Source organism: Ornithodoros turicata, chromosome 4 (genome assembly GCF_037126465.1).
Source record: "Ornithodoros turicata isolate Travis chromosome 4, ASM3712646v1, whole genome shotgun sequence".
Classification (NCBI taxonomy): domain Eukaryota; kingdom Metazoa; phylum Arthropoda; class Arachnida; order Ixodida; family Argasidae; genus Ornithodoros; species Ornithodoros turicata.
Window position 1 is genome coordinate 14,205,333 of NC_088204.1, and position 60,948 is coordinate 14,266,280.

At 44.3% G+C, this 60,948-nt stretch overlaps 6 protein-coding genes across 16 annotated transcripts in view; 4 read left to right on the top strand and 2 right to left on the bottom strand.

Annotated features, from left to right (window-relative positions):
- Positions 1–2,193, top strand: part of LOC135391126 (tyrosine-protein kinase transmembrane receptor ROR2-like) — a 9,465-nt gene extending 7,272 nt beyond the window's left edge. The window contains 1 exon segment of the mRNA XM_064621225.1: positions 1–2,193. This exon segment is cut by the window's left edge and continues 1,815 nt beyond it. The gene's annotated coding sequence lies outside the window, so the exon portion shown is untranslated.
- Positions 2,194–5,099: 2,906 nt separating this feature from the next.
- Positions 5,100–6,524, bottom strand: LOC135391128 (trafficking protein particle complex subunit 5-like). The gene is made up of 7 exons (XM_064621227.1): positions 6,377–6,524; positions 6,195–6,283; positions 5,994–6,120; positions 5,790–5,847; positions 5,547–5,606; positions 5,411–5,475; positions 5,100–5,326 (listed from the first exon to the last, which is right to left on the bottom strand). The coding sequence occupies exons 1-7, from the start codon at positions 6,437–6,439 to the stop codon at positions 5,228–5,230; spliced, it is 561 nt and encodes a 186-aa protein (XP_064477297.1). The 5' UTR covers positions 6,440–6,524; the 3' UTR covers positions 5,100–5,227.
- A 168-nt stretch (positions 6,525–6,692) lies between these two features.
- LOC135391127 (integrator complex subunit 15-like) lies at positions 6,693–8,302 on the top strand. Its single transcript, XM_064621226.1, has one exon. The coding sequence runs from the start codon at positions 6,827–6,829 to the stop codon at positions 7,922–7,924; it is 1,098 nt and encodes a 365-aa protein (XP_064477296.1). The 5' UTR covers positions 6,693–6,826; the 3' UTR covers positions 7,925–8,302.
- Positions 8,303–26,432: 18,130 nt separating this feature from the next.
- LOC135391131 (growth/differentiation factor 8-like) lies at positions 26,433–33,855 on the top strand. Its single transcript, XM_064621230.1, has 2 exons — positions 26,433–27,227; positions 32,786–33,855. The coding sequence occupies exons 1-2, from the start codon at positions 26,804–26,806 to the stop codon at positions 33,550–33,552; spliced, it is 1,191 nt and encodes a 396-aa protein (XP_064477300.1). The 5' UTR covers positions 26,433–26,803; the 3' UTR covers positions 33,553–33,855.
- A 1,979-nt stretch (positions 33,856–35,834) lies between these two features.
- LOC135391130 (ran-binding protein 3-like) lies at positions 35,835–48,969 on the bottom strand. 7 transcript variants are annotated; one of them, XR_010421867.1, is made up of 13 exons: positions 48,942–48,969; positions 47,923–47,985; positions 47,612–47,707; positions 47,255–47,299; positions 47,043–47,141; positions 46,159–46,363; positions 45,994–46,066; positions 43,711–43,840; positions 43,502–43,626; positions 42,385–42,499; positions 41,355–41,491; positions 40,304–40,635; positions 35,835–35,917 (listed from the first exon to the last, which is right to left on the bottom strand). XR_010421867.1 is itself a non-coding variant. In XM_064621228.1 (12 exons), exons 1-12 carry the CDS (start codon positions 48,952–48,954, stop codon positions 40,354–40,356), a joined length of 1,383 nt encoding a protein of 460 aa, XP_064477298.1. In that variant the 5' UTR covers positions 48,955–48,969; the 3' UTR covers positions 36,089–40,353. The 7 variants fall into 7 exon arrangements, 1 of the variants encoding a protein (XP_064477298.1); XR_010421870.1 differs by lacking the exon at positions 48,942–48,969 and adding an exon at positions 48,738–48,759; XR_010421869.1 differs by lacking the exon at positions 48,942–48,969 and adding an exon at positions 48,512–48,530.
- LOC135391132 (calcyphosin-like protein) lies at positions 48,322–60,683 on the top strand. Of its 5 annotated transcripts, none has more exons than XM_064621234.1 (6): positions 48,322–48,426; positions 50,485–50,709; positions 52,833–53,001; positions 54,225–54,378; positions 59,137–59,346; positions 60,473–60,683. In XM_064621234.1, the coding sequence occupies exons 3-6, from the start codon at positions 52,853–52,855 to the stop codon at positions 60,572–60,574; spliced, it is 615 nt and encodes a 204-aa protein (XP_064477304.1). In that variant the 5' UTR covers positions 48,322–48,426; positions 50,485–50,709; positions 52,833–52,852; the 3' UTR covers positions 60,575–60,683. The 5 variants fall into 5 exon arrangements, with proteins under 5 accessions (XP_064477304.1, XP_064477305.1, XP_064477301.1 ...); XM_064621231.1 differs by having other exon boundaries at positions 48,347–48,426; positions 54,195–54,378; XM_064621232.1 differs by having other exon boundaries at positions 48,365–48,426; positions 50,488–50,709; positions 54,195–54,378.
- The last annotated feature ends 265 nt before the right edge of the window (positions 60,684–60,948 follow it).

Below are 60,948 nucleotides of genomic sequence, written 5' to 3' on the forward strand. Positions count from 1 at the left end.
TTTGTTAAATGGTTGGGGATCGATTGTACGATGGTTGCAGAAAAGTGTAGCATAGGTACAAGCAGTGCTCAGATAATATATCCTTTTGTTTCCCAATTTATGTACATTGTGAAGCATGTTACAAGGCCATGTCATCGCAGACAGTCAACGAATCGTAAACTGTTTGCTTCACAATGTGCCCAAATTATATAGTTAGGATCTGACTTTTTCGGGTTAAATGCCCTTCCGGGTTTTGGAGGGGCGAGGAATCGGGTGCTATTTTTAAAGCTGTAGATCGGGGTGAAATCGGGTGCGACTGCTAGATTCAAGCATTGTTAGGTTATCACTTTCTGCTTTCTGTCAACATCACCTAGACAGAGAAAGCCTGCACATTGCCTCCTCTCCCTCTTTCAATTAAGAGTCAGAACTCGTCTGCTACCGCGATTCAGTTTTGCGAATTCAAGAACCCGCAAATGATCGCAGCTGACCTGGAACCTGCAGACCTAAATATTTAGACAAAAAGTGCAAAACGCGTTCAGAAAATCAGTTCTGAGAAAGATTGAGACCGTTTTGCTCTTTATTTCCAACTTTTCCCACGTAATACGCGGGAACGTCCCATCACAACTCGCAGACGACGACGGTTCTTCTCCATGGCCACGACCGCTGAAAGCACGTTCGTGATTGGCTACGGCCGTTGAAAACACGATCCTGATTGGCTGACTCTTAATTGTTACGTCACGTCGACGAGCGTGCAGGCTTTCTGTATCGAGGTGGTTGTGTTCCTGTCCAGCAAGCTGCCTGCCGTTACAGTGCATAAACTGGTCAAACATGCATACCTTGCCATTTATAGTGACAAGCACCGCATGTTGGAACATCAAATATGCTTCGCATAGTACTAATAGCTAAAACAATATTTACGTCAGAAATGCGTGCAAATTTCTACTAAACAGTGCACGAGATACACGACTGGAAGTCGCGGAGAAATCGTGCTCAACCTGAATTGGTCCAAAACTGAATCTGAAGGAATGGGGGTTTAACTCAAAAAAGTCAGCACCTGGAGGAAGTGTCTCCACCATTGCAATTTATTTTGAGCTGTAAATAGAATTTAGTTTAAACAAGCTTTTATATTTTGTGTGTGCAGTCGTCGTAATTATTTTCTACATCTAGTCTTGAGTTCAGAGATATGCATACTCGGTATTAAAGCATTATATCATCACAGCAGCAGTGTTGATGTTGCTCTTCTGGTGTGGTTCGCATTCAACTCTGCTGGTTTGCAATACATACACACAAAGCGCTAAATAAAGCCACAACACTGCTAAGTACAAAATTAGAAGGTATTCATGACTGATCCAGGCGAAGTACCATCATGGTTGGAAACTTAAATAATTGCAATACTTCAGGCAGTCTAACGATTGTGTTTGTGGCAACCCTTGTCATATTGAGATCACTAGCCATCAGTTCATACAAGCACACCATTTTTAGTCACCTGTGCATGCTATCACCTTTATCTTATCCACAACTTCTGAGTATCAAGGTGATCCAATGGTTCAAAGGCAGCCATATAACCACCGTCATTTGGTATTTTTAAGACAAAAGCACCAGACAATGGAGAAGGCATGGCTACCTTTGTGCTTAGGTAAGTTCTAAAGAGATATGCCAAAGTCAGCTTGTTTTAAGATTAGTATGGTGCACACCACACACAAAATTACCTTATCATGCTTCATGAAATAGCCATCTTAGCCATCTTTTCGTTATGATGAAATACGCCACTGGTGAAACTTGCCAATGTGTGAACCAGCGGCATAAGCGATCACCTTTGCCTAATATTGTATTCACAGTCCATGAATGACTGCGCAAAATACTACCCTAGTTCATTGACATGATTTAACATGTTGTGGCATGACATCAATGTAAATATTAATATGCTAAAATTGCTTCGCTATCTCAAGTGCCATGCAGAGTGCAGACATAACACATATCGCTACATCGAGCACCAGTGTTTCATGGGCGAGAAACTCCAATGCACCGCTGTGTGCTAGAGTTGTTTTAACACGCGTTCTCCCGATCACAGAGACTACTTAGTGATTGTCAGTCCAAAAGTGTACTATATTGTCCTCTGTAAAAAAAAAAAATATGTGAGTGACTTTGTTGGTGAGAGTGTTTGTCTTTTGATACATAAAATGTAATAAAGTTAAGTTATGGTGATTTATTACTCATGCCGCCTCTTTCCTCCTACAGCGTGCTCCATTCATGACATTTAGTGTTAAGTAAAAGCGTGACATTTAGTAGTATCCAATGGTGTCCAAACACAAGCTCCCCAAGAAGATTTCCCCTGCAACTGTGTATCACAATAATAACAGGAAGATGGCTGTGCAAATACTGGAAGACTGCTCAAAAGATAATCACAGGACTACTTCCACATCAGCCATGCTGAGCAAAAACTCAAACACTTCTATCGTCTCCTACAATTTGCATGCAGTGTCCAGCGGGAAACTAGTTTCACCGCAGACCCGGAGTTACCTTTATGAGAAACATTGCTTCACGTGTGTTTGACCGCACTGAGCAAAACAACACTATGAAAATACAGGGTGTTTCACGTAAAGTGAAATTTATTTTTTCAATTGAACTCTAAAAATTGTGAAACGGACCTCACTTTTGTTTAACACAAATATGAAGTCCTCCACAAATAACCACAGACCCAACAAAAACTATGCACAGTGTCACAACAGAAATAGTAAAAAAAATAGTAAAAATTCCGCTTTACCCCGCCTGCTTGATTACCGCAAGGAAGATGCTGGGAGAGGAGGAAGTGTTCCTGCCTCTTGTTTTGCTTTTCTTTCCTCCCGCTTTGACCTTGATGCCGGTGACAACTGTCTTGTCAGAAAGAAAACAAAGCAAGTGTCTCATCACAAAGAAGGCAAAACAAATGAAGACTGGGACACATCCTCCTCTAGACACACATTTCGCACGCGCTTCTTTGCGAAAATCAAGCAGGTGGGGCTAAAGCGTAATTTTTACTTATTTTTTTCGACTATGTGTGCTGCGATACTGTGCATAGTTTTTGTTGGACCTCCGGTCATCCATGGAGAACTTCACATTTCTGTAAAAAAAGTCAGGTTCGCTTGGCAATTGGAAAAGTTCAACTGACAAAAATAAATTTCCCTCAATTAAAAATGGTCCAAAGCCTTCCTCAATGGTGGAAAAAGTTTCCAGAGGGTAATTGCCGAAAGTCCCACAATCCTCCAACGAGTACGTTACCAGTTAGAATTTTTTATCACTTTAGGTGAAACACCCTGTATATTTGCAACAGCATGGCACCAAGAAACGTCTCTAACATCGTGACTGAAGTAAAACTTACACAACAAATGAAAAACAAACTTAATTATGCAAATGAATACCAGGTCATCATCCTAGGACATTCAAAGGAATATACACTGTCAAGGATCCTGGTGGTTCCTCACGCATGTATCAAGCATTCTGGGCGAATGAGAACGGAGGTATGCATATCTCCTTTCGATATGTGGATTTTTGTGATACGGTTAACAAAGGCCATTCTGTGCCAAGCCATTCCCATCAACCTATGCAATGAATGCGAGCAATTCACCACAATGCTAATGTCGCCACCATTTTCCTGAGGTACTGCACGCAATGCCGGAGAAGCAACATGTAAGACATATATCTTCATAAATAACTGCTCTTTTAAGCTTAAGCTGTAAGGTTAAGCCAGGAAATGTTAAGTCGAAGCATTCATGTCTTGTTGTGATGTCTCAATCTTAAAATGCCGGTGAAAAGATACCCTATGCCAGTGATAGACAAAGTACCTCAAAACTGGACTGAGGTATGCAGGTGGGGTAGTTGATGACAATCCATCTTGAGTGAAACAAGCAGCAAGCAGGACAAAGAAGGGTTAAGACGACAAGGAAAACTGTCCTTGTCATCCCCGCACTCCCCGCCAATTTCTGAGCCAATTTCTGAGCACTCCCCACTGCCTTCTGACATGTTCAATGCTTTTTAAAACAAATTATCAAAAGAATATGCAAAATTTGCATATATGCATTTGTAAATAAATAAATGTAAATATGCATTATGCAAAACATCCGTTTTCCTGTGGCTTTGTCGTTCGCTTAGCTGTCCACGTTAACATGTAGAAAAGGTAAAATAAAAAGAGAGTAGTTGTTCACTTGTTCTTGTGACTTGTCAACATCTAAAGCCTGTCAACAATGCATTTTCTTCTTCAAAAGTACCTCCTCTGGATTTAAAGAATTCTTTACCGATATGTTCCTTCTATCTTTTGCATTCCCAGTTGGGCACCTCAGTACTTGATGGGAAAGTACTTAAAGCACAGTACGAAGTACACAATTCGAAATGTATACTTCAAGCAAAGTACGAGCGCTCAGAAATGCACTTAAAGTAGTACTTGGTACTTCAAGTACTCCTCATCACTGCTCTCTGCTCACTGTCCTCAGCACCTACAGGCTAAGTAAGTTCCATTCAGTTGTTAAGAATCAAACGAGAGGCCACTGTCTGAAATAAAACATCAGAAGTATGTATGTACAACGCAGAAGGAACACAGAGTTCTGAATCCTGCTCTCATGCGGTATGTGTTACATAGGATGAACAGGGAGATGCCGAAGCGTTAGGCTGCACAGGCATGCAGCCTCCCTCAGAGAAGTTCTGTTGGGACTTCTCTGTCATTGGCCCTGCTCTACAGTAGATGCGGACACAGCCAGTACTCAATTCCACAACACAACCCCGTGTTAGTCATGCCTCAGTGGCTTCGAACATCAAAGAGATAAGGGTTCTAGATTGCATCGGGAATGCTGTGACCTGTACTAGATGTGTTTTCTCGTCCATATTGCTAGTTCTGGGGCTTGCTGAAGTGTGCAAAGCTGCATGTGTGTTGGGTGAGGAAGGTCAGGGGTGGAGATGATGAGTTGGCAATGTGCAGTAAATTAATAATCCTTGTGTTGTTCACGCACTCTACCCACTCCGTTGTGACTTTCTTGCGCTGCACATTATCTCCTGATGGACATGGCACAAACTGACAAAGTAACATATGGAACAATGTGTACAGGCAGTACTGCCAAATGAACGAAATTCAGAATGAGTCATTATGAACATCACTTTAAGAGTATGTATTTGTAAGCATAGGACTTATACTACAGGAGGAATGCAAGGTTGTCCTGCTTACATATCTTGCCACGACACGGATGAAGACCCGACATTCAGTGCATGCTCCTTCATTCCCTTATCGTGTTTCCAGTGACTTGTCCCTGGCGATCACGGAGTCTTCGAACTTGATCATGAATGTTGTACCTTTGTACCAGTGTGCTGTAACTTTTGCTGGCTGCAATAAGATCACTGACATCAAGCCCTGCCATACCATGTCTGTGGAAGCAGTAGTCACACGGATAGGTTTGATTTAACTCACAAAGTTGCATCCTAAGAGGACAGCTTCGATGATGCCTGCCACAAAAGAGGCACAGTTGAGGTTTCCTGAAAAGCAGAATCTCGAAGGCTTAGGAATTTCTCAGAGGAAAAGTTTTCGTTGTATGACAAACACAAACCTCGGTCCTTAGGTACAGAGATGAACTTGCTGACAAGCGGCTCCTTTTCAATCAAGTAATCTGTTGCCAGTTAAAGGTAGTAACACCAATTGCAACAACACATGCAGTTGGTCATGAATACCTAGACTCCTGTGTTTTTGGGTGTGGGATTTGAAGTGTTGTAAACACACACGCTGACACGTATTTTTTGTCCAAAAACTGAATTGTCGAACGCCCTCTAATATCAATGTAATTCAAGGATACAGGTCTTGTCGTCGTCGTTAGCTTGTTCCAACTTGTCAGCTTCTTTGCCGAATAAAGTCTGTGGTAAAACAGAGAATGAGTTTTGCATGAAGATAGATGTGAAAAATAAACACAATAAAAGTGAAGAAATCGCGTCGCCTGACGAATTATTTGAGATGCGGATACGGTCGTCCCTTCCATTGGTCAAGGTTCAACCGTCTTTACCTTCCAGACTGAAGATTTGATGAAGAGCAGAACGTGCAGTAGCTTTGTCTCACGCTTGTAGTTTTTCTCTCGTACGTATATGAGGTCGAGTACTCTCTGACCTACGTGAAACCCCAACTCAGACAGCCTGAAAAAAAAAAAAAAAAAAAAAGACAATCTTCAAGGGGGCGTCCCTCATTTTGTCGAGAAACGTTCTCACACCTTGTCTGTAGTTCAGGAATGGTGTATACACGGTTTTGACAATATTGTACGATCTCCGAGAATAGCAATCCAAATAAACTTATGTGAATCTGAAAAGTAATAAGGAACAGACGCAAGGAGTTAGACGCATAGTGTTTTATGCGAATAATACGATATGAAATAAAGTGTAAACTGCAACTCACGTCAGTCTTTATCTTTGTTATTGGTCGGTCGAGGATGCTTACTTTATTTCTCACGCCAGACATTGTAAATTACATTTATTTACACCATGAAAAACGGAACAGATCATCAAACAACGCAGACGACAGTGTTGCCGTCAGCGTCACCTGCGGACCTGCGTATAACTAATGGAAATATTGAAAATACTTGTTTCAGCAAGAGGGGTATTAAATAATTTGTATTAAGGCATTGTTCGCTGTCCTGGTGACGTTTCACTGGTGTTACACCTGCAAATCGAATTTTGTCAAGCGTGTATTATTGTCCTAATACAAAACGCGAACGGCAACCATGTTCTGAACAAACATGGCGTCCGCGAATGCCGTTTCGTTGTTTTCCTGGCAATTTAGCTGAGAAACCACTCAGTCTTCAGCTTCTGCGCTTTGTGCTGAGTGTAGCAGCTCACGTAAGCCACGATGACAGACGTAAGAGCATCACTACGAAAAATTGAGTTCCCGGCAGTTGTTTACGAGGCGCTACGCCAAATGCAAAAGCTGCTGACGAACGAAGCACGGAGCCCTACGTACGCTCATGTCGCTAAAGAAATTTCCGACGAATTTATCTTCAACGACTGTGACCGTCGGGGAAACCCTCGACGGCGAAAGCTTTCAGCAGTTCGTGAACTTCAAATCATCGAGGTCATCGCAAGTACCCTGCAGTCCACCAAACCCGATATGTGCCAGAAGATATTTTTCATTCTGTTCCCTACGGCAGATCCGACGGTGATGGAGAGTAGGATCACAATTATTTCTCGCCTCGTCTCGCTAGCGATCGCACTGAAAAGCCAAAACACGCTCAACTGTGCCGGCTTTTGGATGCACGTTTGCGGCTGTACGTCTGAACTTTCCTTAACCGTAGTGCAACATGTAGTTGGAGATTACTTCAACCTTATCCCAACGTCTGCGGACAGAATGAAGGAACTGGCTGGAATTTCGCCGCTTTTTTGCGCCAGTATGGCTACATCCCTTACACACATGACCCAGGCTAACCCCGCTGTCGAGGTTATCGAGCTACTGGCAACTTGGGTTCGGGCCCAGCCATTTCTTTGCTTCACACCTATGGAAGCAATACCACCCCAGCTGTACACACAGTGCTTACAAACCTTCCTACCAGGTTTGATGACTTGGTGCGTGCTGGCACCCGTGACAGCTTCTCACTCTAATCTAAGCCCCGAAATGCTGGCCAAACAAAACGAGCTTTATTCGTATCTGCACTATGCTTTGCTCGAAATGCTGATCAGAGCATCGCAAGTAACACCTCGGGCGCCGATGGTGCTGACCTTCTTACCGACGCTGTACGTTCTCCAAGTCGCAGACACGTTGAAGAGGATAGCAAACCCAAACGCAAAGTCGACGGAACTGGCTTTGAACAGGCTCGGACAGATACTACAGGCTGCTTTTACGTCCAAATGCATCCATGGGAACATGGATGCTATGTTTCAAATGTTGAAGCAGCTGCCTCCAAACCGGCTCCTCCGCATTATCCTTTCAAGGTGGGAAACGAAGAAGTACTGACGTCGGCTTTCCTCAGTGTCAACTGAGGCTTCCAGTTTCAAACCCATATAAAAGACATCTTCTTCAGAAACTAAAAGCCTGTGGGAGGAATAACCACACCTGCAGGGCAGTGTACAAATATTCTGGTGCTGAGAAGTGAATTCTTTCTTCTCAATACTGGAAGTTGCTGGAGCCATAATGCAGCTACATGCATAACTTTGTGCAAATGAGAGTGCCCTTCCTCATCACATCTTGTTAGCATGTCTTTGTAACTCCAGCCATCAATTGACAGGGAAAAAAAAGGTCATGGTTCGATCTCGTTTTGGCGATCACTTACCACTTTTTGTCTTTGTACATAATGCTTGTATTGCTGGTGAATCATTACAGGCCTGGCATTCACGATGCTTCTTGTGTCATAGTATGTTCGAAAAGCACATTGTGAGCAAAAGCACAAACGTCACCATCACTATCATATCGTCTTCTTGATAACAGCCTGTGTTGACAAGCATGTAGTTATTTTAGCTTGCTCTATCTTGCTTGATGAAACATCAGCCTCATACCCATTCTGCTTCCCATTCATAATCTCTTCCTCAAAATATGAAAAAATGAGCTTCTCAGATCATCTTTTTTTTTAGTACATTTGTAATAAATTTACCCATTACACAACACACCGCTCTCTGCTTGCAGCATGCTGTGGTCTGTGTTACAGAAAGGGGACCTTGCCACATGAAAGGTCACCCCAACATAGGGCTTCTAAGCAGATCACTTTACTCCAAAGAAAATATTTGCCGAAGCACTTCTCCAGTGTTATCAGGAGCAAAAACTTTGACCAGTGTCGCCACTTTTAGGTGCCGTGAAACTTTGTATCTTGCTGTCAGTGGTGATTGTCCATTGTTGGCAGTCCAATAAGGAGGGTGGCTGTGGCTCTAGAGGGAGTACTGCCATTGCAGGCCAATGCACACACATGGTGCAGCATGAAGATAGAAAAATGCAAAGCAGTCGTGGGAATGACTGGAGTGGTGTGATGTGATTATATGAACCTCAGTCGTTAACATTTGGACTGCATTAATGCATGACACATCAAAAACAGCCCTCTCCTTGGTCGAGTTATTGAGTTATCCACATGAAGCCACAAGGTACAGCTGGAGTAGTCACACAACCCACAGACAGGACAAACCCAGCGAATGACTGCCAAGGCCTCTATCATGTATCACCAGCTCGAATTTGCAACATCCTGATCTGACCACAAAAATGCATGTTTCTTCCATGTATGTACCACCTTAATGCCTTATAATTTCATGGAGCATAAGAGGGTTACTGCCTCTTAATTCCCGCATTATTTTCTGCAAACATCCCCAAGAACCTGTGTTTGTCATCGTGCCGTGCATCTGCACCCAATACCAGATCTTTCCATAGGCTGACACCAAAAACGCTTACTTCGCATTGGGAATCCTGCATAGATTGCTGTTGTTTTGCATGTGCGTTAGCCTGTCTCCACTTCAGAAGTCTTGGGCATGTCAAACACAGAGAATAAATTTTAAGAACAGTTTACCGTTTTCACAACGCTTCTGCGCATGCTCTGTGACCCTGACGGCGCTGAAGAAGGTTCCCTACATGTTCAATAGATGGCGCCAATATGGCGCCGGCTGTGCTTTGGCGCGTGCCAATCGTGTTTCGCTAGACAGCCGCTAGGATACGACGCGAGTGTGAAAAAGGTCCATTGGGACATATGGGTGACAAGTGGAACACTAAAGAGCTAACTACGTATTTGTAGTGGAACGTAGATTTCGTGCAGTCTGTGCCGAAACCCGAAAACGTCACGCACGTTTAGTCGCAGGACCTCAACGCTCTCCGATATTTTCGCAACCTCTTCTGTCACTACTACTAAGTTAGTGACTACTCTCTCATGCGAGAAATCCGTGAATTCAAACAGGTCGTAACGTACTTGCGAGCAACGAGCGAGGTATTCACGTAGCAGACGACGACAGTCACATGAGCAGCCTGCGTCCGTAAAGCAGACTTCACCTTACGTTGCCGTCTATTGCGGCAAACCAAGCTTTACAGGGACACTTGGAGGTGCAAAAGGAAACGCGATGTACGATTCAGTCGACCATTCATTTTGTTTGTCTCCTTGTTTTCACTGCGCTCATTATTTTTCAGTATTCCATGCGTGAATGACACTTGTGAGCGCTTTCCGTAGACGTCAACATGACGGAAGATTTTGTCGTCTGTTTCCTAAATGGTCTAGTTAGTTGCGCCCCCTGCATAAGTCTGAGGAACTATCGGTCAACGCAGGCAATGAGAAAATGAAACCGCTCCTGGTTCCCAACCCGCGTACACGACATTACAAACGAAGCAATGTTCATTTCTGGACGCCCTGTGTATTCCGGGCATGACTTATGCGCAGGAAACGTAGTCACTCGACGTCAAACGGACGTGAATCAAATGGAACGAGGATGAATATTAGGAAGCGTAAGAACGGATGTTGACTGGTTATCTGTGAATGAGGACCAGGCTGCGTAGCTAAGCGGTTCTTCCGTGTCAATTGTATGCACATACAAAGGGTAAATCAGTGATGCTCGAACATCCGATGCCTTTCAGGAAACTATATATGTGTATACAACCAAGGTTATCAACGCGGCGGTACAGTCGGTCGACTATGCTATGAGTTAAGCGAGTGCCGATTATATATGAAAACTTGTAGTTTCTTTAGCAGTTTTCTAGAGTTTTTGATAACATATCCGAACGTACCATTCCGCCGTGAACGAAAGCAAAATTAACTGAACGGCACGGACCACGAAGTGGTACAACACACAACGATAATAAATGATAAATTATCAATCTTTGAATACACCCTATGGCGTTATATAATTTTGGAATCAAAAACATTTCCGTACATTCAAAATATTATTTTATTACATAAAAAGTCCGCGAGGTAAGACAGCATCTGTTCCAGTGAGGCGCCAGTTCGTCGATACGAAGAATTAAATTATTCAGTACACTTCATTTCAAAGTTTATTCGGTAATTCCAAAAATGGCAAACTTCTATTTTCGTAATAAATTTAATCATGCAGGCAGATAAATCTATTTCTAGATAGATATCTATTTTTATTGCGCACCCTTTCGATTTATACCCATAACGTCAGTGGATTATACTGCCTTATCTGTGACGCACAAATGACCAATTATCGGTCAAGTTCCTGACGTTCCAGGCAGTTCTTGACGCACGACTCGAGTTCAATTCGACCAATTGCAGTAAGCGTACCGTCCCCCATGACGGGTGATTCAGCAAATCACGCGAACATACGACGCTGTTTCTTGCACCACGCCACAATGAGAAATGACCATTATCAGTGAGAAACTCCGCTGGAAAAACAATTCCGGCTGTCATAAAAGATTAGACCGGCCGGCCCCCACTTAATCCCCGTGCCCATGTGCGTCACAGCACAACTTGCGCACGGGCGAACGTTCCTGTTCATATGCTATAGCAACAGCGTGTCTTTGCTTAAAATAGGGTGACGAAAACAATGTAATTGAGAAGGCGCGGGACTTCCGTTTCTGCCCACATATCATTGCCGCAGTTGTAAAAACTGTCTGCGTTCTTCTTTACCCTCCACGGTGTCATCCTCTCCTAGTGTCATTCATATCCTGGTCGTCAGAACCAGCTCATTCTTCTTTCATCGTGAAAACGTTGGATTATAGCATATTGAGCTTATTATAAGATATTCTACAAGGTGTCGAGAGGTCATCTTTGCAGCTGTTAGTGCATTCCGAGACAGGAGGTCATTTTGCAGACGACAGCGGACCCCACGGCAATTCTGTCGTCTGCTTGGGTTCTTTTTTTTTTTTTCCTTTTTTTTTAGAAGGAAGCACATACGTTTTTGTCTCTTATGTAATTGAGATCAAGGATCCGCATATTTTCAGTTGTAATTTTGGCGCTTTCGATTGCTCTCCCATCTGCCGTAATTGTACAGACACCTTGAGCACTTCGACAGTTTAACTGGTACAGCTTGAGGCAAAAGTTCACGAAACACAGAACTGGCGTGTTTCGTCATCGGAGTGGCCCCCTGCTTGCCGCCAGGAAGAGATCGAATAAGAAACGGGTGGCAGGCCCCATATCCGGGTGTATATGCTGCTAGGGTGTAGCTCCAATGGAAAAATGTGACACCCCGGTGTTCCGAAGGCTTTTGTCCCAAGCTGTACGTGCATAGCCCTTATTTTAACGCAGCGAAGAATAGCGAATCGTAGCACTTCCCTAAAATGTTCGACTGCACAAGTCAAATACATCGTTACTATATCACCCTATCCAACCCAATCGTAGAAATAAAAGTTGAAGTGAGGACACAAATGCAGACGTCCAACATTATTCTGCACAATGGCTTCACCCCCCCCCCTGTCCCCCACCCCACTCCTTCCTGTGGTCCTCTCTCCATCTGTCCACGTCTCTACGCCACTCAGTCAGAGCCACAGCTGCTTCGCGGCGGTAACACGGAAATTAAACGAGGGGGGGGGGGGGGGGTGACGAAGGTAACCAGATATCGGATCTCGACGGTCATACTTGAAGAGCAGGAGCTGTAAACATTTGATGACTACATGCGATGAAATATGAACATGCTTGACTTCCATCTTGCCAGGAGCCAACCTCATACTCAAATCAAATCTTCGTTGACGTATTACCCATCTGTAAATCTATGTACTCGAGACGATTGGCCAAGTAGAGCTATATGACGTACGTAATTCCGCGTTAAAAGTGGGCTTGGCGTGATAAAGCGTCTTCCGTTCCAGACGCACGGGACAAACGACGGATACCGTAGAGGAAGTCTGTATGGGATAAGACGGGGTAAGATCGGGTGCGGATGCCCACGTGTTGAACGTCGCCGTTTTCCGCTGTAGCTTGTTCAAGCTAAGAATCATATCCGCAAGAACTAGGCTGCCGGTCGTTCGTATAGTGCAAAGACAATTAAAAGAGCCAACGGGCTCACCACTGACGCTCCCGATTTTCTGTTGTTTTACGAAGACAAATACATGTACAGTCAAACTCCTTTATAGCGAGCACCTTTTTAACGAAAATACCACTACAGCAAATTTTTTTGCGGTCCCGCTGGAGCCCTATAGGTCCAATAATGGACATGCTTTTTAACGAAAGTACCTTTACCGCGATTTTTTTTTTTTTTTTTTGCTGTCCCCTGAGTTTCGTTGTAAAGGAGTTTGACTGTATTGCTTTATTCTTTTCAACGCACGCAATTACACACGCTGCAGAGACGTAGTTCATCCTTTTCACGTGACCTCAAAATCTCTGCTGACAGGACAAGAGAAATGACCTCGAAGGCGCCAACCTCAAACAGTCAATCAAGAAAACTACGTGTCCCACCGCCTTCTAAACTGCTTTTTTTATTACATCGAAGTGTTCACGATAACGGTCCCGAAAAGATGATAAGCCAATCGCGCTGGTTCTTTGAAGCGGGTGACATCACATTGCTCATGCTTGGATTATTAACTTCTTTTATTGTGTCGTTTAGAGTTTTTCCGTTGTACTAAAACGCGCTAATTTCGTAAGGTACGGTATCATCCATGGCGCACGAGTTCAACAACTACAAAGACAAACAGACTCGTACTCGCGCACTATTGATGTAAAATACCAAAGAGCTGAATCAAATAGCTGTACGGTATCAGTTATGCAAAAAGAAAATATGTGCCGATATCGATACTATAGTATGTACCTATCTCTTACGGGACATGTACAAATACCAGACCAATGCCCGCTCCCAAAGTCTCAGACCAATACTGTACAGAAAAAAAAAAAAAAATAGAATGCACGTGCGAACAGTTAAAAAGCCTGTATTAAGTACAATAAAACACTCAATTAATATCATTTTAGAACCAAATATCTTAAACGTTTTCTCCCCCTTTGCTATTAAAGCTTGGAATCTACCTCCGGTGACTGTGCGATAAGCTCAGTTTCGAAAACTATCACTGTTAACAAAAGTCCAGCTGAAATAGCACATTTCCCTTGTTCTCCAAGTTATACAGTGCACAGAGCTTAAGTAACGTTCATAATTCATATCGCGTTAATTGTTTTAAATATAGTCCATTTCTACGATCTTGGTTTAGCGAACGGAATACCATTGACGGTTCCGTTCGCCAGCTGTCTTCTGCTAACTTTTTTTTTTATTCATTTCTGCTATTGCCTCCGCTGTGGCTGAAGTACGTGTAAGCGACTAAATAAATTGTGGTATTGTGCGTATATCGAAAATTCGTTGTAGTTTTCAGTGCACATTTATTCCTTAATATTTAGATTTGTTTTTCGTTGTCTGTTGCATGCTGTAGTCTTCGACATCGTCTGCTACCAACGTATATGCTCACACTTTGTACGGCGCATGAAAGCGCTCAGCACGTCGCCTTTTCCACGTGTATTGTAGCATTGGGGCAAATGTGCGTACGCGGATGGGAGCACGTAGCCCCACCGTAGTAAAGTTAGCATAGCACGTGGGGAGTGCTTTTTTTTTTTTTTTCCTCCCGGGCGGAGGTAGCCGACCCGCTCTTGAACTGGTGCGCCCCTTTTTGCCGCGTTTATTGTGACTCTGTTTACTGCGTGCACTGCAGAAAGTCCCCATATGGAAACAACACTACATGTGGAGATGATAATGTTTCAGATAACGCTTGGAAGGTTAAGGTCAGGCTCCATTGATAACGATCGATAATGGACGTAGTGATTGGAGCTGTTGAACCAATTTTTGTTTCAGGGGTGCGCTGTAGCTGTGTGATCTTAAGAAGCTGGTTTTATTCGCTTTTTTCTTCCTTTTTATATTGTTTCTCCTTCTTGTATTTCAGTGTTGGAGGGAGCTAGACTTTTTCCCCTCTACATACAAACATCGTAAAAAAAAAAGTATCGTCCCTGCCTTGGCTTCAAAGGCACGCGGTTATACTACACTGGAGATTGGACATTTCAGTAGATCAGTACGTAGTATGGACTTGAAGGCTGCTCTTGCAGATTAATGTGCCTTCACGTGTAGTCGACAATACGTGTACGATAAAGCTTAATTAGCACAAATAACCCGGAACACATCTAATAATGAGTAAGTTGGATAGTCAGTTTTATTTTATTTTATTTATTTATTTGATTTTCTTTCCCCCAAATTATGTCCGCAGCGAACACGTGTTCCTTCTCGAGAAGCGTAGTCAACAAAATGCAACAGAATGGAGCTGATAGCTATGTTACCCTTATCACGTATCACAATACCCTTATCACATTGCCCTGCGAATTAATTTCGCCCGTACTAGTGTTCTTCAACGCATGTAACGTCCGTCGCGGAAGACGGCGTGTATCTCAGCTACTTGTACCCATTGCGTTGCTTGAGATTGCACGCTTTAGCATGCTTCAGCAACCGGTAACCTATGACGTTGCCGCCGCCACTATTATTCCAAGTGTGTTCTGCAGTACACAAGGTCGGTGCGAAGCTGCAGTGCGGGGAAGCATCTCCCTGCAAGGTTCAGTTCCTCCTCTACCATTCTTGTTCCTTTTGTGATGCATGTGCTTTTTTCTTCCCATGGCATCGCCCCTCGAATACGTTTTTCTCGAGCGGCAAAACAACGTTGTTCGGTCATGTTGACCCGTTTGCTTGGCGGGTCGGGTCCCCATTGGAGCGTCGGAGCGCCTAGTAACAGGAGGGCAACTTCCAAATATGAGCAAAACGTGGTCGGAGATCTTGAGGAGAGGAGTTTGTCTGTAAACGGAGTGGCGGTGTATCTAGAGGAATCTCCGTGCGCCCCGGTTGGTTCAGATGACATGGTGTGTTTCCCCAGCGCGATGTTTCGAGCCTCGTTTCTGCTCGCGCTTCGTGGAAAGAGCGTTCGTGTCTCTATATTTGATGAGTTCAGAAAGAACGTTCTGCTCTGCTCTGTTCTGTTCTGTTCTATTCTACACCAGCAATGGGGTAGAGTAACGTCCCTGGCGATGAAACTCCTCATTCATCGTCTCACAATAAAGTTGTTGTTGTTTTGTTTAGATTCCGGACACCCAATCGGAACGAATTTCTGGATGCCACCCTTTCAACTGATTCTGGATGCTGCATTGGAGGCGTGAGTTTCCACTTTCTTTTTCACTGGAGAATACCGATTCAAAGGCAGTTTTATTAGACTGACTTACTGTAAGGGACACGGTTGTCTAAAATCAGCACTCCCTGGTTTATCGCATCTCAAATATCCTGCTCTTGCAAGACTATTTCTTTCGAGCAATAAACACGTGCTGCACATGGTCCACCTTCAAATACAATATTGGCACAGCACCTTCAAGTGCAACGAGGGTAATATGGGACAGCGAAGTATATACTGACAGGAGATTTTAGCTAACCGTGACCCCAACAGTACAACCACTGAACAAATTCGTCAATCATTTTCTAACTCGATAGCAGCGGATCACACCTTCCTGTGTGTCAAGATTTATAAAATTTCTATGATTTCCTCTCTCTCTCTCAGAGCTCTGCGGTTATTTTGGATATCGAGTATGGAATTTCACTACTGCCTGGTAAAATCACTTGTTTCTTTCCTTAATTTTTAAAATTTCTTTCAAGGTCGAGTGATATAGAACACTACGTATGCCGTGTCTTTGTCAGCTTACGTTATCATTTGATGACCGCAAGCCTCGTCGCGCCTCGTAGCTTTTGGCTCTGTGGTCCTCGCAACTTTAAATGTAAATGAACAGTTGGTTGGTTTGTCGATTGATTGATTGATTCATTACCTGGGCGCATCGTTGAAGTTCTACCGCTCTGCCAGGGGTGTCACCACCGTTTTGAGTTTTGAATGAACATGGATTTTAGTCTGAACATGAATCCGCAAAGAGCAATCAACACAGATTGAATGGGTTCTGCAGGATGGAGACAAGGACCCAATACTCTCGTCGACATAACAGATAGTTATGCCTCTGATAAAATGGAAGAAATGTGGAATAAATGACTGCGACTAAGTTATCACTCAGTTATCACAATAAAAGTTATTTTAGTTTGCGGTTTTGCATGGTTTCGTGCTTTGCCTCTTTGGTCTGTTTTGGTTGGTTTGTTTTCTCGGTGAGGAAAAATAGAGTTCCGTTTAGCAAAAAAGTTAATCCACAGTAGGAAATTAAATGAAGCTAATTTATTTCATTTCCCTTTGTTCATTCCAACGATCTTAGAAATGGCACGGTCTGGAGAACTCAGTGGCTCCAAATACGTTGATGCAGAGATTTGGCCAGTATTTTCATCTCAGAGGGTGTTGGCACTCCGAAGGGGGTTGGGGGTTGACACCCGTATCGGCTGGTTACTGTCATGTATGTTCATGTAAAATGTATTCGTATCAGAATGTTTTGAGGGGGTGAGACATTCTTGGAGAAGGGGCGTTAGGGGACGATCCCTGCATGTCAGTACATTCAATTCGCACTTTGATCCGTTAAATCATCCAGTATCGCTCCTCCAGTTCGGAAATTCCATTCCTAAGCACTAGCGCAACTGAGCACGTGCACCTCCGACGGTCTTTAAATGTCCGATGTGTGCTCTCGGAACCTACGCCAGAACAAGGAAGTCGGACTGTTAACCACCGATGCGTTAGATAAAGACGGTCCATCCTAATCGGTTACCACACGCTTGCATTTTCTGATTCGTGTTTGACAGCATGATTCCAACCGTCGCTATAGGAGAACAGAACTTCGTGAACCAGTTCCCCCATAAAGACGCGGGAACCTTCTTATCCATTCTACGATGCTTGCCATTCATCTATCGGGTGTGTGACAAGACAAGCGGCGTATTACATCTTTAGGATGAAAGTTGTACTAAAAAATTGCCTCACCACACCTCCCAGACTTTAAGCACGACCTTGGCTATCACCAATGTGCGAAACTGTTTTTCAAATGCTATTAAGGTTTTATTATCACGTGGTGGTGGCACGTGACCCTATAAAATCAGGAAGGGAACCTAGCTTATAAAGCTACCGCTTTAAAGAGGCACTAAAGGTGAAAGAAATTCTCGACGTGGAATGAAAGATGCCGTTACCTTGACAGCAATACAGAAGGAACGGGACTCATCGGTTGCGTCGTTCGTGATTTATGAGCGGAAGCGCAATACGCTTTCCAAGATGGCCGAGAATACGGAGCGGCCTGTCATTGGTGTGCTCAAACGGTTTGTCCAATTATCGCTGGAGATCGTTTGAGGAGACCAATCCGAGGGCCCTCCGCATTGACGCGCTTCTCGAAAAAGAGAGGGAGCAGAGAAAGCGTAAATCGTTTTCTATCAATCACATATCACGAACGACGCAACCGATGACTCCCGTTCCTTTTGCGTTAGTTTTAAGGTAACTGCGTATTTCATTTCGTGGGGAGAAATTCTTGCACTTCAGTGCCCCCTTAAAAAGAAAAGAAACGGCTAATAAATGGCACGACTGTTCACTGGAACGAAATGCACCAGCGGCAACCAGATTGGGTCCGTAGAGAACAGTGTGAATAGTAAGCGGAATCGTAGACGTCCGGGCACCAATATAACGAAGATATACTCCCCATGGAGATTGGAGATGCGCCAAACACTTCACAACCACCGACGTCACTCGCACATCGTTTTCGTAATATGTGAGCTTGATTACCTCTTCAGTTTAGCTCATGAAGGTAAGGGCCCTTGCCTCACCCTCTAGTATGAACGACTCCAGCTCTCCCTCGTGACAGTCGAGACAACCTTGCTTTCATGGCTTCACGAGTTTCAAAGCCCAAATTTTCCTTTTAAAACAGCTGCTTTGAAAGCACTTTCTCGACCAAGAATTACTCTAACCCGTAGTACAAGCACTCATATTCGGGGAAAACCATAGGGAACACACTGTTCGTTGAACATGATGGCAATTGACGTTCTGAGGCTGGAACACAGAATAAGGGACAACAACACAGAAAGCCTCAAGTGCCTAAGAACAATGAAGGAACGGAAGTCACTGAAAAGGTTAGCCAGCTGTAGGACATGAACCCACATCTTCTCGATCACCGGTCCAGAGCTGCGGTATCCAGAGCGGTAATCCAGAGAGCGGTAATCCAGAGAGCGGTAATCCAGACGATGTGGTTTCGTTCCTTCCTACACTGTTCCTTGTTACTTCAGATCCCCCAGCTATGGCACCAGAGCTCAGTATTTTTTCTACGATGGGGTCCTCGCCACAAACCCATCAGCTTCGTCGTCCTCTCTGTAACAGTGAAGGTATCGATATCTGACTAATCGGATGCAGCTTGTGTGTCCCTTTGTGTGTTAAATGTTTGAATACGTTTAAAATAAAACGCTCACATACATGCACATCTGTTGCTGATTGGTGTATTATTTGTTGATATTATTCTTCACTAGTTTAATGTCGTAACTATGTCGGCACAGTTCCCTTAGAAGTCGGCCCAGGACGCATATTCCCCAGGGCGTCATTCGTGACGTTGCCCACATATGTGAGGCCGACAACGACGAGCCCTTTCACCATCACCACCACCACTAGTTTAATTAATATCATTAATAGCCGCAATATGAATAATTGGTTTATAAAGTCAATGTATGCTTATATTGCACTTGCATATAGATACATATCTTTTTTCTTTACTATACCAGGAGTAGCTTGCCCATCAGTGAGCGGGCTCACATCTCCATTTTTTTCTCTCCTATCATCATCATCAGCAGCAGATATTCGGTTTTCTTCTTTTACCTTGTACTAATTTGTCCCTATATTATAATGGCTTCGGGCGGTCGAGCAGGTCTATCTGTAAATCAATAAATAAAATTGACCCTTTCGTTTTATTTATTATTATTTTTATTTTTTATTTTTTTTTGCCGAGTAAATGCTCCGTTTGTTACGCGTCCCTTGGGATTTCGTTATGTTTATTACGCATGCACAGCATTCCATGCGCTATGCATCATTCCACGCACTCACTCTATTTCAAGAGCAGTCAAAACATCCGCTCTTTTCAGCAGGAAGCTATATATATTTAAACAATTCTGGGCGTAACTTCATATAGTTTCATGAGTGACAAATTTCCTGGAATCGTTTCACCCTGACGGAACAATCGCCGGGCGGTTAAAAAATACTCTGTCGTCACGTCTCATTTGGAGCCCGTCCTCCTCTCCGCCCCCCTTTCCGACGATGTTGATACCAGCAGGCCATTTGTACTGGGGACCGAACTAGTGGTTTATCCAGAAATCGCAGCACGGGAAGAGTTGCAAAAATTGGGGTAGGGGTCATTCTTTAAAAAAAAAAAATCCGTGTTAGCACCGCGAAGCAACTGTGGCTATGCGCGGCGTACAGATGTGGACCGATGGAGAGAGGACAGCAGGAAGGAGTGGGCGACAGGGGGTTAGTATGCGTCCTGGACCGACTTCAGGCGGAACTGTGCCGACATTCGTCTGGAAAGTCTTCGGAAAACCCAGGGAAAACCTCGGACAACACAGGCGGCGGTGGGATTCGAACCTACCACCTCCTAGTCTTCATGACGACCTTGAAACATGCCACCGTGAGGTCTATTTGTGTTTCAGCCCCAGTATACAGTTACTTTACAGGGAGGGGGAGGGGGGCATTAGTGCAGTTACATTAAGCCAGACTTGTAGTACATATGTTAAGTATTATACCTAAATACTGTATTTTAAATACTCTTTTCGGTATTTAGCGTTTACGATAGTTACTTTTTCCAATGAGTATTTTTTGTACTTTATCTAGGGTTCCGCGTTTTCAGTTTTCATTATTGGACGGATTCGGCGTATGTTTATCGGTGTCTATTTATTTTCACGAAATCGGCGTTTTTTTTTTTTTTTTCGTGTACATGGTTTACCCAGCAGTTATCGGCGAATAGAAATCATAAAGTAATTTCCGCACGACTCTCATTCAACATGGCGTTGTTCGCTGCGGTGACGTTTTACGGCTAACGAAAAAAGGTAACGGACATTTTTCACAACCACCGTATTTCTGCATGGTTTTCTGATCTGCATCAAGAACTTGCCGGGCATGTGCAGCAACTTATTTCTGTCATCGTTCGTAGGATGTCCCTCTGTATTCGGTGTTTTTCGATTAAAACCGAATGAGGGAAAATTTACCCGGCGTATGTTTTTCGGAGTTTTCCGATTAAAACTGAAAACGCAGAACCCTAACTATATCTGAGATACTTTTTCGGTATTTTCTACTCCGTATACTTTAATCACTTTGTCAATTGTCTTCGCACTGCTTCCAGAATCTCGCAGCCTTTCATAGATTTTTTTTATTTTATTTATTGCTCCTCCGTTTTGTCTCTGAGTGATATAAGGACATCGACCGACAGGGTTCAGTTTGGTAGGGTCTTTCGAGCCGTCTACATCGACAGATTGCAGCAAGGAGCCTACCAACAGCCGCCTCTATACACTCTAAGAAAAAAAATGAGTAAAATAGGGAGTAATTGCGCAGCTTCTAGTCCCCTAGATTGCAATTACTCCCTATTTTAGTCCCCTAACCCCGACATTTACTCCCCAGGACTGCAAATTGTCACTGAACTTCGCGAATGGTCTTCCGAATGCAACAGCTAGTCTACGTAAATACGTACTCTTAGAAATTTAGAAATTTTCCACCCGCACAGAGTAAGAAACAGCTAGCGCTTCTTTCTTCCCAAATTGTGCCCTGTGTGTGTCGTAAGATTTTATATCACTCGATATATCACGGTTGACGGTTTGATTCAAAGTATTTTCATGCATGCACACGAATTGTGTACCTGGAACTGTTAAAATAGAGTATGAAATGCAGTCGCCACTCTGTGACATTCATTTACCCCCTTGCCTTTACTCCCGAAAGGGACTATTTTTTTGTGGCAATCCATTTAGTCCCCAAAAGGATTAATTTTTCATTTTTTCATAGAGTGTACGTCTTTCGCGATACCTCACAGTACGACAGCCACGGGTCTTATTTACGACGGATAGTGCTCAAGTAGTATCTTAAATACCTTTTGAAGTATTTGGTACTCTATTTTAAACACTTTTGTTTTCGAGTTTTTTGAGCTGTATTTTAATTACAATCAGCTCCCAGTATTTCTATCTTATTTTAAATACATTTGTGCGGTATTTTGTACGTGCCTGCACTACCGCCGTAAAACGTTTGCAGATATTGTGTCTAAAGCTGAAATAACGAAGCCACCTCCTCTCCCTATCAGGTGCGCACACGAGAGAAAGGTAGGGGGGTGTCGCCCAACATTTGGGGGATGTTGGGGGAGTGTATGGGGTCTGGATAAATCATTTGACAGGACTTTGGTGGGCTGGTGGAAAAACCCATACGTACCATTAAAAGTGAAGGCACAGGTAAAACGAATGCAGTCGCTCATGCATCTCTGAGTTTAACTGACAATTTGGGAAAGAGAAATAGGAATAGAATTGTTATACGTTTCTTGGCAGTGACAGTTCTAACTCGGCTTGCATGGAGAGGAAAGAGATTGTGGGATATATGCACGGGGACAGATGGAACGGAACAGAATTCGAGAAAAGACGTGAAGAATATTCTGAACCGCAATCATATCTTCGTCCTTACCCAAAAACATTCTGGCTCAATACTAGATTGATATTGGAAATAATGGTCCAATGTGAAATGAATATTGGACCAGCACTGCCGACGTCCAGCAAATATTGGGCCAACGGATGTTATGCTGTTCGGCCTAAGCAGCACAACGTCTTGACCCAATACTGGTCCAATATTACTCCGGTATCGGACCAGTATTGCCGATATCAAGCCACTATTGGGCCAATATATTGTTCTGCTTGGATCAGGGAAAACATCAGATATCGCGCTTGGTCAAACTGCACGTCCGGCAACCCTGGCCAAGCAAATTGGTCATTCACGCTGCGAACGAATCGTGTCCAGGTGAAGCTAGCCCAGGATGCACAATCACCCACCCGAGCAGCATAACGCAATGTCGGCGGACAAGGAAGCTCGTTTAATAACGACGTTAACGAATCGGCAGAGTCACAAACGAAGTTAGAAGAACTCGAAACGACATTGGTCACCGATAGGCCTGTTCGCACGAAATCTGAGGGTATTCCCCAGCGCCGTCCCCGGTAACTCCTTAACGTCTTTAACTCCTTAACATTAACGTCCTTTCGTAACTCACCAGATTTCGTAGCTCCTCAGCATGTAATTTCGAATGGCGTGTAACGTTATTCGGAGAATCACCGATTTCCTGCTCGCATGTAACATCAGATTGCTAAAGTGAGAGAGAGAGAGAAGAGAAAAAGAGATGAGGAAGTTACTCCATCGTTACCAGTTAATGTGCAAAAAAATGTAAATACGTTACTAACGAAGTTACAGGTAATGAAAGACTGAAGTTCCTAAGGTACTTTGGGAAAGTAACAAGTTACTTTTAAGTTACTTGTTACCTAATGTACACTTTTTAGTTCTTGACCTTCATATGATGAATTCAGACCTTATATTTCACAATGGGCAGTACAAGACGTTTTATAATAGTTTTGATATACGAAAACTATACCAATATTTGATATGACGAAAGAAGTACTTCTTATGGAGAGGTCATTTGATGATTTTCTTCTCGTAATAAGGTTCTTGAACGGAGCACAAAGCAGGCATTGAAAGTTTGGGTTGAGCACACTTCGTAGAACGGTACGCACCAAGTCTTCTTGCTACACAGTGGACTCTGTTATTTCATGTATATATGTACTCATGTACTACTCACTACATTCGTTAAAACATCCCTTTGGGCTTGTTGGTGATAGACTTCCATAACGTAAAAGCGCTAAAAACAGGGGAGATATAAAAAGCAGAGAGATAGAGAGATCTGGGAGGCTTGCCTGATCAAGAAAGCGGGCAACACGTGTGTTAGCTCGGTAAGTATTTCGATATCTGAAAGGGAAAGGGAGTTCCTGTTGCAATGAATATAAGCACTTGCCATGTGACATGTCAGTAAAGTGAGCGCTCGATGTTGTGTGTGTCTGTGTTCGTCCTGGTTTTAGCGCTTTTACGTTATGGAAGTACTCACTACATGTACTCACTACTCTATGTACTCATGTGCTCTATGTTGTGTTGTCTGTGTTTGTCTCTTTTAGCGCTTTGATCGTCAAGAAATGTACCAACAAGCCCAAATGGAATGTTTTACTGTCATTTTAAATACACTGTTCGTCGCAATTATGAACGTCACCTGAGCCTCCTAATGTACGGCCAAAACCGTACACCGCGCAAGAACAAGGGAGCGAAATCAGACGCGGGCGCCGTGCGACGATGTTTATATAGACCAGAATCGAACTAAAGGGACTTGAAACTTACCCCAAGTATTGAAAGAGTCAGCTAAAAAAGGAACGAGTTCCTCAAGAAGTTACTGGAATTCAAAAGCAACGAGTTAAGTGGAAAGTTAACGCAAAAAGTAGTTTAGTTAGGGTGACGAGTTGCCCCCAACACTGCAAGACGGTAATGCAAATTTCATTTTCAGACAAGATGCAGAGCCGCTTCACTGGCCCATGAAAGTTCCGCATTACATGGGTGAACACCTGCCTCGACGTTGAATGAGATTATCGTCTGAATACCTCTCGCGTGACAAAAGGCTCACAAAGAGAAAGTGTGCATATAGCTACCTTGTAAATTTGTAACTAAATTTGTCAGTGTACGTATAAATCTACATCCTATTACAATTATTATTATTGCAATTTACCTACACAAACGTATAAGCACATATACTAAGATACCTTTCGAGTATTTTTATTATATCGCTCATACTTTTTTTTTACAAAACGATGAAAGTGCCTATTTCTTTTTTTTTAACTAATTGTATCTGTGTTTTACTATATTTTTGCTAACCTAGAACCTTCTGAACAGACACCCCCATAATTAACCGCATGAAGGGCTATTCGACTGCAAATTCGTACTGTGGATAGAGCTCACAATTTTTCTGTCATGATTTGTTTTATTCTACTTCTCGCCATCTTGTCCTGGCCTTTTCCTTTGCTTTTTTTTTTCTTTTTACACATCACTTGGCCAAGAATGTGAACAGCAGGAAACGTTACTCGCCGCATTTTCGAAACACGATATGTGTTAGCGGGTTTTTACGCGGCTCGCCATTCCAGCTATTCACGAAGAATTTTCTACCGCTATCGACACACACACAGCGTCACCGGAGCTGACTGTTGCTCAACTCAGGAACTTCTTTGACAGACGGACGTCACGGTCTCCTACTCCTAGCGGTTCGTGACCCTCACACGTGGGCTCGTCTTCCTCAACATGAGAAAAAGACACGCGTGGCTACGTAGAGGTTGCTTCTTGAATGAGCAAGCACCGTACAATGTACTGATACGTACATTCTAAGAAAAGTAGATAGTAGTTTTAGTCCCTTTGGGCACTAGATGCATTGCTACGGCCATTCAATCAATCAATCAATCATTTTTTTTATTTTCATTCATTCATGTAATAAATGCGACAAATGATATACAACCGAAGTCCATTAGCGGAAGCGAGCGCTCAGTGAGCGGAAGTCATCCCCATATCATCGTCATCATGTATCTCTCTCTCTCTCTCTAGCCCATTAGATTAGATTACAATTATACCATTAGAATTATTACATTTAGGGACTAAACGTACGTAAGTTTATGGGGAGTGTACGGGTTCTTTGCATAGCTTGGGAGTAAATTATAAAGCCACGTGACCAGAGTGGGGGAGTAATTGCACTCTTGGGGAGTAGAAGTTGTAATTGCTCTCCAACTTAGTCTCTTTTTTTTCTGTTAGAGTGTATATCGCACCTACTTCACTATGCAGGGTTATGGGGGATGGGGATTTTTTGGCAGAAGAAAAAAAGGAAAAACAAAAGGGGAAAGGTCAGCCATGCAGCACGCCGGCCTGCTTAAATTGCAGAAGCTATGCAGAGGCAATATAGGCTAAAATGACTGTTTTCCAGTCGAACATGTCAGCAAAGCTTCATTTTAATAACTTACATCAGAGTATACTGTGAGTTAGTGAATATTTTGTATAAATAGCAAACGAAATGTACAAAACCATTTGAACAGGTGCAAGTTTCGGCTCATCCATTCATCCACGCACTCCACTAACTTGGCCTATTAATAGTTCGTGATATGTTCACATTGCAACGTTGCTGGGGTAGTTACTTGCGGTTGCCACAGGGTTGCCAGTGCTCCAATGGTAAAACAAGAAAAGGTGGAGGAAAGGAAAAAAAAAACTCATTCTGAAAACAATGCGCGAAGCGTGCAGCCTACGTGGAGGCTGTCACGTATTAAAATTGCGTTGACATGCAGTTGACCCAGTCAACAGAAATTCTTGTTCCTCTTTCCACTTCCATCTGCTTCTTTTTTCCGTGACGGATCTCTTCTTTTTTTAAGCTAAACACTTCAACAGGTTGCCATCCGGCCTGCAACGTGATTCAAAACGCCGCCGTTAATGCGTCTGTGGAATCAATCAGACCACGTAGCAACAGTATGCAGTCGCTCTCTTCCTTAACTGCTCTTCACACAGTCTTATTGCAGTCTGCGCGGCAAAAATTTTCCCAGAATCGTGACGCAAGAGCTACACTGCCACTCCTTTGCCCTAGACTCCTCAACCTCCTCCTCTATTCGCACGAACTGAAAGCACCGTTTATAAAAGCAGGTGCACCCCTCGGAAGACTCCGCCGAACGCCGCGAAACGGCGCCACCAGCATCTCTCAAGCCCAAAGGGTCCCTTATCGTCATCCCTAGAGATCCTTTCGGTCGTACGCGGCCGCCGATACCAAGCTAGCCGGCGTTCGTTCTTACAGGGCAGCCTGACCAAACTTTCATATCGCCCTCGACACTTATTAAGCGGTTCTCGTTTTCGGAGCACAACCTCGGAGCAACCCACCAGCGTCGTCTGCTACGATTTTCTCCGTCGTCTGCTACAAATCCCGGCGTGTTCTGTGAGCTCCGCTGTCGTCTGCAACGACGAAATACCTTCAAAATGCGAAAAGATTTTGGATTTGACAGCCACGGAACTCTTTCTGAGTGTTTCGTTTGTTGTTTTGTGTTGACTGCGGTGTCTGCCGCTGTCATCCAGTCTCCTGCAGTCGGAAATGATCTCTCAACCGGTGGTAATTCCCAGTGCAAGGATTGCGCCGTCAGGAAGATGTTGGAAGACACCGCATCCGATGAATACCGTCAGGCGCGAATCGAGTTCATCAAGCAGCAGATTTTGAAGAAGCTCAGGCTCAAACAGCCGCCAAACGTGAAAATTCCACGGTCCATCTTACCAACGATTTTTGCCGAAAGCGATGTCTTGCCTGAAAATGATGACGACGACGACGACGATCGGAAGCATTCGGGTGGCAGAAGAGTGGATGATTTTTATGGGACAATGAAAACGGCCGTCATGTTCCCCGAAAACGGTAAGGCCATTTCATTTTCTACACTTCCATGTCTGCTGTAGAAAATGTGCCTTCGTTTTTCATTAGTTAAGGTGCACTGTGACATATTCGTGCGCATAGTTTTCGAAAGTGTGTGATGGGGACTGGTAGGACATCCACAATAAGGTTTTAAAGCCTTACGTCATACGTAAGGGTGTCATACGTCATGTGTGCTCTCCGCAGAGAGATTTAGCGCCGTTTGTACTGCAGTATATACTTTTATGTGCTGTGGTCTGGTCTTTCGGAAAGATTTCTACTTTTGGATTGGATTGGAAAAAGAAAGAAAAATATGGAGGGGTTAGTCCCGACCCAGTCAGAACTGGCCACTCCAAAACTACTACTTTTCATTCATGGCATTCCAGCCTTTCTTAGATCTTTATAGTTCTGAACAGCGTGTCTGTATTAAACAGGGCAGAGAACACGTGCAGACAAACAGTAAAGTAATAAAATATTAATCTGTACGAAACTACAATAATAAATTTCGGCGGCTGCACCAAGCACAATAAATCGGGAATGCCCAGCGTTCTTCAAAAGCATTTAAAAATGCCGGCTACACTTTCAAATGCGAACCCGACACGGTGCAACCTTGACCGACGAAAGCTGAGTTTGCGTAGAGTTACGCAATCTCTCTACTACTATCAGCTCCTTCCTAACTATCGTCGAATTTCACAGAAAACTACATGGACTCGCCCGCAAATAGCTGCACTGTACATAGGGCACCAAAGATAGTTTACCCTCCCAACTTATTTTATATAGTCAATACTATCGTATCGGTAGTCCTTACACGTAATCTAGCTTACTATATACGCTTTTAAATCGTGGAAAAGTAACCAGAAAGTCGAATGAACGGAAAATCACTCCCGAGTCTTTCTTATCTGGTGGGTTACACATGTCGTGCTGTCATAATCGCCCCTCCTGGATCAGATAAAAGCGCAGTTTCATAAAGGAAGCCGTCCTTGGCTGTTACTAGATGAGCAAATAAGTTATCTTCTGACAAATGGAATCAGTTCAATAAAACATATAAAAAATAAAAGACGAGAAATGGGACGCTCTATACGTTCCGTTATGAGAAGAAACTGTTTGTAGCATGGCCGGCTCGAATTAAAGGACCAACGTGGCCATAAAATTGGGTGCAGTCTTAATACAAAATGTGTCAGTAACGCTTCACAATTATATAAAACACAAGTGTCCTTCTTGGCAAGAGTTGAGTGGTCACGTGGTTTTTCTAAATACGATTCGCTGAATGGTCATACTAGTTTATTATAAATATGCAGCAGAAAATGATTGCTTTTTCGGCAAAGCCGATAAGTGCTAAACTATATTTATGTGTTAAACGTCGCCGAATCGTCACTTTCCTTCAACTGTGACATAAGAAAAAGAGAGAAAGAAGAAAACCTTCCGATTTGTATCGAATAAATGTTCCAAATAATCAGAGTTCTAGTTTTAACTGACACGGTATAGCTGAGCAGTGTTGATGAACCGCGAGTTCAACCACCATCATACTACCATCATGCTACCATCATAAACGTTTCTGAGCCCAATCACAGTTAATCTCCTTAATTTCTTTCACCCGCTTATAACAGCCACGCTTATAACGAAGCACGGTATGATCCACATCGGGGCCGTGGAAACGGCCTAATTTTACCGCGATATGCTAGCAACCTTGAACTTCTTGGAAATAAGACGTTCTCTGTATCTCTGCCCAATGAAGTAGTGGGGAAGAGGGGGGGGGGGGGGGGGTGAAGACTTCCAGTGATGCCAGAACACGTATGCGCAATCACAGCGTTGAAGAAATAGGACAATTATTTCTCAACTCCACGAAGAAAGGGGGATGCCAAGCCATGGTTGAAGATGGCCAACTCCGATTAGCACGACGGGTCTTTTTATACGTCTCTAACAAAAAGCGGGCCAAAAGTGATGATCTGCGCATATGCCGTACTCTCGCAACAAACCCGCTTGTCGGCCTTGGAATTTCTGGTCTCCAATAACAGCCCCGCTTTGTAATTGGTGATGTTGATGGTATTTGCCTAGCAACAGTGATGTTGCCCATCCAGCGTGCGAACAAACGGAAACCTTATACGGCTTGGAAAGTTTCAATTTGTCGGAGGTTAACATTTTTACCAACGTTAAACCGGTATCGCCAACTTGTCTGTGGACTTCGGCTGTAAGTTGGCAGCGTTGGGCATACGCTGGCCCGACGTGCCAAACCTATACTGCTGACTCATGATTACTTTTAATTATGAATCAATACCGACAAGTCCAGATTCTAAAACACATGGTGCGCCAACACTGTATGCCTATATGCACACTGCTCAACGTGCGATGTCGCTCCTGAAGAGTAACCTCACCCTCTTCCAACCTCTCTATTTCTCTCTCCCAATCTCCTCCTACCTCACTCACTCAGCTGGTACCTTTAACAGCCTTTAAAAGTAGAGCTATCCGTTTGCTCATTCATTCCGTGCCCGGCTCTTCGTTGGCTCACTCATGCCCACTTACTCCGTTAGTTCACTCATCCTGGGCTCGACCGGTCTCGGTACAGATCAGCCTGTAACGCGTTTGCTAGCTGAGCTCAAGATCGCGGGTTCAAACCTGGTCGAGGACGGTAGCAATCTGGGGGAGGTGACCATTGCTTCCAGCACGGTGTGTCGAAAATTTCCGGTGCACGTCAAAAGAACCCCAGGTGGTCGAAATTATCCGCAGTCCTATACCCTGCGGCACGTGCAACATGTCGCCATACTAGAGGCAGACAAACATTACATGTAACATCACGGGACCATTATTATATCCTGGGCTCTGGGCGCTCAGGCTCGCGAGCACGGAGTTTCCTCCGATCCTTTGTTTGCAGTCTCATCTCACAGATCTCTGCAGGTTGCGAGGAGCGTTAAGAACACGATATGAGGAGAGCTGAGCCCACATGATGAGGATTACGTGAAGCTGAAAGGGTGTAGGAGAGGGGAGTATGGTAAAGTGAAGTAAAAGTAAAACCATTACTAAGGTTGTGACGTAAGGTGTAAGGCAGTGGTTTGTCTGGAATCTTAGGTACGGGGTGGTGGTGGTATCAAACTGCTCAGCAATTCACGGGGCGTGCGCGTTACTCAAGTTCGCTCATGCTCACCCCATTCACCACACTGAGCATGAATGAGCATCCTCATGAGTTTTGCTCATGTTCATGAGTCACGAGTGAGTTTTGCCAAGGTATGGTACGGAAGCCCGGCGACCACAGCACGTCATCAACATATATATTCAACTTTTCGATAAAAGACTCGATCTTCTGCTAGGCCCAGAATAGAAGAACAATCTCCGTTCGAAATACCGGCGCCTCCCTACCAGAGGCTTCTGTTTCAGTCGTGCTGCTCTGTAGTGGTTCCGAGTCAGCAGCTCACCCACCATGTCCTCTAACCTACCAGTCAAATGACAATGAGCAGTAAGACAAAGCAAAGCTTTTACCATTCTAGTGTTCATTCACAGAATACATATTCATACCAGCAAATTTGGCGGGATGTTAGGGTGCGTGCTGGGAGAATCCCCGCTATAGGGAAGATCAAAACTTCACCAGTTCAAATTAGTTCCATGTCCCGTTTGAAAGACACTTTTTCCATCGCACACTTCAACACTTACGGCATCACGTGTCGCGGGAGAGTTCGTCAAAACATGTTTGTTGCTCCACGACATCGGACGACATTTTCACTGACGTCGTGCCCGTTTTCACCTCTAACGGCAAGGTCAAAAACCGCACACGACTGATTTACGAGTAAACGCGTCGGCAAGTGGCCCCCGTCCAATGGCGGAGCACCGAAGCCGAGCTCTCAAGTGAGCGCCACACTCGAGACACGCATCCTTGTAAGTCGAGAACGTTGTTTTTAAATTCTCCAAATCTCGATTCGCCGGGCGAAGTAAAACGACAGAAGGGACACAGAGGGTGGGCCGCGCTGTGTGCGGCGCGATGTCGTGGGCTGTTTAGATCACGAAATTCAATATCCACAGCCAGGGAGGGAGGGAGACTGCACAATGTGAAAGCAGAAGCGTCTTGCTGAATCACAATTTGCTGGATTGGCCCTTCCATGCATTTGCCCAGTCTGGATTTAGGACACAGTTTGTGCTCATATAACTGCACTTAGGCGCGGATCTAAGGGAGGGGGGTACCCCCTCAATTCCAGACGAACATAGGGTTCACTGGACCGACCAATCCCAGCATGCACGTGGCACTTGTCCATAGCGGACCCCCCCCCCCCCCCCCACACACACATACATCGAGAAAATCCTAGATCCGCCCCTGACCGCACTTCCTTTTCAGTTAAAAATGTTAGTTTAAAAAAAAATGTTATAGTAGCTTGTACAGGGGTGTAGAGGCTAGGTCCCAGTCCACCATGCACAAGCGCCGGTGTACGTGTATTCTAATGACAATTTAAAAGTCCCGCGTCTAAAACGCGGCGCTGGTTGCGCGCGTGCGCCAGAAGGAGTGCGTGTTCGGGCGATTTCAAACCACCAAGCAGTACCAGTTGTGTCATGGTTGCTCTGGATAGGCCTCGTTGGAGCCTTGCTGCATCACGCCTAAAAGACCCCCCTCCCCCCATTTCAAACAACACTTGGGCAACCCAGAAAAAAAGCAAAGACAGAAAGAAAGACGGTCTCAAGTAGCAAGCAGGCGCAGCAAAGAAGACGTGACGTGCAGATAAAATTCAACGGCCGTCAAAGTTGAATCCTTGGAACTAGAGGCTAGAGACACGTCCCGAAGAGCAAAGAGCACAAGGTTAACGCGCCACGACGCAAATCCGATACCTCGAAAGGGCGTCGCAAACTGAATGAAAACGAAACTCGGATCGAGGACGAGACACCATTTGGATGTATTGCAGCCACAGGACGACGAGCTATTAACGCAGATGTGATCCTATAAAATCCTATGCTATATCGCTTCACATTTTATCGGGTCACCTTCATGAAACATTTTAGCAGCAAAGTGAGAGAAAGTAGTGGTGAGCGTAAGAAAATTTAGCTGCAGTTGCAGCATCGTGCATTTCGTACCAGAATGTTGTAAATTTCGTTGCGGTTGGGAACTCGAGACAGCATATCCGTATACAAATACAAGAGGTTTCCAAAAATCATAACTGATGATCATAACGTACATACACAAAAAATTTCGCAAGTTACGCATAAAACAGCACAAATACTGACAAGGTGGTGGATAAACGTCCCTTTAGTCGTTCTGTTTCCCCCAATGTCATGCAATACGTTCTTAGTATTACGGATTGCTAGTAAAACCACCACTGTCATCTGGACCCTTGATCTTGCGTCATCTGTCGTGGCTCTACACAGCATACCTACTCACGTACCTCCACATTAGCCGGTATGATCCTCAGGAAGCAGCTCCCATCCCCGATGATATAAAAAATGGCAAAATAAACGTATTAGGTCCTTCAAAATAAAATATCTAACTTTATCTTACTTGCATTGTATGTAGAACACGTGAATTGATAAATATTGCATCTTCTTGTACTTATAAAGTTGTATCCTGTATTCATCGCATCGCTTCTTCTTTACAGGCACACACATGTGCCCCTTCACTGGCCCCTATCCAGCCAACTGCTTCATATTCAAGCTCTCTCCAGAAGTAACAAGCAGCAGAGTCTCCCATGCTGAACTTTGGGCCTTCAAGCTTCCTGACGCGTCGCTGCGAAAGCACAGCTTCGTTGTGTCCGAACTGTCCTTCGATAGTGAAAGCAATCTCATCCGAAAGCAAGTCGTTGCTTTTGAAACAAGTGCCAACGAGAGCGGGTGGTTCCGGTTCAACGTCACTTCTCATTTGACGCAATGGGCCAATCATCGGAACCCATTTCGAGCCCTCGAAATCGCGTGTGAAACGTGCGATGCCAACACATCATCACTCGTCGGCATCCGGGACGATAAAAAGCCATTCATATTTGTGCGGACTGACCCATCGAGGCAAATAGTTACGCGCGAACGGAGACACATAAACTGTGATCCGAGCATCTCGAGGTGCTGTCGCGAGTCCTTCTACGTGTCCTTCGACGAAATCGGCTGGAACAGTTGGATCGTCCATCCGGCAGGCTATTCCGCAAATTACTGCCGCGGGTCGTGCGTACACGACATTAGTACAAATAAGTATCACCACACGACTGTGTTACAAAAGGTGCTGCTCAGCTCCACACAGACTCCCACGCCAAGCCTGAGCCTGTGCTGCACACCGTCGCGCCTTTCATCGATCTCACTAATTTATCTGGACAGCGACGGGACCATGAAGCAGAAGAGTTTGCCAAACATGGTCGTCGAGGCGTGCGAATGTGCGTGATGCTGTCACCATGGGGGAGCTCGCCCCTGCTTTCTCACAGAAATGAATCTCGTCGCCACGATTCAGGGCCGTAATAAGGCAACACCGTGGTCGAGATGCTGGCACGGCACCATGTTGGAGTACAAAGATGGTATGAGAGTGCAATCGGCTATGCGGCTTTGTGAAGGACACTTATTTGCGTTGTGCCAAAGCATAGTAATATTTATCTAATTAATGTCCCTGTGCTTCCCCCTACGTGTCACGTGGTGTCACCTGTTCATAATTTCTAGACATTTTTTTTAAAATAAAGAGTGAAATGTTCAATACAGTGTTTGTTGTCCTTGGTATGACAAAGGTCCAGCAACTAATCTGTAGCAACAGGTGCACTTGAACTCAATAACGGTCGATAGCTTTAAGATAATAGATCGCTGAAACTGAGGAGAACACTTGGAGTCAATGCAATACCATAAAAAAGGCAGTAGTACACATGGATCCCTAAGCTCTTGAAATGGTGTGGTTTGTATCGGTACATAGCAGCAAAGTAGCTAAAAAACACTGACAAACGGAAGATAGTGTGGTTGTCTGTCTTTCAGCTTTTTTGTTACTACGCACACGTTGGTCGTATACTCCATAGGTGCAAGTAACATGAAAACATTTATAACGACAATTCCTTTTGGTCCTGTATCACGGATATCTGCGGATATGCACACATTAAACAATTATTGTAACCGGAAACTACACATTGTTTGTTTTACGAACTTTGCAAACAGTAGCCCGCAATAGCAACAACAGCTTATTCTGACATTTTAGATTTAATGATTCATTCAATTATGGATCATGAATGATCAGGCCCAAATTTACTTCCTCTGCAAAATAAACCGATCAAGTGAAAAATCAAGTTCGATCGCCACCAATGATATGTAATACCTAATTGATAATAAACTCTGCACCACATCTTCAGCACTGAATACCACCGTTTGTATGGTATACAGAATTTTGGTATCTTTTCTTCCTCATTATGGTGTACTTCGATTTCTGAATATTAGGTTATCGCACTTAATGTTACTAAGATCAATGAGACGTGGTGCAAGATCCTCCAACGTTTATATGCACAATGCAGTTCAGCTTGCACTAAACTGCAGCTGATCACAACAGGGTCCACTGGTTGAGGTGGAACCAGAAACGTCACAGCCTTCCTGTGCATGATGATACCTTGCAACACACGGGAAGTTAGCGTAACAGAGCGAGACTTGAATAGTATTGTCTGCTTGTATTGAATCAAACACACCTTTTCGTACTGTGAGCTATGGTAAGTATAGTGGTTCACAATGCTTACGATCGCCACTTTAAAGCGGCAACCCGGACCCCAATCAAAGCTAAACAAATTCACACGTCACATTGTAGTCACTGTGCAAAACGTTCCAAGTAAATTCACATAAATGATCTGTAATTGGATTTTATAGACAGCGGTTTCATCACTGTGATACCACTCTCAGTAACTTCCAGTTGTTGGTCTGCTAAGCAATCTGGCCACCCATTCCAGACAGAACTTGATTAGATTTTACAATAGTTCAAAACAGTGCTCGGTCATCCTTATGTCAGTCACACACTCCTGTGACAACCACCAGGGTGCAGTAGATCAGGCTTATGTCGCCAGCTTGGTACGGTGTGGCCGCTGAACCACCGATTGGCATTCGCGATTTGCTGCGTATCGTCACGGCACTTGTCTGAGAGTCTCCCTGATTTCAGCAGCTTTTTGGCAAGTTCCCTGACAATCCCCAGGCTTTTCCAGCCAGATAAAAATTCCCCCGACAATTTCCGGTTTTCCAGGTTGGTAGACAGCACGCTTTCTGATGGTTTATGTGGGGGGGTGACATTTCAGAAATTTCATACAACATTTCGGTGTTGGTGGTTCCAGTTTGGTGTAGAACTAAATTAATTAAAATTTTAAGTAACTGAATTTTAATACAATTAATGTGGCTACTGGAATAAAAATAATTTAGTTCAATTAAGTTGAACGTCACTAAAGTAGATTCTACATCGTTGCAGGACTCTCCAATAAAATTCCCACCTAAATTATCTAAAAAATTATGATGTCCTTGTGACTAACTGCAATGCAACTGTAATATAAAATTCAGTCGACTGCTCCAGGCTGTCGCTTCAATGTATAATGAAAAGAGCCTCTCTTGCTGCTGCATAGATTGCAAACTGGGACCAAGAAACTATGGGAAATGCTGATGACTATGGCATGAACATAAGAAAAACTATGCAATACACAGTGTGTTCAATCGCAGTACCACACATTGTAAATTTTGTAAAGGGTTTCATTGGACTGTTAGAAGCAGTAAGAATATTACAAGACTGACATTTGGCTTGAACTGTACACCTGCAAAGAAGCAAACAGAGTAGCAGCTTTAATTGTGCATTTCAAAGCACCACCGCTCAAATATCTTTTCAATGTGGGAAGGTGAGCACGGCATGATTTGTGTATGTGCAGATACACCATACAGTAACGTTTAACACCACAGATTAGAAATGGATACAACGCACATGCAGGTTCACACTTCATAGCATGTTAGTTTAATGCATTTCAATTACACTGACTGCACATGACTCGAGCCTGTTTGATGTCACTTAAAAAAGGTAACAGACTGTTCGCTAGTTGCATCCTTTCATATATAGTAGCGCTATCAGTTTTAACCTTCGCTGGTGCATTCTTGTTCACATAATCCACAGAATGAGAACACATAATCACGCTGCAGCTTTTGTGTAAACAAAAACAAAGCTGTCCCTTCAGCCTTCAAGCCTCCAAGGTATCTGTGTACTACCAGAGTCAGTGTATAAATAGAACATATATAAAAGGAAAGCGTGACAACGTTTCTGCTTAAAAGAACTTTGCTCGAGCATTGAATGGTGTTTGGGAAACAGCACAGTCAGAAGTTAAAAGATCTAAAGAAGGCATTAACCTCTAGAACTCACTTTCACGTACATGGTGTTTATGTTTGTTTGTTTTTTGTTTTTTTTACTGATTTTTTTTGCAAAGGCTATGGGTGAGCTAAACGGCCAGGCGGAGATCCTCTCAAAGAGAATATGTCACTGCTTCCCACAAATTCACCGGCTAACTCTTTAATTAGGGGCTTTCAGGCAAAAGTGGGAAAGCAGAGTGGGTGACAATCCTCGTTGAAAGCCGTGATTATTATTATTAATTTTTTTTTAAATCTTGAAATGAGCATGTGCACTGAAATATCCATCGCCGAATTTTGCTACGCAAATGAGCCGAAGCCCGAACTGCATGCATCATGAGCGCGGAGAGGGCAGCGCTCATTCGAAGTCGGACAGCCACGTGCTTTGGAGGGATGGAGATGATTTGGACTGGTGCTGACCTGCTGGCCAGATAAACCGCTTTGTGGCCCAGATAAGCCACCGACGATGAAGGTCATGCGTGTACGCATGCGTGCACGGTTTTGGTTTCGGCTAATCTGCAAAGCAACATTCGGCAATGGATATTTCAACGCACATGCATGCTTGCTTCAGGGCTAAAAAAAAAAAAAAACTAATGGAAACACTTTTAACGAGTATTGCCTCCCATCCCGCTATCTCGCTTTCCCCCAAAAGCTCTTACTTAAACAGCTGACGAATTTTAGGCAGTTAGACATCTCGTGGTTACACACACTCTTCGAGGGGATGTCCACCTTGGCTGCGTAACTCAACTGCAAAAAACAGCATCTATGTGCTGCTCTCATAGCTTTTCGAGAAAAAATACGTAACGAATAAAAAAACAAAAAGAAAACAACCTGTATACTTTGTGAAAGATGTGTTAGTATTCGAAGGAGGTAATTCAAGACAGTAGTTTGTGTATCACACACACACACGCAAAAATAACAGACAAGAAGAAAGGTAATAAAAGCAACTGAACTTTGTAAGTGCTATGCAATACATTTTGGTGACTATTCCGGGCCCACGGTACATACGTGCCCCATTCATGATGGGTGAAAAACGTACAAATGGAGCACATTTGGAAGCACACATGTAAACTGTGCCTTAATTTGAGCCATCTTCTTATGGGTGCGTCAACATATTTACACTTCATTTTTCTGCCACAAGTAAATATGTACATACTCAGTTGACTAATGCCGTGTGCACAGACACTGTACATTAAGGTTAGATTTGACTTTGCTGCAGCGCAGGCACAAAAATGTGTCATCTTCACGAAAAACTATAATTTGTATGCACCTTTATGTACACTGCTGCGTCATCAAAGCCCAACATGCTTTGAGCAAGCATGGTTTGCACGAGACAGACCTTCTGAAATTGGGCTGCTATTGCAGCGCATGGTGCAAAGCACAGGCAGAACACAGTTTTTAACCCCATGGCGGGGCTGGAAGAATGAACGAAGCCAAAAAATGGTGGTCTCCAAAAATCACAACTGTACAAACGAAGAAACGGAGGTAGGGTAGGTTAATGTCCGCTTATTAGTACTTCAAAAACGAAAGAAGCGAAAGTTTTTTTGTTTTTTTTCGATTGAAAAACACAGTGTGCAGGATATTGACGATTTGTTAACAAGCAGTCCGGTTTGTATTACGTGTTTTTTTTCCCCCAAAATCTTCAATTCAATTAATTAATGTTAATTTGGCACAGTGTAATGCCTCAGACTTAATAGTTCTCTCACAAAACAGAGATCATTTGAGAATACATGAGATTTTTCTTTTTGTTCTCTTCCTACTACATCAGACTAAAGATGTAGTATTTTACACTTATCAAAACAGTAAGGCATCAATAACGTACACAGCCCCCGACCGATGTTTCGGACATGCTCACTCATTCGCACACCGTCACAGGACGATCGCTCACCCCACTGAGTCGATGTATAGCATGGACGATCGCTACCGTTCCTCTACACCGAAGTCGAAAGTGGCCAATTCCAAGCAGGTGTTGCGCAGGCATTTTGAAATTCCAAATAAATCTTGTCAAAACGAGAAAACAAAGAAAGACGAAAAGTCAAGCAGCAGTCGAAAATGCTACTGGACGTCACGGAAGGATTTCAGCAAGGACAGCCACTAGAGGCTTGAAGACGTCCTCCATGGAAGAGGAGTACGTAAGTAGGTAGTAAGTGAAGTAGTAAGTAGGTTCGCAGACATGTACAGTGTGCTCTGGTCATATGCTAAACTAACCAATGACAAGATCATTCGGCGAGTTCTCGACTCACCATTAGCAAGACAGACTACGAATACAAGGTGTGAGACTGGGTGTAGCAGTCGAACTCTGAACTGATTAACAGTGACAAAATACAAGCAGATGTGACCACACAGGAACAGAAGTACACTCAACGACACAACACTAACCCCCCCTTTTTTTTCAGCAACTTAACTGAATAAAAGCAGTTTATTTTTTATGAAGTTTGTTTTTTCAGACTGCTTGATTAGTCAGACGTTCGCACAATCCCCGCCGAGTCCAAAATATCGGTCGGTGACTGTATTTCACTTTTCCACCTTGTTGAACGCCGACTGACGCAAAGGTGAACTGAATAATAATAAAGCTAAATAATCTCACAACGCCAACCCGCAACTCTAACTAGTTCTCTTGTAGTTCTGTTGTAGGATATCTTGTGCTTAGGCCTCTAGAAAGAGGCTAGTAGTACGCAGAGCATATTGTCAAAATTTAAAAAGTGAAAGAAAAATATTACGATTGTGGTCAGTTCAAAAACAGCATAGTTGCACACACAAGCGACTATGAAAGCTAAGAAACAATATACAGTGCAATTCCATTAATTCGAATTCGAAGGGGACCGAAGATTTGTTCGAATAAAGCTGAGTTCGAGCTAAAGGGAGCCACTCTGAATGAGAGCTTGATGCGTTGGTAGCACGTGCTAGCTCGTTGGAGGCGCGTCATTGGCCCGGCACATTTGCAGTCATGCGATGACGAAAATATAAGAGGCTGTTTCTTTACAGAATATTCATTTACAAAGAAGCATCGCAACAGCTCAGGCCAGAAAATAATCTTACACGTGCTTGCGTTCGTTTGTTCAGCCGCGACTCTCTAAACGCAGTTTACGACGCTAAGCCCAACCCAATCGCAAACCCAATTCGATAAAATATCAAATTGCTGACTTTTTCTTGGCTATGTAGTCAATAGGAAGTCTTAATCTCCTTGCTCTGCCGACAATGAGTAAGCGGGATCGTTCCATGCTGGTCGCGTTTGAGCGCACTGCTACGGTGGTTTGTTCCTTACTCCTCTTTCCTCTGGCAGAAATATCGCTTTTATGAGAAAAATGAACTTATAAGTAAACTTCGTAAAGGTGTCCCCGACACTCCAGCAGCATGCACGCCGGCACAAGGTCGGCTCTTCCAAGCCGACGCGTAGTAGGGCGCGGCCCTGCAAATTGTGGTGTGCACGTTCATATATTCAAATTACCGGCCCATTGGAATACACGATGCCTTTGCCGGGACACGGGCGACAGTTCAAATTATCTGGAAGTTCGAATTAACGGGATTGCTCTGTACTTCGTATTAAAGCATTACCTTCCTTTTCCACCGAACCTCAATGAGGGTGAAAACGAGGCCATATTACAGAGCCCTCAGTGCACAATAACGAAAGATTATGCTAAAAAAATACACGTAAAAAGATACGCTGTGTCCAGCACTTGTTAGTGTCATATCTCTCAACAGGCACTGCCAGACGTTATATATTATCTGGACCTTGACGTGGCACACTTAAAACGTGTGCGAGTCCTTAAAAGTCAGAAAGAGGAGGAGGAGGAGGAGGAAGTTCTTACGCTCTTGAGGTGAAGGAATGCTCAGAGACAGCTGCTGTGTTGAGAGTAATCTAACCCTTGTCTTCAGCACTGCTGTCACATTCCGAGGAGGGCCTCTGCTCATCCGCATCATCTCCTGGGTGGTCATCACCGCTGCTGTCCGGAAGGTTGATCCGCTGCCGCTTTGCCGGACTGTGGACCCCACCAAAAGAAGAGCTGTCCGCAGAGGATTGAGTGCTGGACAAGTGGTAGGCAGAAGCAGACGACGAAGGGTTGTTCTCTTCTGCTGACTTTAGCGTGGCCACTCGCCAGTCGAGGGCACTGAAAAGCTGTTCAGCGTCTTTCGCGTTTGCCTGCGAAATGAAAGGTTTGAAACAGGAATGAGGACATGACAGTTGAAGTCGTTGGAACGCAACCCATACCCTTCAAAATTATCTGAAATTTCAATTATCACAATTCATTCACAATTTCATTATTATATATGTCGCAACTTGCGATCATATCTGTAATCCTTTGCAATACTTAGCTATGAAGGGTAGTTCGCATACACTAATATGGTACTAGATCAGATTTGTAGGAATTACTTGTTAGAAGTAATTGTGTCACAATTACAACTAGGTCGACAGTACTCAGAAAGTAAGTTACAATTACACAATGTCTAAAGTAATCCTCGATGTAATTATCTATTGAGAATGTAATTAATTGGTTTACAGGTCTGATCATGAGTGCTATGACAAGATGGCACACGATTACAGTGTTGTGTGCCTTCCTGTCCTCGCTCAGATGCAAATGTTCTACATTGTGGAAACTATTGCATTTCCACCATGACTGGATGGACAGATACAATAACGAATTGCTTCGTGTGAGTATACACTCGAAATTTTGAGCCTTTGGTCGAACAAAACCTCATTCAATAAGGCCTTCAACATAGATAGTGAAACTCAGGAGTAGTGATGGCCGAAATTATTGTGCGAAAATAGCGCATTTGTCAGTAGAAATCATGCTGCTTCACGTAGGATAAAATATGATGGTGCTCAATGCGTAGTTAGCACCACTTAAATCTTGGACTAACCTGAATGAGGTACACACGAATGCCATCTGGGTCGATAGCTGACGTCTGCACAGTTTTAGAACTGGGATGCTCAACCACCATCCCTGACCAAACTTTTGTGTTGAGAATAACTCTCAGACTGCCCTGGGTCCTCATCACTAAAAAATGATTAACAGAAAATCACATTCATATGTAGCAGAAGTTGAAAATTATGCAAGTTGGTAAACATAAACTTCAAAGTAATGAAAATTAGGGAAAATACACCATGGTGTCTCAAAGTGAGAGTGTTATTACACCAAAATTGTAAGAAAAAAAAAACATGCACAAAACTATGCACAAGCACAAGTCCAACATAGAACAGAAATGTCAGTGGAGAGTACATCAACATTAAGAAAAACGTGCTACAAATGACAGGCTTCAAGTTTGAACTGTGTGCTTCAACAAAGTTGAGCTATGCTTCCGAAACCCTCCACTCTATGCGTATTCTCTTCATTATATGTAGGATTGCGTATTTCAGCATTTATTTTGTGCAAATCCCTGAGATGTACACTTCGCATTTAAAATCTGCTCTAAAATATGGCATTAGGTAGGAAAATTATGTGCAAAAATTCTGGTGCCCTGTGGATCTGCCACGCAGAAATCTATGGCGTTCCACACCAGATGAGCAGGTAAAGCAAGTCAGACTCACCAACTGTTTCTGCACGGCAGATAACTAATTTATATAAATTGGAGAATGTTCACAAGCATACATTTGATATGAAAATGACAACTAGTGGCATGGATGAGCATGAAAATAAAGCTTTCGGCAACAGGAAGCACGAGTCTAAACAGGAAACATTACTAGCCCTCCGACTAAAAGAAAAAAGATGTTCTCATGTACAAAACAGTTCAATATCCCCTAGAAAGCATCAGATCTATTAGTAAACCAGCAGCAACGCTGCTGGGGTATACAAAGACTATAATTAAATAAAACACACATCTGCACAGACTGCAACTTGATTGTCGTTAACCCACGATTACGTACTGAACACTGGTCAAGTGCAGCACTCACCGAGCCGTGACTGCAAGACCCCTTCGACCTCACGGTCGTTGAGCCTCAAATTTCCCCGCCCTCGCTCTTGCCACGAACTTGCTGTCTTGTCAAACGTGAAAAGCTTGCAGTTTATCTGTTGGCATGAAGCACAGATGCGTTACGAGAGCTAGCAGACAAGGGTGCTTTGTATTAAATAATATCTTCATACAAAATCAGCAGAAAAAAATACTGAAAGAAAGACAAAAACAGAAAAAGTCTTTCTTACAGCAGTCTTCGATTGACCTTTTTCACATTCGCGCTGTATCCAAGCGGCTCTCCAGTTTTTTTGTGTTTTTTTAATTTAAACTTTTTAATAATTTTAATTTAAATCAATTAAATTTTAAATTTAATTAATCTAAATTTAATTTAAATTAATAAATTTAATTTTTTAAATTTTTTTACACCGCAAAGCAACTGTGGCTATGAGCGGTGTACAGACATGGACAGATGGAGAGAGGACAGCAGGAACGAGTGGGAGACAGGGGGGTTAGTATGCATCCTGGGCCGACTTCAGGAGGAACTGTGCCCACATTCGTCTGGAAGTCTTCGGCTCTCCAGTAAACCACCCCCGGCACGAGCCAAAGCAAACCCACATGGGTAGCATAAAGGACCAAAACCGGTTCTTGAAGTGGAGCCGATTAGTAAGCGCGGTGTCCCCCACTGGTCCCCACTCCCGTCTGCTCCAGTCAGCCCCATCCAGCGCCATCTATTGAATACGAAGAAAACCTTGTTTGGCGCACTTGGGGTCTCAGTGCATGCACGTATGTGGTTGTGCAAAAGGTCCACTCAGGTTCAACTAGGAGATCTTTTCCTTTTTATCAGGCGTGGACGTTGATCAGCTGTGCTGAATGCACAGGGCTTACTTTCCTCCTGCAGTCTGCACTAGTGCGTCTCAATTTACGATTTGCAAGTTTGTTTTTGCAGCTTCTTCCGTTTTATCCTAATTGACGATGATGCAAATGGGGATAGAAGGCGGGCAAAACGGGCAAAAATGGGTTTTACCGGGTATAACCTTAACACAGAAGGCTCTAGCTATGTGGGATTTTTTAGGCAAACCCCACGGGATACAATGGTGTTTCATGAAGTCTGGTCTCACCTGCAAGACGTTAGATTCATTTTCCTCTCCTGTAACGACCGTCACCTCGTCGTACCTTCTTTTGACTTGCCGTGACTGGTACTCCTCTGCAGACTCTGTCAAGCTCTTTGTCTGCTTGTTTGCCGCTACAAGTAAAAGCAAGGGCTCTCAACAACAGGCACACCTGGACCACAGACGTCGTCCACGTTCCCAGAACGTGATGACGATACCTGAAGCAGACAGGTCGGTCGCCTCTTCAGCAGGGGGGTTTGGTTGAGTGTTCTGGATTTGCTCGAAAGTTAGTTCGGATTGTGGGGACACCACCGATGGCCAACATTCCAAGGATCCCTCGTCGTAGTTCTAAACGTCAAAAAGGTATGCCATTAGAAGTGTCGACAATACGAAAGGTCCAATGTCAGAGTGCCACAGGCATTGAAGGGGGCAGTGAAAGGATTGCTCGAAACCCAGCTTAATTAATCAAACACTCTATCTCAGGAGCGGCAATGTGAAATATTTCCGCTGAACTTCGTGTCGGGTGTTGCGCTGGCATCATCCGCTAGAGTGCTCTGCAACCAGGGATCATCCAGGGATTTCCCTCCCCCCCCCACACACACACACTCAAACTGCCTCTCAGAAAGGCCAAAAAAGCTCTATAAGCCGGTAGATACAAATATCATTTCCATGGCATTCCAACACCTCCCCAGTTCGATAATCCTTTACATACAGTTGAATCCCGTTAATTCGAACTCTAATACCCGAAACGCACGGACGCAGGATCCACATCGTGCACAATCGTGATTAGGCAGAAATTGCGACCGTCCTCAGGTGCGGACAAAGCGAGTCTTGGCGACAGAGATCAACGACGCAGACGCTTGTCCCGCGTTCGCGAACATGATTACACACTTCAAGGAGGGTTGGCACAGGCGCAGTGGCCTCCTTTCACTTCTTCGCCTTCTCTCCACTCGCACTGCCGGTTCCGGGCCGGCACGAAGGCGGTGATGGCAGCGGCCCGAACGAAGAAAACAACATTGACAAATGCTAAAACAGATGAAATAGCATTTGCATTAATGCGAATATATTTAAAGTAGACATCCTGGACCAATGTTTTTTTTTAAATTTGAAACTTCAGTGGGTATTGTGCAAAGCTCTCGCCAGACGGCGTCAGATGAAAACCTGGATCACGAATGTGAAGTGCGAACGGCGCGGCGCGTCCAGCGGGATTGCGTCAACCAGGATTGCGGGTCGATCCAGATCGTGTATGACAGTGCGTTCTGGGTTTAAGATGACCGAAGATTTGCTCAAATAAAGTGAAGTTCGAACGAAAGGGGGCCGCTCTGAATGAGGGCATGCTAGACACGTCTGAGACACATCACTATAGCTACACGGCTCGCTAGTCCTTGCCGCACGTTCGCAGTCATGTGATGGCGGAAATATAAAAGGCTGTTTCTTTCCAGAATATTCATTTACAGACAACCATCACACCACCGCAGGACAGAAAATAATGTTATACGTTAATTTCTTCAGCTGCAACACTATAAAGTTTTGTTTGCGATGTAAGTCCAACCTGGGAATACTGCCACCAAAATTTGAGAGATCATCATATTGCTGCCTTTTTCTTGGTTATGTAGTCAACGGAATGGGTTTTGGTTCCCTCAAAACAGTGAGCCTTGCTTGCTTTGCAGACGACAAGTGAACGGCGTGTGTTTCGTGCCGGTCGCATTTGTGCACACAGTTGAAGTGATTCGTTTCTTAGCCCTCCTTCCTCTGGCAGAAGTATCACTTTTCTGACAAATGGACTGTAAGTAATAAGTAAACTTAGCATTTAACATTTAAACGCCCGTTGCTTCAGAGCTGATGCATAGTCTGAAGCCGATGCAATCGTGTTTGAATAAGCCAGTGCACACGTTCATCTGCTCAAATTACCAGGCGTTTTCCCCCATTGAAGTACGCATGGCTTTGTCGAGACCCGAGCATCAGTTTGAATTATGAGATTTCAAATTAACGGGATCACACTGCATTCCTGGAACCACCTGGTCGTTACACTTATTGGGTCCCCCAGCATCAACCTCTCTCATTCTCTTACGGGCCCTCGGAAGGAGTTGAGGGGTTGTAGAGGGCGTGCAGATCAAAGGCCTCTCAAGCACACTGCAGTTGCTCTACCGTTGTTGTTCTTATGCAAGAATGCTCCTTGTTTCTCGCACTGCAGTCAGAAATGAAAAATATATGAAGGGCCTTTTGCTGTTCCTTTAAGTTTCACCAGGAAGCGGTATAATCTTTCAGAAAACTGGATGGGGGTACTCAACAGGAAATGCCGGGTCCTTACGAAACCCACATCCAAAAATGAGGTATTAAACACAGTGGAAATATACTGTAGGGTAGGTCTCTGTTGTCTAAAACAGCGTATGTCTTGTCGTGTTTCAAGTAAGGTAATGTGTTACAGAAGAAAGTTAAAAGCACCAACACAGGGGACACAGAACCACACACACATACACAGGGGACAGACGATTACTCACAGAGGCTCTTTCACGCAGGTTCTCTCCGAACACGAAACCTTCTGGAGGCGGAGCCGCTGGGTTTGGAGACGTACTATCGAGATATATATTTATACGATATTAAAAAAAAAAAGACATACTTTCTAAGTTTATCAAATGAGAAAGAAACCCATCAGAAAAACTTACGAGTCATCTAATGTTGAGTTGAGAAGGCCAGAAGAGGGCATTTCTGCGTGAAGCAGTCTTGAGCCGTTTTTCACATCCAGAGCGACGCTATTGCTTTCGGACTGAGACGAGGAGTCGTTTGTTGTCCCGTTACTCATTGGCTCACAAGTGGAGCTCACTTCTTTGCCATCTCGCGCGGCATCCTTCTCTTCTGACCCCGAGTTTTCTGTGAGTAAATGTCACTATGATGAGCTTCCAAGCACAACAGTAAGTTTCGGTTCAGAACTTTCAGGATGCGGTCTGGAGGAGCACTGCACGCTTCAATAACCCTTCACCTGAAGTGACTGTGAATCCAAATATTTTTTTGATCGTACCTTTGTGTACAACTCCGAAGTAATGTGCGTATATTACTTAGAACTTCCATACTGATGTCAATATTTTGCGATATAAGCAAATTTAATTCTTCTAACAGACCTGGCCCAAAGCAGACCTAAAAGAAACGCGGACACATGTTCTCTTATGACGATCACCGAGTAAAATATTTCTACGAAACTTGCAGCCAACGATTTATAATTGGATTTTATACGCAGCACTTTCACTGCCACGACATCAGCATCAGTAGCTCCCACTTTTTGTTTTGCTGAGTAGTCGAGCCGCTGATGCGAGAAAAAAAGCGTATTGATTATGTGTTATCGTGACTCAGAACAGCTCTCAATGACCTTTATCTCACTGTCCCTTCAAGGAGATGTGAAGCAGCACATCACAAATATTTCTGGTTTGCGCAAGAACACAAACCTCGTGCGATAACCTGCGTTGCAGTGCATGTACGGTCTGAGACTGAATATATGTGCTGGTGATAACGCACATCTACGCCACATTTCACGCAAGTCCGTTGTGATACTTACCCAGTGCTGACGCATTCGTCAACTTCAATTTTTCAGCCTGAAATTCAAGGGGAGAAGGTCGAAGCACCACCTTGCTTGCCGAAGACGACACGGCATTGTCTGCGCGAAGAAAGGTCACTCAACTTTAGTTCTGGGACAAGTCGAGCAGCCCTTTGCACTTTAGCATTTAAGCCTATTCAGCATTCACGCCGCTACTGGTACGAATGACATACCTGAGCCCAAGACTAATGTTGGAGGAGCTACGATGGGCTTTGATTCTGAGAAAGACAAAGCATGTTTGTTTAGCTACCAGGGGCATTTTATAGGGTACTCAAGGAACTGAGCCCTTTTCTGACAGCTGACGGAAATAAACAAACACATTCAGCCAACAGGAAGCCTCTCAAGAAGAATTATCCAGCTTATCTTAAGAATTTATACGGCGTAGCTTTGGGACAAGTGTCACAACGCCTTTCAGTGGGTTTCAACATGGGAAAATGTTGCAAAGCTTATTCAACCACATACAAAGATGGCATTGCACATGAAGAAGCGTACTTGATGCACTAGTGAACTATGGAAGGTATCTGCCATACCTTTGTTGTCAGTACTGTCGGCAACACTTCTCGTCGGTGTTGTGGTTTTTATAGCAAATGGATTTTGAGATATTCGTGGTAGACCCACCATTCCGGCTGAAAACAATGATAGAAGCTGTCAGTAACTGCCACAACGAAACAACCAATCATATTCTACAATAAGTCATTTGATTTGTGCTCCAATCCACATACGTTGTCCACACTCATATATCTGCAAGGTACAAATGTGCAACAATGTCCATGGGAATACGAAACACGTCTCATCAAACAATAAATGTTTACTGTATCAAATAATGAAGGCAGAGACATACCAGTGCTGGAAGCCAAGCAAGAGCTGGACACTAAACCCGTATCACCATTCCCCGGGTTCGCACCTGTCACAAGAATATAGGAAAACGTTCAGTAACCACGGATATTGGCAGCGACCACAATCAGACACTGTTATCTGTCAAGCACAACCAACGTTCGGAACTGTCGTCTGCAAAAATAAACGCACGCGAAACTGAACCTAGGGTTTCAACACTACGCGTTGAATACCGTGAGAAACAACAAACACTGAACGAAAAACGCCGCGGAAAACAACTTCATGTAGAAGCTTTTGAAGCAGCACTCAAGCACAAATTAGGCCAAATCACCAAAACCCGACTCTCGCAGCAGCGGTATTTTTCCACTCGAACTTCACGTCAACGGCGTGATAAACCGCCGGTAGGAACCGGTACAACAGAGATCACCGGCTTTCAGAAGTGTTCAGGGGGATAGTGCTTGTGACGCTTCATCATTCGGTCCCGCCTTTTGCTGGCATTTTTCTACACAACGTGCGTATAGTAAATGAAATGCGTAGAATCGGAAAAGGGTGTACACATCATTAACTACGGCGGGCAAAGTGTTAAATTGATTTACGTGGTCTCGACGTGTGATTTTCCCACAGAATCCTGAAATGTCGAACGTAAGAAAGCAGCGTGAGGCAGGCAAATCTGTGAAGTGTTTAACATAGCAGATACGCTTTGCGGCAAAACGATTTGCACAGTGGTAATTATAATGCTATTCTTTACTGCGATATCTGAAACGCGGTCCGCCGAGGAACGGTGGTAGGAATACATGGAAACAAGCTTTTATCATTGTTTACTTGAGTTGCATTCGTTCGACCCTTTCCCAACTTCGAGAGCCAAGGAACTAAAAAAAACGTTATTCTTATCGTCGTTTCGACCGGTCCTACCGAAGGCAATAAATCTCCGGTGGAGATGGCGTGGCTGCTTGCCTAATTTCCCGCTATTTTATTGGATAACAAAGAACCTATTCTTTATTTTCGCTCCAAATTTACCAACCTCACCTTTCTCCGCCATCTTTGTGGCTCCGTTTTTTTGACCAATGAGATGCATCCTGGTAAAACGGAAGAAGCGTTGCCAGACGGCACTGCAAAAGCGTTGTTAAAAGAAAAACTGTAAAAAATTAATTACAGTTTTTTTCTTGTCCGAAACGAGTATATTTGCGATTTGTGAACTGAAAGAATTGCTTCACGCTGACGGGTAAATGCTGCCTTAATTTTTGAAGCTGCGTACATGGTGACCCTTTTGTGTGTGTGTGTTTCGCACGTCACATATTCATGTCACCGTACAATTCAATTGTTCGCATGTATAGCTCCCTTTTGTGAAACAAAGTGACCAACGAGAAGCTTAGGCTGTACATAGCTCTTTACACTAACGAATAGCTGACCCATGAGTAGACATCTGAAACCGAAACTAAAACTAAACCATACATTTCCTCATACATTTTACCAACACCATTTCGTTCAGCATGCCCAAAGCGTGCATTCCATATACCGCCGTGGACCAGGACTTCCCCAAGGCAAAGTACTGCTTTTGTAGTGCAACGAAAATGAATTAATAACGATGAAGCTCAACCATACGATGAAAAATGTAAAGGAAACCCAAAATTCATATAAAAATTCTCCCATATCGTACAAAATTACTTTCGGTATCTTAGTATTTACAATTATCCAAAGCTATACTTCCAGTTATTACCTTCAACTGCCTATATACAGTACTTCCTGCTTTCAGACATATGTCGGCAGTTCCCTTAGAAGTCGACCCAGGACGCACATTACCTCAGTGCGTCAGTCGTGACGTTGCCCACCTTTGTGAGGCCGACAACGGCGAACCCTTTCACCAGCACCACCTCCACCACTTCCTGTTAAGCCTTGTGTACGGGGTTGATTGGCTTCTTAGCAACTTAAACTTTTATACGATGTCTATTTGACTGATTTTTACGTGAACTTTGCACGTTGCGTTTGAACGTCGTTGTTTTACATCTAGTAAGCAATGTCTTTTGGAGTGCATATCAAAGTACCGTAATAGTGCAAGGAAATAACGGAATAGGTCATAGGCACTGTGTAGGAATTATTGCGGTTTTTTTCTCTAGTTTTTCCTTGTTAACTTTTCTTAATTTACAGAAACGAAACTGAAACCTCGCTAAAATCGCGTAGATACAGGCAAGCTGGAGGAGGAAGTTCATATAGTGAAGAACAGAAGAACAGTGGAGAAACAGCGATACATTGTAAATATCCATGTCGGCGAAGGGCGGACACGGCTTGCTCGACATTGCAAATTGAAATTCCTACACAGTCTTAGACACACTCGCGATTGAACAAATGCTCCATTGTAGGAGGAACACCATGAAATGAAGGAACATCAAATGACTTCTGTTTCTGTCTCGTTGCCATAGTAGCGAGGGCCTGCAATCGATCTGCACGTTATCAATAGAAATCTTGCCATAAACTTTTTATTTGTCGACCTATATCTTTTGTGACAAGGTGAAAACATTTCAGTGGAACTACGAAGAGAGTATAAAGGAAAGCGTGCATTACCATTTCATAGCAGACGACAGTTGTCACGGTTGTCACACCGTCGGTGAATCGTGGGCTCGGTACGGGCAGACGTCACTCTGGTGGCACGTGACATTGTCTTCTGGCATCGACGCTGCAGTGCTGCAGTGGTGTGTCCCATTGCATAGTTGCTGTGCTGTGGCATAGCAGAGGGCAGTTCTTTGTCATGTGCGCCTTGCAGTTGTAGCAGGGAACGCGGCGCTTCTTGTTCTTCAAGGCAAGCTTTTTCAATCTGATGTACCAGTAGCTGTACCGTTCGTTTTGCGGTGTGACTGTTGTTCTACAATGACTGTCTCATTTGTAAATACCTATTGACAGCTTTTTGTTACTGTTATCGTTCAAATGATCGCGAGACGCCTTTGTTATAACATTGCTTATTATTGCTCTAAAGACCTGTGCGACAAATCTGCGGACATCGAATGCAATCAGTGGCGGATCGGGGGGGGGGGGGGGATCGCCCCTGAAACAGTGATTTCCCCAGAAATTCACTGCTGAGGGAGTGCCGAACTTTCAAGGGGGGGGGGGGGTATGCTTGGTGAAGGTTTCACTTACGGAATTTTTCTTAGACACTGAAAGAATCGTGGCACAATGATGACATATCTGCATAGCTTTCCCGTTTTATTTGTACATGTTATTACGCTCGAACACAGTACAATTGAATATATATTCATTATGAACGGCATTTCAACATTGAGATGCATAATTGCACGACCGATAAAGACAAAACACTATAGCAACTTGTCTCACGAAGCTCAATGAATCCCTAGCAACCAAAGGTGAAAACCCTAGACGAAAAAAGCGGAATACCTTGCTTGATTGAGTTGGGCGCAAATGGTTCTTGATGAGCCACATTGAGTTTGCGTGCCCGCACGCATATTTACTCGTATATGCGCGCAATATATGCATTGAACAGTCACTTTCAAATGATTTTGGACAAATGCATGGTACGATCATCTGCATGACTGTGGTCCTACAGCATAAGTTTGACTGTACAGGATGTAATTCGCTGCGCCGGACTCACTACCAGAACGTGTTGGTGACCGAGCTGGGTGGGGTCCCTCCCCTGGGGGGGGGGGGGAAATCCCTGCCCTGAAAACATTAGGTTGAACATGAGTTTCCCCTTCGCCTTTCCCTGTTACGGGCTTCAACAAAGACACCCCCCTGCAAAGTGTGGATCCGGCCCTGAATGCGATGTGGATGTCTATGCTATTGACAAGCACAGTTACTAAGAATAATATATGTAGGTAGACTTGTACATTGTTGTTCGAGTTTGATTGTTGTCAACTAATCTCTTTCATCCTGTGAACAGAGTTAGCTGTACTCCTGTTGCATAGTATTTAGTCCTTTCGTGATGGGCTGTTACAGCGTTCCACTCCGCCCGGAAATCCACTCCGCGCCGTTAGCAAAATTATGGCTGACAAAAATGTCTGGGCCCGCGCTCGCTCGTTTTGAATATCTTATTTTTAGTTCAGTTCCACGATCGAAATCGAACGCTTCTCAGGAAAAGCAGTTGAACACCGGATAACGGACTTCAAGAATCGATGCCAACTTCTTTTTTCGCAGCTATCCCGGTTGGCAACCCTAACATATAATCATCTGCTTCCGCCTTCCGCACTTGCAGAAGAGCAACATTATCGCGCGCGAAGAGAATAAATATGGACGTTTTGCCTTTTTCATTGCGTGTCGCGATAGATGAAGAGAACAGGATGCAGCAAAGACAGACCGTTTAATCGATACAGGATGAAACGACTTCTTGCTAGCACCTCTTTTACGTGTCGCAGTTAAGTAAACTGCTCCGCGTCACGGTACCGTGGCGAATATGGAATTGTTTAGCAGAAGACGTGGGTTGCGAAGCAGAAGAAGGCGTTGCACAGCTTCCTGTCATTTCCAGCTGGTAAATGGCAAACACTTTGCCGACGGCTCGATTGCCTTTTGCTTTTGTGAGCATTCGTGCATACCTACAGTCTACATAAATATCGATCTGAACGGTCAACGAACGTCGGGCACCTGTACTCCTGAACGGTGATTGGTGTTCTCTTCGCTTGAAGGTTGTGTTTCATTCGATGCACTGCTACGCGCTGCTACCACAACGATGCGAAAAAAAGCCTTCATGGGCGTGCGCTCTTGTTTAGTTAGGGAAATAAATGTCTGTTGTTTTGCTTTTTTGTTACATTGTAAACAAACTTCCGCCCGTGAACAGTCTTTTGCAATTTTGCTCGCGTGAACCCACGGTGAGACACACTTACGATCCGGGAGCTAATAGTAGTATATTCTACTATTCTTGTTTTCGCGCGCCAGCAAGCCTACCAAATGATCATATAGACTCAATTATAACCGTAGGACCAGACCGAGTGAATAGAATGCCACGACCAGTGTCAGCACAGACACGCAATGATACTCAGATGAAGATGACCGTTGCCAAGCAGCTGCAGACAGCAGAAGATCCAGTGGAGAAGTTGAGACTGCTCTGTCTACAGCGTGGCTCTACAGGGATTCTGGGGCTTGGAAGGTGAGTTAACATATTTGAGTGTACCGCACTCTATGTTCTAAAAAGAACTGAACTTCACTCACCGCATAGCACGCTGTGCGCCAACCACTGCCACGAATGTCAGAAAAAATAAATAAATAAATAAATAATGCTGCCGTGATGTTGTACGTAGCACTGCGGATAATTTCGAGCACCTGGGGTTCTTTTGACGTGCGCCCGGCGGAAATCTCAGACACACGGACGCATGACAGCCTGCACTCTAAAAACAGAACTTCACCGCACAGCATGATCTGCGCCAACCATTGCCACGAATGATAGGGTCATCGCTCGTGATTCGAAAAGAGAGAGGGGAGGGGGGCGTACGCCTTTTTGCGACAATTTGGATATATCAAAATTGTCACAGAAAGGCGTACGCCCCCCTCTTTCTTCCAATCAGAAGCGATAACCTTATCATTCGTGGAAATGGTTGGCGCAGAGCGTGCTATGCGGTGAAGTTCTGTTTGAAGCATGCTATCCCTTCTATGTTGTTCCAGCCTCAGAACATCAGTTCTTTCATGTTCGTAATAATTCGCTTGAGTAAAATCTGCGCAGTTTTTGACCGACATATTTCGTATATATGTTCCTGACATATCCCAAAGGTTACGGATCTACCACAAACTTTGTAGTGATTTTGTTGCGGAGTCCCACTTTAAAGGGTCGGCCGTGACCGTTCCAGTCGATTTCGAAACTATAGTGTCGTTTTATTCCTCGTGGACCACTGACCACCCACGGTACGAAATAATGGCGTAGTTTGACTGTTATTCTATTGAATACGTGACAAGAGCAGACGCCGGATGTTGAGAGTAGGCCGGAATTCCCTCACGAGAAAACGTCACTCCCTAAGAACCGATCTGAACACGGCCTTGAGAAAAGGAATGCCGCGGCCGTGTGGGCGTCCGGACGGCGCCTTTCTCCTCCGAGTGCCACTCTCTCACTCCTCCGCTTAGGGAGTGACGTCACGTCTAAGGAGCTCTGCAGCTGCGGAAGCAGCGCAGATCTTCAAAATTCGTTTATTTGATATCTAAGCACTTTTCGGGCGAAAAAAATAGCCAAGTGGATTGTCGGCCGACGTAGAACATAGTGGCATCACTTTTTAATAGATGGGTTTCCGGATGCGTCCATTAGAATGGCCTACAAGTTTTCCCAGATGAGGACCCGCCCAATTTTTGTAACAGAGTATTTCGACGCATGGATGACAATGGCAGCGGAGACCTGTCGCGCGAAGAGTTCGTCAAAGGATTGGACGACAGCGGTCTCAGTCCCTTCCTGAGCGACGACGACTACGACAAACTCTTTGAGCAGTTCGACGCGGACAGCTCGGGAGCCATCAAATTCGACGAATTCATCCGGGCTATACGGGTAAGGTCTTTTTCTTTCTTTTTTTACGTTAAAGATCACTGCAATAGACCTCCCCCTGTACAACAAATGACGTCATACTGTTCGACGGCGCCACCAATTTGGTAGAGTTGAACAACGCTGGAAGCTAGGGGCGAACAAGGTCACGCCCGAAAGCCACGGTCTTGAGGGGATTACAATGGTCCCTGGAAGGGACGCGACCTTCGGTCCTACTTTTCTTTCAATAGGAAGTTGCGAACAAGTGTCCATTCGTGGAACCCTGCCCTCCCCTTCCGATTTGCTTCGGTTTCAGTCTGTCTACAAACGTCATGATGACTTTTCTCTGGTAGAGATCTATTATCTGTGTGGAACACCCCTGTCATACGGGCAGACTTTAGTGATCATTGAAGCCAGTGGTGGTTGGAACACAGCCGTTTATGAGGAGAGTTTGGCCATTCTTTGATCTTCTGCCGCCCGGAGGTGGGGGTTCGCCGTGACGTCAGACCTGCGTCATCGCTCCTCCCACCTGGACCTAATGAAAGGCGAGCCGCGGTGGCACGGCGATATTTCCAGGTTGTTCTTCCGCTCCAAAATGGCGGCACTGGCCTTGGCGCCGCCCGTCCTGTGACGTGTAAGTGATGCGCTTTTAAACAGGCTCCTCCCATTGGCCAAACTCTTCCAATACACTGCTCTGCACTCTAAAAGCAGAACTTCACCGTATAGCGCGCTCTGAGCCAACCATTGCCACGAATGATAGGGTTGTCGCTTTTGACTCGAATAGAGAGAGATGGGGGGCGTACGCCTTTTTGTGGCAATTTGGATATATGATAATTCCCACAAAAGGCGTAAGCCTCCCTCTCTCTTCGAATCAGAAGCGATATAACCCTACACTCTAAAAGCAGAACTTCACCGCATAGCACGCTGTGCGCCAACCATTGCCACGAATGATAATGTTATCGCTTATGATTCGAAAAGAGAGGACACGTACTCCTTTTTGTGTGTATTATAATACATCCAAATTGACCACAAAAAGGCGTACGCCCCCCTCTCTCTTGGAATCGGAAGCGATAACCCTATCGGTCGTGGCAATGGTTGGCGCACAGCGTGCTATGAGTTGAAGTTCTGTTTTTAGAGTGTCGTTGAACATGCGTAATAGCACCACCAAGCACTGTGAGGGAACTCGTTACGGAGTATTTTGGGAAGTTGACGCATTATACCCAATGTGGCGCAATGAGCACGTTCAATGCAGAGCCGTATATTGGGAGAGTATGGCCATTGGGAGGAGTTTATTTTAGAGCGCGTCACTTGACATCACGCGATGGGCGGCACCAAGGTCAGTGCCGCAGTTTTGGGGCGGAGCGACCGCTTTGAAATCTGCCTGTGCCTTTCAGTCCGCCATTTTGGAGCGGAGGTACAGCCTTGAAATCTCCCTCGCCTTTCATTTAGGTGAGGTGGGCGGAGCAATGACGGTTCTGACGTCACGGCCACGCCTCCCATCTCCGGGTGGCAAAAGATCAACGAATGGCCAAACTCTCCATGTAAACGACTCCGGTTCAATGGACATTGGTTCAACGTTCATTGAAGACTTCACTCGTGACAAGAGTAATAGCTTCGGTATCGGCACTTTGAAGTGATTTCTTGAAGGCGTGTGTCTCGCTTTTGAGTGACAAGCAGTTCCCAACCACGTTTTTACAACCAATGTCGGTGTTGACGTAAAGACAAGAGGGGATGAACTGGAAAATGCAAGTAAAAAGAAACATGGAGATGTGGGCTACCCACTGTAAGAAAAAAAAAAAGAATAATTTTAGTGCTACACCCATTAGACCCTCTCAGGACTAACTGCGAAATTTAGGGACTTTATTCCAAAGCGTTCGTACTACTGGGGAGTAAATTTCATGGTAAAGGAGTAAGATGAAAAGTAACTACACTTTAAGGGATGAGGAGCGATTACACTCCAGTTTACTCGTTTTTGTTTTCTTCTCCTTCCTCCTAGAGTATGGATGCTGCCGAATTCGATTCATTTGATTGGCAATAACTGTCGGACCCTGATGTGGTTCGGAAGAAGGAGCATTGCTTCGAGTTTCCCATTGCTAGGCGAAGAACGTCAGTGACTTGTGGAGGCAATGGAATATAGCTGCGGTTTCTTATGCCTTTGAAGTTATTCACAATTTGGGAAAACTTGGTTGGTGAGGTGACCTGCAGAGGTTAGATGGTTTCGTACGTATTTTGTGACGAGAAAATTGTGCCTGCAAATTCACAGATGTCGTCCGTAACGACCCAAAATTCCCACAGTTTGATGATGACGTTATCGCTTGGATTCGAGAACGAACGTTGATATGACAAATTTTCAGCAGATTTTGTTTTGCAGATTTCAGCAGCGGCAACGATTTTGCAGCAGATTTTGCAGATTTTTCGCAGCTTTTTCAGACCACATTTTGACACACGTTTATACACTTATCAATGCTCCGTAATTTTATCTTGTGAACGTGTCCCTCGCGTTTAGAAATCCGCAGGCGTGGTGACGGAACGGGTTGCCGTATAGTGCACGCTCAGACGGACAACGTCACGACCTCAACAACGCCGAATATCCCAAGCAGCAAAATGTACTGAAAGTCGAGTGCAATAGGGGTGGACGGGTAGGCGGAAGGCCTTGAACAGACTCCTGAAACTAAAGAACATTGATAATACACATGCCGTCCACCCCTATTGCACTCGACTTTCAGTACATTGTGCTGCTTGGGATCCTCTGGATGTACGAATAATGTCCTAACGCATTCGTACGTCCGATGGATATCCTCAGAATATCCTTGGGACGTACGAATCCGTTAGGACATTATTCGTACATCCGTAGGATATTCGGTGTTGTTGGGGGACTATCGCAAGGGTGATCGTGCGTCCTGGGCCGACTTCGAGAAATATGCCGACATTTGAGGAGAACCCAGAGGAAAAAAAATCAGACAGCACATCCTGCGCGCGCCCAAATTCGAAATCGGGTCACCGCAGGCGTAGCGATAAAACCAAGGCATATAGCATATATGAGAAAGCCATTGCGGTGATGTTTTTGTGAGGTCAGACCGGATAACATAGGACCGGTCAAGTATGTCTTCGAGATGACTTTATCTGGACGCGAACTAAGAAATAAGGCCGCAAAAATGTTTACGCTAAGATTTGCGGGACAAAGGTTAAAAACGAAGAGAACACGCCGTAGCGAAGTTACAATTCAGCCTAAAGCGACTTTAGGCTGAAGGGCTCTAAAGTGGCTGGTCATTACAACGACTTCCACCAGAATTAAAGCGAAGAGTTTCACACAAAAAGCTAATAATTTACGTGACGAAGTATAGATGACATAAATGTTTATGTGAACATACACAATCGCACGAATGGAACTAGCAAAGCACATATCTAACGCAGATGTAAAATTAGTATTTGTACCCTAGGCATGTGACTCAGCATTTCGGTCGTACACACATAGCATCATAAATTATATTGATGAACAGAGAAGCGAAAAAATCTACACCGTTGATCAGTACCACGCTCAATCACCATGACAACTGAAACCAAGCGAACTCATATACTACACTCAACTCACACCGTGCCCAACCGTGTACCAGTCTGAACTCATTCCAATCCAAGTCGAGTCGGAAGAGCACAGATCAGAAAAAATAAAAATAAAAATAAAAAATCACAGAATATGACTTATACTGCAAGGCAATCCCAGAAGCACATCGCTATACTACACATCGTTTTCCGAATGGAATTCCGAAATTGATGGGCAAAAAATCAGCAATGAAGTGTAAATCTTGTTGAACAGAGATCTCACTTAGAAATTACTAAATACGTATGGATTTTTTTTAATTCCCTGGTAGCGCCGCGAAGCAACTGTGGCTATGAGCGGCGTACAGGCATGGACAGATGGAGAGAGGACAGCAGGAAAAATACGTATGCCATCATAAGACAATAAACCAACCGATCGGAAAAATTCAATTTAGTTTTATGTAACGGCACCAGAAACGTGCCACCTTGGATTCCCTGTGAACATTATTTGTGGCGAAGCGGAATACGGGTTGAGGCCATTGACGTATTCATGTAATTGTTGTCTATTCCACGCGACTGTAGGAAAATGTGGGACAGTTCCCAGTTGGTTTCTTTTCAAAATTCCCCATTATGCACAATCATTGCAGTGCATTTTAGCAATCCTTCAGTGTGCTTCTCAGTTTCGGCTCATAAATCCCATAATTGAAGAGTTAATGAACGAATTTTAGGTAATTTTTTATCTTGCTTACATACGTACTTACATTTACATACTTTACATACACACAACTTACATACATAGTTACATATTTTTTCGTGAGAATATCCTCTCCTGGCCGTACAGCACAACTCATAGCTTTTTTTAAATAACAATTCTGTAAAGGGCACCCTGTTTAGAGCCTTTTTTTTCTCAATTCGTTACAGAATTATTATTAAAAACACTAGCAGAGTAAAATAGATGCCGTTTTGATAGGTTGGTTATACGGCCAGGCAGACATCGATCCTGTACGACAGCGTATATGCAACTGCTGGACGCGTGACTCGCTAAAATTCATTAATTGACTTATTAATTAGATGTTTTATGGGAAATGCGGGATAGCAGAATTGGAGCCAGCCATTATTCAAATCCATCGTCTTGGAGATAAGTTGCCAAATTTCGCTGCGCAAATGAACCGAAACTAGAACTACGCAGTATTTGAGAGAGAGAGAGAAAGGCAGAGGAGACCAACAGAAGCCTTCTATTGTTTCCAGCCTCGTATGGGCCCATCACGAGAAGCCATGGTAATGAAGGCATTCGAGAAGCTGGACCGCTCTGGGGACGGACAGATCACATTCGAGGACATCCAAGGTGTCTACAGTGTCCAGTCGAACTCCGAGTACCTGAACGGCCAACGTACAAAGAAAGAACTCTTGACGCGGTTCTTGGCTAACTTCGAAGAAGGAGGCGTTGTGGACGGAATCGTGAGTTTTTTGTTCTTCTTCTTCTTCTCCGGTTTCTTCGTTTTTTAAAGGAGCATGGAAGGGCTCGAAGAAAAGATATGCCAGGTGGAGTAGAAATTCGGATTTACAAGCCTTGGGATCAGGGATTTTCCCAGCACCCCTAAACCCCAAAAGCGCTAACCCTATCATTCGTGGCAATGCTTGGCGTACAGCGTGGTATGCGGTGAAGCTCTGTTTTCAGAGTGTACGGGACACCAACACACCTCCAAAATGAAAATTCTGGGAACATCCCTGCCTGGGACACACACCGTGTATTCACACGTGCAACATCCTCGCCGGGAGATTCTAGCGGAAGAAAAGGGTGCTCGCGGAGCCCAAGTACCGCCCCGCGTTATGTCGAGCATTCACACGATGCGGGAATATAAGGAGTGGCGTACTGCGCATTTAGCATACGACACTTAGCAGATGACACCGCCAACATCTTTTCCTGTCGTCTGCTACGGAATATCTTGCGGCATGACGCAGGGTATCGACCATCGGTTAGCAGTGCACGTGAAGACACGACATTGAGCGCTCTCGTTCACGTGACAGCAGAAATCTATGACGTTTTTCGCATCTTCCGCTGAAGTATTTCGCGCGTGTGAATACACGGACATCCGCACGAAAAGTACGAGCGCAGCGCGCAGGTCTGGTGCACAAGAGAGCTTCCAACCTCACGCCGGGTAAGCAAAGCCCCTTCCTTCGGCTGCCTGTCTGTGACGTCATCTCATCCCTCCAATAGCGAGGCGTGCGCCTTTTTTCTTTCTTCATTTTAGCGGTTGTGATTCGCGCCGCGCGTCTCACCGTCTGACACCGACAGTCGACGGGACAGCTAGTCTCGCTCCGTAGCAGACGCTTCTCGGTAGCCAATAAAAGTGCTCGGATGAGCTGAGGTCGCAACACGCGACGAAAAACCAGGGGGAGATCAGCGCTGCTGCTCACATTCTTGTAAACTAATCTTCTCGGGAAATTCACAATTACGGAAGGAGACATTTTGCGTGACGGTTCCTGAAGGTTCATATCCCGCGAAATAAATCTTCGAGGTACCCTCCGTGCTCCTCTAAGCCTTTCCCACAAAAAAGGGTAAAATCTGTGTTCCTGATCGAAGGTGACGAAGGAAGAGTTCTTGGACTACTACGCCGGGGTGAGCGCTTCCATCGACGAAGATGGTTACTTCGACCTCATGATGCGCACTTGCTGGAAGCTCTAGGTCATCTCACTTTGTTTAGCTATCTTCATTTCCTCCAGGAGCCAACGAAATATCTACCATTTTGTGATGTCTACTCGTCCGTGTAGAAATAAAGGCCCTCAAGCCGAGACTTTCGAGTCGCATTGTTATCGTTTTGGCGACGGTAAACATTGGAGAGGGTAAACGCAGGGGAGGGTAAACATTAGATAAACCACGTGGCGACGTGTCTGTCCAATCACAAGCAGCAATAAGGGGGAATTCGCAGATCGGCATGGATCCACAGAAGAAGCCACGTGCGCATCAACCTTGAAATGTTGATATGTTAATGTTAATGTGAAAGGCGGGATCAATAATGGCGTCCCTCCATGGGCAGTAGGTGAGAGGGGGAAACTGGC

What these genes read in the sequence shown, in the direction of transcription:
- LOC135391128 (XM_064621227.1), bottom strand. Translation starts at nt 6,439, where the DNA reads ATGTCTGGCGTGAGAAATAAAGTAAGCATCCTCGACCGACCAATAACA. An exon ending in TCAAATCTTCAGTCTGGAAG is followed by an intron (nt 5,848 to 5,993) that starts GTAAAGACGGTT and finishes GTTTTACCACAG; the next exon opens with ACTTTATTCGGCAAAGAAGC. An exon ending in CTCTGTACCTAAGGACCGAG is followed by an intron (nt 5,476 to 5,546) that starts GTTTGTGTTTGT and finishes TCTGCTTTTCAG; the next exon opens with GAAACCTCAACTGTGCCTCT.
- LOC135391127 (XM_064621226.1), top strand. Translation starts at nt 6,827, where the DNA reads ATGACAGACGTAAGAGCATCACTACGAAAAATTGAGTTCCCGGCAGTT.
- LOC135391131 (XM_064621230.1), top strand. Translation starts at nt 26,804, where the DNA reads ATGCGAAAAGATTTTGGATTTGACAGCCACGGAACTCTTTCTGAGTGT. An exon ending in CGTCATGTTCCCCGAAAACG is followed by an intron (nt 27,228 to 32,785) that starts GTAAGGCCATTT and finishes TCTTCTTTACAG; the next exon opens with GCACACACATGTGCCCCTTC.
- LOC135391130 (XM_064621228.1), bottom strand. An exon ending in GACGAATGCGTCAGCACTGG is followed by an intron (nt 46,364 to 47,042) that starts GTAAGTATCACA and finishes ATTTACTCACAG; the next exon opens with AAAACTCGGGGTCAGAAGAG. An exon ending in ATGAATCTAACGTCTTGCAG is followed by an intron (nt 42,500 to 43,501) that starts GTGAGACCAGAC and finishes TCATGCCAACAG; the next exon opens with ATAAACTGCAAGCTTTTCAC.
- LOC135391132 (XM_064621235.1), top strand. Translation starts at nt 52,853, where the DNA reads ATGCCACGACCAGTGTCAGCACAGACACGCAATGATACTCAGATGAAG. An exon ending in GGGATTCTGGGGCTTGGAAG is followed by an intron (nt 53,002 to 54,194) that starts GTGAGTTAACAT and finishes TTTTTGTAACAG; the next exon opens with AGTATTTCGACGCATGGATG. An exon ending in AATTCATCCGGGCTATACGG is followed by an intron (nt 54,379 to 59,136) that starts GTAAGGTCTTTT and finishes TATTGTTTCCAG; the next exon opens with CCTCGTATGGGCCCATCACG.